The sequence below is a fragment of the Apteryx mantelli genome, chromosome 2 (genome assembly GCF_036417845.1).
Source record: "Apteryx mantelli isolate bAptMan1 chromosome 2, bAptMan1.hap1, whole genome shotgun sequence".
Lineage (NCBI taxonomy): Eukaryota > Metazoa > Chordata > Aves > Apterygiformes > Apterygidae > Apteryx > Apteryx mantelli.
Window position 1 is genome coordinate 132,426,897 of NC_089979.1, and position 71,321 is coordinate 132,498,217.

The following is a 71,321-nucleotide window of genomic DNA, read 5'->3' on the forward strand; positions in this document are numbered from 1 at the left end:
TAAAACATGGCACTTTAAAGACAGAGCTATGTAAGTCATGGCTTGAGGGATCTGAACCACCACTAGTTACAGTACTGCCTTGTGATAAGACCTGAAAGAAAAGCAAAAGGCTGATACTCTCAACATATGTCAAATACTTCTTAGTACGTCCACAGAGGGCAGTCAGCTTTGTGATCAGTTGCTATACTTAGGGCCATATGGTCACTACCTGTGACTTACATGATTACCCAAAGCACATCCATTTCACAGCCCAAAAAGGTTGGCCCTTCCTGACTGAAATAATTATGTTGCAGGCATTGTTCACCAAAAAATACAAAGAAGCAAAGCCCAGTATTTCTCTGGTATTATGATTACAGAGTAGTAATGGGGTAACATTAATTACTCCACCCCAAAAGAACAACTTACAGTTAATATATTATGAATTGAGAGATAATATATCAAAAGTTCAGAAGTATCATACCGCTTCAAAAGAGTCACAGCCTATCAGTATAAAGGAAGAATATAAAACTATTTTATTGACCACTGTTCACCAGTATTTACAATAAAGTAAACAATATACAGTCTGATAACATTCAAATTACTACAAAGTTAGTTTTCACCTGGTCTTCTTGGAACCAAGTGATCCCAAATACTAAAAAGAATAATTCTACAGGTTTAAAGGGCTAGGTTGGGGTAAAGAAGATACATGCACATCAATAGTATAGAAGACTACAAAACATCTGTGAGGTTGTTTAGACATTCATTATGATTCAGTAATAACTATGGAAGTTTATGAATGTTTTATAAAAGCTTTTACCTAATATGGAAGAAGTAGTAGTATCAAATGCTCTCTTGTGATAAATGAAACAAGTTGCAGAAAGCTTTTATTTACTTGCTGTTGATGCAAAACACACTACTTCAAAAAAATATCAAATTTGATTCTAGTTAGAATGTATGCTTCTCACATTGCTAATAAATCAAATTTTGGGTTTTAATATTCATACATATAAAAAAAAGCAATGCAAACAATTATTGTGCTTCATCTTCTGGGCATGAATGCCAAGTTAGTCGCTCTTCATAGAAAGCGATTACGATCTGAGGACACTTCACGTTAGCTTCTTTGGCCAGCACCAGATCTGCCTCATCAGAGTCTTTCCTGATGTAGAAGAGAGCAGGATTTAAAAAAAAATGCATAGTCATTAATCAAATAACTAACTGTTATACTGGGGTGCTTTAAATTATTTTAACAGCTAATGGGTTAACATTAACATTAACAGCTAAAGGAAGAATAAATGTTGGTATAAATTTAGCAGCTCTTCATAGGCCATAAATTCTGAAAAGGATGCCAGTTAGAAATCAGTTTTCAGTATGCCTTTCACTACAGCTATCAAGGATTTCCACGCTAATAGAAAGGTTTCATAGTTGTATCTTCCTTTCCTTCCTATGTTTCTTTTCTGTTTGAGAGGAAAATGCTATTCAAAGTAATTTAGTTACCAACTGCAGTATACAATGAAAGAATTTTATCTTTTAAATCATAATTAGAACTTTGAAGTGAGAGTTTTAAAATCAATAGTATCAGACTTAATAGGCAATATTTGCATTCAAATTATATTTACTGTTTATGCAAGTAACTTGCTGTATTTCATACTAATATTCCTGATGCTGTCTTCAGGTAACAAAAAATTTCTGATCTGATATGCTTCAGACTCCATTTTAAAGCTTATGGCCAATTTTATAAGTCAGCTTTGTGACTACACACTGTGTAAGTATGTCTGCTGCCTGCAATCAACGACGAAAAGACTAGTCAATTGCTAAACTGAACAAACTATAAATGCTCCCTTTTGTATGTTTTCCTTGGTGTTGTACTCTTCCAGTCATCACAACAGAAATTTCAAATAGTCACAATCTACATTTTGCAGCTAAGTTCAACAAAATATTTATAGAGATTTTGAAACACAGAAGGGAGACAATCTTCGAAAGAACTAATCTTAGCAGGCCAGACATGTCACATGATAAACCAATTCTCTGAAGACTACTCAATTTGACTCCATTCAGAGTCAAAGGCTGTGGAAAGCTATCATTCTTCTTTATCATCCTACCACCTAAGAAACCTGACCCCCAGCAAATGTTAATTTAGTCTCTCTTGTATTCTGGACACCGGAAAAAAAAAACCCTTAATCTTATCCTACTTGTTCACTGGGTAGAGACAAGAAGCCTTCTGTAATTACCACAGCTAAAGAAGCTTGTCTCCTCCTACCCTCCCAACAATGCAAACTCCCCATCACTTTCCCTTCTAACAGGCCCATAACAATAAACCTCTCCTCCATATTGTCTGTTCTTCATCACAACCTTAGCTTCCTCCACTGGTCCCTTCCAATTCCCTATCCATCTGGCTGTGTGCAAAACAGCAGGCACTATGGATGGTTAAAAGCTTGGCTATCTAGGTAGCTCTGCTTATTGAAACATGTAAAGCTGGAGTTCTACCTGCCATTCCCTCAGCAAGAACACTAGTGAGATCTATCTTTTTCACACAAATGCCAGTTTTTCCATATCTTATCAGAATTTAATTTTCAAATTTTTACTTGTGTAAAATTTAACCTACTTCTACATACTTCTGTATTAAAATTTAATAGGATCTAAAAGTTGCTTTGTTTTTGGAAGAAAGAAGGGAGTAAGTACTGAGTGACTATATAAACTTTGCTTTTCTAAGAACACAAGGTTAATAAGCAGACCAACAGCTTCTCTGTCTTACTCCTGAAATGAAGTGGTCTCATTAGTCTAAGTGCAACTGCCTGTCCTCCCTTAATGGGGACCAGAACTGTCAACACAAAACTTACCATTTCATGAGGAACATAAGCTCTCCACTGCTATCTGTAGCCCCAATTATCCGCTCAGGATCAAGACCCCTTGCAAACCCTCTTGGTTTATCAACCTGTTGAATAAGTTAAAAGACCGTATCTAGTTTAGCATAAAATTCTGTTTTGGCATTAGATATACTCATTCACACACACACGCACATATGCATCAGAAAAAAATGAAATATAGCCCTACATAATTATAAAAGATATAATAATTAGATATGCCATTTTCAGAAAATTATCAATTTAAATTTTTCATGACTGATCTTCAGACCAAGTCATTTAGATGCACAATAATAATAAAGATATTTTACACCAATGTTCCCAGCATTTATTTCTGAAAACTCAATAGAAGAAACAAGCGGTCTAAAATCCTTCGAGTAGATAAACAAGCATGGCTATCAAAAGCAACAAAAAGGGGCAAAGCAAAAATGTACTCCTGAAAGTGGGATAAAACATCCTTTTCACCAAAAGAAAAGTCTTGGGTTGGCTTAAACTGATTCTTAAACTGCACCCATGGGGAGCATCTCAGCTCTTCCTGGCTCACTAAGATGAGATCAGTATTAAGAAATATAGTGACTATTTCCCGAATTATTTCCTCTAGTTCTGCAATATCCTTTTTGAGACAGTAACCACTACTGTACCAGATGAAACCACACAATTGACTTTATATAGAGACTCAAATATTATAAATATTATTCATCAACTATTACTTCTGATGCTTTCCAACATCATCTTTTTCGACAGTAACCACACATTGAACAGCTGTCTTCAGTAAACCATTGACATTGCCAACCAGCTCCTTTTCAAATCAGTACAGTTTGAAAGCCTACAGAGGAAAACAAACTACTGAACACATTATAATGTGCATTATTTTGCATTTATCAGCACCAAATTTAATTTATCATGTTGTTCATTCATTTAAATTGTAGGAGTAACCTACACCTTTAAGAAAAGGCAGGTTTTTTTAACTCACCCTTTCTATCCCACCTCCTGTCCTCGTCTAAGTAACTGTCTGGTGTTCACATTTTGCCATCTTGTCTTTCACCTTACATCAGACATACTAAATATGAAACTCAGGACAGAACTTTGGCTTGCTCCATTCATGAATCTTTTGCTCTAATACAAACTGACTACTTAATACTGTTCATTAATTTATTAACTCTTAGCCAGCCTTACTTTCAATCATTCAGAAAATATCATGGAATAGTGTAAAAATTCTGGTAATATAAAATAAGGTCAGCCAATCATCTTTATCCACCATTTTGGCAGTTTTCTTAACCTCCATGAACATCACCCCTTCTCAAACCACAGTTCTAGGTGTTGTGCTATTCTTACAGTTTTAAACTCACGCTTGGTCTAATTCTCAGAGTCACAGTAGAAGTTTTGGGGGAGGAAGACAGAGAGGTAGGGGACACAGGAGAAACAAGTATTTAGCAAATAAACATATACTTACAGAATCACGTTTTTTCTTTGATTTACTATCATCAGATTCGCTATCTGACAAAGATTTTCTTTTGGCACCATCTGTTTTTTCTTTACCAGCCTTCTGAGAGTTCAGAAAAGCTTCGATTAGCTCTGGACAATCTAAGTTTTCTTCAGGTTCCCACGTGTTGTCAGCACTGAAACATACATACATTTATGCAAAACTAGGAAAAGAAGAAAAATGTAAACATAGCCACATGGCTTACCTTAGAGGCAAATCATCTTTCCCCATTATGTAAGACGGGTTTCTTAAACACGAGAGTACTTATCTTACCATCTTTATTAACCTTTCAGTCATCAAATGCAATACATGAAGAAACGAGCTCTGCTATTGCTGGGGACCAATTTTCTTAAACTGGAGATACAAAATAAGCAGCCCAATTAACTCCTATCACGTTGGTGGGAGTTAAACAACCCTCACCCTACCAAAACCTATTTGTCCATTTAAATTGATTCCCTTCCCAGTAAAAAACCTCCAAAGATTGACCATACAAACAAAATATACACTATTTAAGACTGAACACTCAAGGAGAACACAACATACACAACAACGACTTCAAAAAGCATAAGCATACTAAGCTTCTGTATACCAGAAATGCTCTCAGAGGTTGTCTCCAAGCACTGAGCTCAACTATAGTGTATCTAGAGTCACTGCCCTCCCTCAGCTGACTACAGGGAACAAAGGTTCCATGTCCAGAGCTGAGCACAACAAACACTCCACTGAGTGTGCATTTTGCTAATTAAAATTTTAAGAGGTCCATGAACTGTTCTCTACACTAATTAAGCACTTCATCAGTAGTCCTCATGCACAAATACTATCACAACACTACTGCACAAGCAGAGGGATACCCACAGATTATTTTCAGTTACTGAAATATATTTTTACAACTTCAAATCAGACCATCAAATACTAATTTAAAGCCACTGCTGTTTATACAACTATCACTACACAGATTTCAGGCACTAGAATGCAGAAAGTTGCAGTGCAATCACTTTGGGAGGTATGTAACAATAATATGACTGCGCACCTAACTAGTTACATTCAAACACTAGGTTATATAAACATTTAACGCATCACCTTCTTTCAACTGATAAAATACAGCCTGACAGAAACTGGTGGAGGAAGGGGAAGGCACAACTATGAGCCTTCTTTAACAAATAACTTAAGTCCACCATAAGGTCTTCTTGAATACAGTGTACTTACGTAAATCTTGGGAAAGAGACTGAAAGACCCCTCTTGGGTCACAGCTAATGAAAGCACCCATGCCATGAAATCCCTTACAAAAATGTATCTAATTTGAGAGCAGTTCAGAAAAGAGAATAAACTATCTGCCTCAAACTCACCTTTCCAGAGCTGTCTACAGTTTAAATCCCTGCAAACTTTCTTACTCAGAAATAACATCTATTCCACTGCACATAATAAACACACCTGTATTATGGCAACTGCCAGTCTAGCTTTCTTTGATAGATATTGACACAAGCTAGATCAACGAACAGCGGCAACAGAACTATCATCGAGGCCTTATTAAAACTCTTGCAACATTTTATGAAGGACAAACACTACGGCTACCCATGTTCTCCTATTTTATTTTCATACTTGACTGCCCCACTTGAATATACATTTTGGATTTCCTTCCCTTGCATTCTTTAAAATACATCTCCATCATACAACCCTCCCCTCCACATGGTTATTTACATAATTTTACACACTATAGTAGAAAGTCTTTAGCATTCTATCAGAAAAAATAACAGGTAATGGCTTACTCCGTAAATCCTTTCCACTTCAAGTAGTATTCCACCTTTCCATTTACAACACGTCTGTCCAGGACTTTCTCCACAACAAATTCTTCAGGCTCAGCCTCTTCAACTTTTTTACCCTTGCCATTCTGTTTCTTTCCCATTTTGTGCTACAAAAGAAATTCAGAATGACATTATTCAGTCTTTTTTTGCTTTACCTAGTTACTTCGCTGGCCAAATCCAACTTTGCTCAGTAAACAGCAAAGAATCATGTATTTATTCCCACTACAGCCAGAAGCTCAGACTCCTTTTAGATTAGTGCACGAGGTCAGGTAACCTGAGCCAGACATGTTAAAGGTTTTTTTTTTTTTTTTTTGGTCAGTTGCTTAATGAGATACCCAACACTTAACACAAGTTTTTAAAAAGGTGAACTATTTTTGTCCACACAGTCAATGCCTCCATTCCCCTTATGGATTCAACGCTCAAAGTGCTACATGCTCAAAATTTACAAAGCTTCTAAAAGCTAACTCTATGCCCCTGAAAAGGCAAAGGGCAAGGAACAGCATAAGGCAGAAGTAAAGAAAAGTGATAAGGGAACTGTGAAAATGCATAAAATAGAAAGGGATGCTACTCAAAAGAAGGTGGTTACTACCTTTTCCTTCCAAAAAAGAAGCTGATGGGAACAAGGTTTAGGGTATATTGCTATAATAGGCAAAATACTCAACAATAACTGATAACTGTTGTCAACAGGATGCATGCTAAGTAGCATTCCATTACTGCAGCCCCCTCTCATTCTGAACCACGCACCAATGTAACTTAAGTTGGAACAGATGTCACAAAGGTGCAAAAATTCAAGACAGCTACACTTAAAGTACAGCACTTAACATGTAAATGAAGATTTGCTAACTTAAAAAATATATACTTTAGAAGTGGTTTAAGTTTACATTTGATACTTTGAATAATATTCTTTAAGTTCTTAAAATAAATATTACATCCACATCATCCTCAAGGCATTCCCAGTTTAATAAGGCACAATTAAATGTAATAGAAGGACACATTTCAAAATTTCCCTGTTTGTAATCTTAAAAAGGTTGAAACAAGTCTATCATGTTGTCATATCACATTTCTGGAGCACTAAAAGACCAGAAGCAGTTTGGTTGCCATTTTGGACTGCTCCTTACAGAGAAATTGTTAAAATGGCAGCCATAAACTAATGGGAGCAGTATTAAACTCATGAAATGTACAGTCCTGCAGCACCCTAAATTGAAGCAGACAGAACTCCTTCCTTACGAATGCATTTCCTACAGAACAAAAAGAGACAAGCAAAAAATCACAGAACACCTCAATTTGCTTTATGGTGTTTTTCTAGTCCTACCTAGAATTAACGTGCATTAGTTTGCAAATGCAGTGAAGTCATTTTAAAGTTGTCAAATTTGTAGACTTTGCAGAATTTTGTCTTGGTGTAGTGAAGGTTAAAAAAACATCTGTCAGACACAAAGTCAACAATCGTCTTCTAAAATGGAGATAGGAAGTTGATTCTTTCTTTCCAAAGCCCACTCTTTGTGCCCTTTCATTTTCTTAATTAACTTTTCCTCTCCGTCCCAAATATAGCTTTACACTGGTTAGCAACTCGTAAGTGGAAGGTGCAAACAAAGAAAGACAAGGAAAAGTTTCACATTTCCCTTTCAAACAGCAAGTGTCTGTATATGATTATATCTTGTGTGGCATTTGTTTTGACTTGGGAGTATGAAAGACAGATTATTTAAAGCAGAGAATGTATTTCCAATTAGATTTTAACTGCCTGCATATTCCAGGTGTATTCTGAGCACAGTATTCAAGCCTGAAGACTGTCAACTTCATCACAATGGCTTTTTTTGCCTCCAAAGGAAAAAGAACATAATACTGAAATTAAAGCAAAATAAAAATATGAAGATGTCCAACTACTCTATGAAGGCAACTTCTTTCAAGAAAAGGAAGCGTGAAAGATGAGGAGTGGGTAGAGATGAGGAAAACAAAAAAGAAGAGGAGAAAAAGAACAGACTCAGTATACCATAGTAATAACATTATAATTCTTGATGATGAGGCAAGCAGGCCACAAGTGCAAAGCTTCCTATGAATGTTTTCCTTTGGACTAAAATTCTTGCTTTCTTTCAATGTAAGATGAATTGTTTTCAGAAACTGTTTCCAGCTTCACTTATTCTTGTCATTTAAGAAAAATGTTTTGGACTTCTAGATCAAAACAACAATTTTTTGCTTTCTAAGGCTAGGTATCTTCTACAAAAGAAAATGATTTTTTTTGAGTGTGGTAAGAAATAACAAATTCAAGAGTATGCTGCATTTTTTAAAATATTAAAGACTTAATTAGGTTTCTTGTGCATCAGCACTGCTTTTCTAAGTCTTCTTAAGCCTCTCTAAACTGTTAATATTCGATTTCACAGCTTGCAGAAGTACTGAGTATTTGTTAAAAACCTGTACGTTCTGAGATCATACAAGTCAATGTAAATCTCAGCCTTCAAATGGATGTTATATCTGACTTAAGTTAAAGGGCAGAAACTTCACCAGACCCTCAAAATTCCCTTTTTTAGGGGTTCCATGTTTTAAGGCCTAACTTGGACATTTGAACACTGAAAGCTCATCTATGGCTCATTTCTATATTCAGAAGTCACATATGACAGATACAGATGCTCTTCAGTGGATAATCCCTCTTTTTTTGAGGGGTAAGATTATAACAGTGATGTAACATTGTGGTAAAGGGTTTTAACACACAAGAGGCAGGAAAATCAGAATTACAGTTCCAGAGCTACACTATCCTTTAATATGTTTAGGTTTTGCATGCAAATACATAACGAAGCAGAATTAGTTATGGTTCCCATGGGAACCATAACTGATTTTCCTGACCTGTGCAGCAAAATTCTCAACAACATCAAAAGATTAAAAATACTGCATTCACGGGTTCTTTCCCCTCCCTGCAGCCCCCCCCTTCACAGCCTGGGTAACTCCTTCTATCCTCAAATTAGGGAGAAGTGGGCAATCAGTTACTGAAAGAAAGTTCAGATATTCATCCTGGTGAAAGCTGTAAAATATTCTGTTACAGTAAAATGTAAAGTAAGTACTCCACAGCACTTAAAAGCCAGGAGTTAATACAAGTATTTAATATATCTTAATCTGGGTCAATTAGTAACAATTTTAGTATACTTAAGAATAGACCTTTTGAGTATGTTATAAAGCAGTTGTTCTGCTCCCCGAATTTTAAACTGCATATATGTATTTTTGCTTACTTCTCTGCCTCGACCTCAGAGGCATCTCACACCATATTTCTCCAGACCTATCTCTACAAATACATGTATTATCATTAGTTGAATGGTAATTAAAACAATTTCTCCAGCAACCAACTGCCCTTAAAAGCCCATAATTTAATGTCAAGCAAAGCTTTACAGGGACTTGAGATCCATGAATGCATCATTAAAATGGTCCAGAAGGGGTTGACATCTGATAATCTCTGCTCCTATGAAATTCAAAGAAACTGTTATTTGTTAAAAAATCATTTCAAAAGGCATCTTAACTATGCCACATCATTTCCCAATAATGTTATTTTTCATCAGTAAGGATATTGCCTTTTCTCAGGCAATCAGTCTGCCCTGAACAGACTGGGTAAAATTAAATGAATACATGATTCTGACTTTACTTCTTTTTACATATATGATGAACTACACAGTGTGCTGAAGGAGGCTAAAAAAATCCTTAGTGTTTTCTACGATAGCGCACATAAAATGGTGCACAGTCCTTGAATTTTTTTTCCCCCAAAGTCTCAGTAGAAATGGCAGATTTATTAAAGCCAAAGATAATGTCCTTTCTAGTAGCCTTACTTTCTGGATCTGAAATTTTGGTCAGAATAATGCTGGGGAGGGGAGATGTGGATGTATCTTTTAAATGGAGATGCCAAGTTATAAGTTTGAAGAGAAATGCTGATTAAATCCTTATATACTTTAGGTGTGCATGAACTTACCAATGTAGTTTTATTGGAGGCCATTTTTATTGCAGACTTGCAGAGCTTTTACTAGAAAAATGCATGACAATTAAAAGGAAGTTTACATTACTCAAAGAAAGGCATCCCAATACAAGCATGGTCCTTGTTCCAACCCCCATGTATTCACTGCACATGACATTTCTAATATGGATTAAATCCAGAACAAAAAGTAGGTTACTACTTTGTCCAGTGTAACCCAGTAACACACCATTATGCTAGCCAGGATACATGATACTGACAAAGTGGTATACAGGGTTGAAAAAAAGGTTTTCCCAAGGCCTTCTAAGGCTCAGAGCTGTTTGTAGGGAAAAGGGGGAGGACCATCAGGGATGCGTATTTCCTTAAACCCAATAGAACAAGAGTTGAGATTCTAGCAGTTAATCAAGATATACCTAGACGTATTAACTGTGAATCTGGTGGGGAGCAGCTACATATCTGTAGTGTAATAAGGAGTCACCCATTACTCTTACGTAGTAATAAATGCTTATAAACAGCAAAATATTATCTTAATGCAACTATAACGTTGCCTTCTGATTCTCAAGTTTGCAAGAGTTAAGGTTCCTATAACAATACTAACTCAGCTAAGCTGTACATAATACATATTTAACCTCAGGAAATGATGTTGAACACAATCCATCCCCTTTTCCATGTCGTTTCTCATACTGGCCACCTCTGTAGGCATGTATTATCCCCGCCTGACTGCAAACTACAGAACTGTTGCAATTTCACATTTGCCTGGGCAAGGCAAGAGAAGTCATTCTCCAAGGCCAGAAAGCCTCCTCGGCCCAACGAGCCCGCCTAATTGGCCTCTTACGCGCGAGGGGGGTGCTGGCAGCCCCCAGGCGGTGGGGCAGGTGAGGTGGGAGGGCTGGGACTAGGGCCCCGGCGCGGCGGGCTCGCCTTGCCTCCGTTTGAAAGGGAAAAGAAAGGGGAAAAGAAATAATCTCCCCCCCCCCAAACCCTCCGCCCGAAACCAAAACGGAGCAGCCCCCCAGAGGCCTGCCGGAGGGGCCCGGGGAAGGCAGCGCCTCGGGCCTGCGGCGGGCGCACGTGAGGCCGCCGGCGCCGAGCTAACGGGACCGAGGCGGGCCGGCACCGCGGCCCGCGGGAGGGGGCGGCGGAGGCGGCAGCAGCAGCAGCACCGCCCCCCCGCCGCCCCCGAGCGCGGCGCGCCCCCGCCGCGGGGGCCGGGGCCCCTCGCAGCCCGCCTCCCCGCCCCCAGCGCCGCCACGTTTCCCCCGGGCCCCGCACGCCGCCGCCCGGAGCCTGGCGCTTCACCGCGGCGCGGGCGGGCGGGCGGGCGCGCTTTGTCTGCCGAGCGCGGCGGGCGCTGCGCGGGGGCCCCCGCCCCCCGTCCCGGCTCGGCGCGGCCCGCCCGGGGCCCGCAGGGACGCGCCAGGGCGCAGTCCCCGCGCGGCCCCGCTCCTTCCGTCACCCCCCGCCGCCGGGGAAGCGGCGGCGCCTTGCCGGGGGCGGCGAGGCGGGCTGCCCCCCGTCGCGGCCTTGAGGCGGGGGCCGTGGTGCAGAGCGCTCCGCGGGGGGCAGGTTATCGAAGCGAGAGAAAGAGGGAGAGAGAGAAGGATACAGACTTCAATGGTGCTCAGCCGCTCGGGTTCCCCGTCTCCTCCTCGCTCTCGCCCTGCGCGCACTGAGCAGCAGCGGCAACAGCGACATCTGAGGGGGGCTGAGGCGGGCGGGGGTGGGGTGGGGGAGGGGAGGGAGCGGCTGGGCGGCAGCGCGGCGCGGCGCAGGGCGGGAGGCGGCGGCTGGCGGGGCTGGGCGAGCTCTGCGTGCTGGCGACTGACGGGGCAGAGCGCACGACGCCGCCTACGCGCGAGCTGCAACCTCCTACCGTCGTCGCCGCCAGTACAGGAGGGGGGCCAAGACGTCTCTCCAACGGGGGGCGAGTGCAGGACCGCGTCAAGCGTCCAAAAGAAGGAAGATGCCTCGCGGCGACAGAGAAAGCGACTGGGTGAGCTGGGAGTGGCGGGAGGGGGAACGGGCCCGGCGGCCGGTAACCGCCGCCGCCATGATGATCGCCATGAAGGCGTGCTGGGTCGGAGCGGCCGCCGCCCGCCGCAGGGCGAGCGAGGCTGCCGGCCGGTGCGGGGTGGCGGCTGGGGCGATCCCCAGCTGCATGGAAGGCGGGCAGGAAGCGTTTGAGCGGCTTTGAAGTTCGTTATTCCGTTGCTGAGGCGGGCCCGGGCCGTTTGGAGCGCGGCCATTTCCCGCGTTGCGGCGAGGCGGCCTAGTCTTTAGCGAGCGCCAGGGCGGGGGGAGGGGAGGGAGGAAAGCGGGAGTTAGAAAGCGGTTGGGGACCTTAGAAGCCTTTTATTAATGGGGAAGTGGGTCTGAGTCAGCTTGGGGTGCTTCACTCCGGGTGAGGAGCCGCGGGTAAATGCGTGCCCGCTCTCCCGGGGAGCTGGGGGAAGGGGGGGGGAGAAGAGGGGGCGGGAAGAAAGGAGCAGCCCTAGCGCCATTTCCCTGGTGCGCGGGTCGGCAGCACTCACCCTTTGTCGCGGTGTGTGCGGGGCCGGTGAAGAGAGAAAAAGGGAGGGAAAGAAAGAAGGAAGGAGAAAATAAAAGTCTTAAGCGGATGGCTTGCCCAATGGGTGTCTGTCCGTGGTGCGGGGTAAAGCGGAGCAGGCTGCGGCGAAGTCCGCCTCCCTTCGCTGGCTCCCAGGCCCCGGCGATGTCTCGGTGCTGGCGCCAAAATCTGGGCAGTTATCACTTCCTCCTACCCGGGCGGAGGGGGAAGGGGCCACCCCGCCGACAAAAGGGGGAGATGGCGGGGGCGCGCGCAGGCACTGCGCTCCGCTCCCGCGCGGGGCCTGCCAGTACCACAGGTGGCCGGGGAGGGGGGGAAGCGCGGGGGGGGGGGGGAACGAGGCCTTTGCCTAATTATAACCTCCTTGCTTTGAGGTTGAGTCTTCGGGGCGGTTCGGCAATTTCCGGAAAGAAAAAAGGGGGAAAAAAAGCGACGCGGTGCCAACTCCGCTTGGGGCCGTTTCGGCTCCGCTCGGGCACGTATTAGAAGTCTCTTCTGTTGTCGGAAATTGCCGAACGCGCTGGGTAGTCGATGACTGCTGCGTCTTTTTCTCCGGAAATTGCCGAGTAGAGTCGGATCGCCATTCTTGTCTGTGTCGGCAAATTCCGGAAATAGCCGAAGCGAGTCGAATGGGCTTCCATTCCTATTTCGGCTTTTTCCGGCGGCTGTCGAAGTGGATAAGCTCGGCGACGACGGCTCCTTCGGCTCATTCCGGAGACAGCCATTACTACTGGAGTTGATGACTTTTTATTACGTGATTAAAACACATAGGGGCGTTATACGGAACTGCTGCCTCTTTGGAGATATTTAACCTCCAGATTCAAGCTTTTTGACTAAAACATCGGAAGCGAGTCTGGGCTGGAGAAGGAGGGCGCTAGCACTACGTGGAGCTGAATTTCAAATTACGTAACAGTTAAGGCAGCCATTACTGAGCAGTTGTGCGGTATTCTCAAGCAGGGATACATAAACGATGAAGAATATGGTATGTGAAAAGGGAAAATACAGATTCTGCTTTTAGGGAGGGTGGTGTGTTTGGTTACGCAGACGGAGTGCTTTTTCAGGATCTGGGGGGTAGGAGCGGAGCCGTCCTCAGTTAGTGTAGGTCTGGGTGCAGCTGCCGAGCCCCGTTAGATGCGGCGCGGGTAGCGGCGAGGTGCCTTTCCGTAGAGGAAGCGTTAGCAGAGAGGAAGGTTCTGGAAGTGGCGGTTGGGGCTGGTGCGCAGCCGAGAGAGGAGGCGGAAGCTGCGGTAGCCGTACATGCGGGTACGAATTCTTAAGTCTCTTGACATATCCTTTAGTCGAGCTGCCGTTAAGGTGGCGCTCCGAGAAAGGGAGGGGGGACACACGATTATGGAGGTCAGTTAATGCGCGATCCGGGATTCTCCTTTGCCTTGTGAGACGCTGGCCGGCCGGGGTGGCGCTGCTGATAATGGCGGTAACCAGGGGGAGGGGTAAAATGGCGGCGCCGAGACTCGCTCGTGCGTGAGGCTTTCGGGATCAGATCTAGGACGGGAAAGGGGGTAAGGTGGGAGGGCAGTAGGGGCTGAGAGGCAGGCTGCCGTGGTTGTCTGATCTTTATGGGAACAGAAAGCATCGCTTGCAAGCTCTTCCTGGTAACGCGTGTGTAGGTGGACGCTGGAAGCGGTTTGCAGCGGCTGATTTCTGTTTATCCCGAAGGCCCGCGTGTTATTTAACTTTTTTTCATCTGGGGTCGGTTCTTTGCGAAGTTCTTCCCGCCGCATCGCTTTCCCTGGAGGCGACGATTGCTTCTGGGCGCCATTTTCCTCATCTAGCTGCGGGGGCCCCTGTTTTCCTGATATCCGCCACATGGCGGAGCCGGCATGGCAACCGTTTTGCTCCTGATAATAGGAGACTGCGGGGAAAGGGGAAGAACGTAGACCAATAGATCGGAAAGCCATGCAGGATGCGTTAGGGGCTAACGGGGCGCGACTGCATAGCGAGTGGTTGAGGGTGTAGGGAGAAGAATAGTGTCTAGTTTGGGGCCAGTAAACCTTATGAAGTGTAATCACTTGGCAGTTTCCATTTTGGCGGGCAACGGCAGCTCAGAAATCCCACTCACCTGTCTTGCTTAACCATTTTTGTTACTCGGATTCTTAACTCTGCGGAAGTCTGCAGTCAGCTTGGATTATTTGTGCACATACTATTACGACATGAAACATTTTTCCTTGGTCTGATGATAAATTTTCCAGTGTAGGCTTCATGTTTTCCAGTCCTTTGTGAGGTGTTGCTTTTAGCCTGTGAAGGAAGGCTTAAAATAAGTCCTAAGGAAGATTTATATATTTCACAAAGATTTTTTTGCACAGTTTGTTACTGCAGTGGAATGTATTCTGGAAACCTTTAAAGAGTTTTTTTTTTTCTCTCTCTCTTTTATATGGGCTTTCTACTAAATGAGGGTTTTCATCAAGATTCTGAGAGGAACTGGAGTGATAATAGTTTATATCATATGTTTTACAGCTTCAATGTAAAGTCTGTTAAAGATTATCAGAGCTCTCTGGATCTTGGTGGTAGGTTAATTCTAGACAGGAATTTGAGCCTCTTAAAACTGAAATAACATTTAATGCAAGTAGACTACGTTCAAAGGCTCTGCCTGTATTAGTGGAACAACATGTTTATGATGTTTTCACACAGTGGTTTTGATTCAAGAAGTGATGGCTTTGTTTTTTTTTATTGCCGTGTCCTGACATGTATGTGGTGTCTAGATGTTGCTTTGGGTAGGGCATATACTGTATGACACTAATACACAGGAGATGAGAGATGTGAGAATTCTTAAGAGCTCAAGAGTATTTTATTTTTCTGTTTCATGTTTTTTTAGTAATGTATGATGCATGTTTGTCCTTTAATAATCAAATCTAGTTTTTACGACTCATAAAATTTTTTGCTTGAGTTTACTTATTCAAATAGTAATAGAAATTTAAATTAAACATAAAACTTATGAGAAAGATCAGTATGCCTACCAAATTTCCCCATGATTCTTGTATTTCCAACCTAGTTACATTATTAGACATGTGGTTATTGATTATACAGGGAAAAGTGTGGTCCTGTGAAACTGTAGCAAGTAGTCTCTAATTTTCTAGCAACAGAGCTGAAGTAATGTGAAGATGGAGGGTTTTTTGCCAGTATCGTTACTTAAAATGATTTCTCAGCTAGCTTGCTTTCATTCTAAGTGATAGTATGACTTACCACATGTGACTTAGTAATCCAAGTCACATATGCACCACCCCTTATTCTATTTAAGAGATCATATGAAAGAAAACATAACATGGGTTTACCCCTTTTAAACTATTTTGTGTGAAGTTTTGCCAATTTGCACAATGAGAAGGTAGCTTCCTTTGTTTGTGCTTCTTAGAAAAAATGCTTGGAATCTGCTGTTGGATCTAGCATTCTAAGTGACACTGAAATTGATTGTAAATACAGTATTTTTTTTGAAAAAAAAGTTTTTATAATTGTTGACTTGTTTGTCAGACAGACTGCAGTATATTAAGCTGGTGATAGGGTGATGCAGTTTTTATCAAAACTGATTCAGTATTGCTTCTAATAATTGTCTTCCTTGTTAAATGGTTCTAGATGATGTCCACTGTGGACAACCTCAGAAAGCATATATTGGCCTGTATGATGATTGGCTTAACACTTTTCAAAGCATCTATGCACTGGACTTTTGTTTTCCAAATCTCATTATTTTTCACTGATTTTCTAATTTCCTTTTTGCATTTATCATATTGCACAGTGCATAATCAGTTATGTTGTGTTTGTTAAGTTATAGCTAGTGGTGCAGTATTTGGGGTGTAAAAAAATACAAGCAGGTGTTTCTGATTTTAAAATGACTTATCATTATAATGCTGAAGTAATCACTGTATTTGAGCTCTATTTGGCAGCAGACCTAACAGGACAGTTGTCTCTTTTGAGCAAGATTCTGAAGTCTTTTAAATTTTGTGAAATGGGACCCCTATTTTTGTGCCTTTTTTTAACCATTGCTGTTTGACATAGAAAATTGTAAAGTGCCTAATTTAGTGACACTACCCCATATAGAGAATGACCTTTTTGATGCCTTACTATATTTTCAGTTAGTATTTTTTTTTTTCAACTGATGGAGGTTGGAAGGTTATTTCTTTCTGCTTTGGTATATACTATCTGCAAAATAATAGATGTAAAGTCTACTTTATTCCAGTTCCAATGATGCACGGTCCCAGACCTAAATTAATTTTACAAATGCTCTAGCTTTGCACAGTTTAATGAATTAATGAGGGGAAAATGAATCAATGACCTGTTTTAAAAGGTTTAAAGCTATCTCTTTGTTTTTTAATGTCTTGAGTAAATAGCACGATTGTATTCATGTACAGCAACTTGAGCCAGAATGGTTTTTAAAAATATATGCTATCTGGAATAGAATTGGACAGTATGAATGGGTTCGCATTATCTGTAATGAGAACATTTTGTTAGTCTGCAGCATTGTTTTTCCTGACACAGCCTTAAAAAGCTTCTGATAAAGACCTTTGGGAGGACTCCTCTCCTGGGAGTATTGAAATGTAGTTGTTCCTTACTATTTGGAGGGAGAGATGGGAAAAGCACATTGTTAAAATCTGCATCATAGAATTGCAAAAGTTGCTTAATTTCTTGAATAGAAGTCAAACATTGTAGAAGAGCCTAATCTCATTTTGAAAAATATTTGCCACTGAAATTTTTTGACTCTTAAGAAAATTTTATTTAGTGTCTAATTGTGCAGTGGGGGAAATACTGTAAATTGTATTAATGTAAACTTCTTTTCTGTGATAGAGGGAAAAGGAGCAGTTCCGCAAACTGTTCATTGGTGGCTTAAGCTTTGAAACAACAGAAGAAAGCTTGAGAAACTACTATGAACAATGGGGAAAGCTTACAGACTGTGTGGTAAGTTGGGCATACTGATTCATAATGATGTAAAATGTTTAGAAACGATAAAAGTAGGTTTTTGTCTCCTGAACAGTTTTATGAAAGCATGGAATGTTAAGTTTTCTTCAGTTTATAGTTAGCTGGTTTTTTTACATTACCCAGTTCATCAAGGCTACAGGCAGACTTTCCCTTCCAAACTCTGCTGATGCTGTAGAAAATATTCACAATCTGTTTCCTGTAAAATCTCCTAGATTATATTTAACCGCCTATTTCAGCAGTTTAAAATTAACTTTGATGTCCTTGCCTTAAAGTGCATGAGGGAGTGCTTACACAAACCACTATTTCATCTGCTGTATGTGATAGGTAATCGTTGGTCAAAAGGTGATATTTTGGTAAGCAGCCTCACTGAAGCTGGAAGAGGATGTTTTTCTACAACCTGTGTTGCCTGGCATCTCTATTATCTCTCTTGCAAAAGTTCTTCAGTGAATTTGTTTGGGGAGCGGTAAATACATATTTCATAACCCATATTTAAAGGCAGTGATCTTTAGAGAGGTTGAAATAATATATATTTAGTTTTGAGAAAACAAACATAAATACAAATTTACATCACTTCCATGGACTATTCGTTACTAGCATTTCTGAGTTACTGGTAGTGTCATGGAGGACAGACGTTCGAATTGCTGTGGTGCCAAGCAATGCTTTTTCATATATGGTAAAATTACTTCATATATAGTCATGTTTTGAAATCAAGGAAAATGTAAATGAAAATTTACATATTTTCTTCAAGTATTGTTAGTATTAAGCTTAAAGTGATACACGTAGAAGTGGTTTAAACACATTTATTGTTTCTAGGTAATGAGGGATCCTGCAAGCAAAAGATCAAGGGGGTTTGGTTTTGTAACATTCTCCTCCATGGCTGAAGTTGATGCAGCTATGGCTGCAAGGCCTCACACGATTGATGGAAGGGTGGTTGAGCCTAAGCGAGCTGTGGCTAGAGAGGTAGGTAAAGCTTTGAAACAGCTGTGAGGAAACTTTCATGCTTTGAAAAAGGAATCTCTGTTTTGGTCAGACATTTTTACTTTGTTCTTTTTTGAAATTTTCTGGGTTTAAATTCTCTTGTTAAGACTGTAGTTGGGACACTATTTCCCACGCTTCTAGTCTGTTATTTGACACTTACATAAACCTCTGTTTGTTTATTACAGTCAGTTCTTAGTTATTCTGGTTGTGAATCATTTCTGTGAGGGCTGCAACTGGGGTCTGGAAGTATTGTTAGCTAAAACATGTTGAGTGCCTGTAATTATGCTAATTCTAAACCAGCTCTGCTATAGAAGTAGAATTGTTACTGTTACTAGACCTCAAATAAATAAGCTCCTGCTAGTCCCTCCTGATTCTTTTCAAGATCTTTTGGATATTTCTAACATGTACATGACTAAAGGAACTGAAAATAGAGAATGTAGTATGGAACCTCTTCTTTTTTCCAGTGGTGATATACAAAGTCAGCCTGGGACTATTCAGGTATTGGCTCCAGGCATGTTTGATTTTAAACTCCAGAATACAAATTATGTGGGTGCACAGGAAAGCAGTTCATCCTGTCCAGTAAACTTTCCAGCTAGGTTACTGTGGGACAGATATTCCAGGAGCAAGTGCAGATTCTAGCTGATTTCAACTTACCACGTTGTTGGAGCTCTGGGACGGTTTACTGGTTCAAACATAAGGTTGGACCCAGGTTTTTAATGCGTTTTCAGCATTCAGTTCACTGCATTCCAGTTGAACTGGAATGTAATGAGCTCTCCCATAAGATAGGGAAAATGGCAATAGTAACCCCTCTGGATGACCCCTGTTATCCAGAACATCCCAGCTTTCTTCACATTCCCTAAAGAATGGAAAATTGATTTGTATTTGAAAAAATATAAAGCAGCATATGTATGTGCTGTTTTTACTTACAGAGCTATTACAAAACTTTAGGGATAAGTGATTCTTGCCTAGTGCAGCAGTTTGGATAGCATACTCAAAACAAGCTTTTAAAAAAAACAGGAATGTGAGTAGTTGAGTATTCATATTTTGAATAGAAATTAAAATGTGTTGCTGTGGATTCACTGTAGTTGAAGTTTTGCTGTTGATTTAAGTGGAATGGGGGCTTCACTGCTGTTGGGGAAATGAACAGAGGAAGGTGACATGTTTATGTATAATAAAGATCATGCAGTTAAGATACTAAATAGTTGAAGTTCTTTCAAACAGTTGGTGCTACATTTTTGTCTAAATCTGTTGAAGGAGCTTTTGTTTACTTTTAAGCATTTCATAACATTTTAAGTACTTTTTTTTCAGTGTATTTAAAACTACATGAAGAGGAGGAGGAACAGCATTCCTCCTTCCTGCCCTGCCCTCTCCCCACACTGAAGAGATGTTTCAGGGACATGCATCATAAGCCAGTTACCTCAGTGTGTCAAAATCTTTTTGATTATCAGTATTATATCCCTGAAATATTGGGAAAATGCTGATTTATGAAATTGTTTATCTTTGTGGTTATTTGGAGAATTTTTTTTGACAGGAATCTGGAAAACCTGGTGCTCATGTTACTGTGAAAAAATTATTTGTTGGTGGTATTAAAGAGGATACTGAAGAGCACCACCTTCGTGACTACTTTGAGGAATATGGGAAAATTGACACTATCGAAATTATTACTGACAGACAGTCTGGTAAAAAGAGAGGGTTTGGCTTTGTTACATTTGATGACCATGATCCTGTGGATAAAATCGTATGTAAGTAAGCTTCATTTCACTCTTTTATCTGATAGTATTAATGTTTGTAGTCATGGTAATTATGTAAAGCTAAATTCAAACTACTTATGTAATAGGAGTACTCTTGTGCACGAGTATTTGCAATATCACAGTCTTGGCAAATTGTGCGGGAACCTGCAGTGGTATTATTTTAAATGAGCACTGGTTTTGCTTAAGTCCTCTTCTTTTTTCATTATTATTATTAAGTAATATTAAATATGTGTGGATTAATTTGGAAATTACTGTATTTTTGGAAGCTTGGTATTCTTGTTTAAGTACTTACCTGGGAACAAATGCTCATACTTTATTCTCTGTGGTTACAGTGCAGAAGTATCACACCATCAATGGCCATAATGCAGAAGTAAGGAAAGCTCTCTCTAGACAGGAAATGCAAGAAGTTCAGAATTCTCGGAGTGGGAGAGGAGGTATGTACAAGTATTGGTTATTGGTTAATGCTTTGTGATTTCTTTTTGTGTTCACTTTCCATCAACTCACTGCTTAAAATTTTAAACTGTTGTAGGGAACTTTGGTTTTGGTGATGCGCGTGGAGGTGGTGGCAACTTCGGTCCCGGACCTGGCAGCAATTTCAGAGGGGGAGCCGGTAAGACAGGCATGTTTGTAGCATTTTTTTCTTATTTATACCATTCTTTTGATTTTGGGTAACTTTATAAGCTACTGCTGTTTAATTTAAATACATCTGTGGCAGTTGGAGGATTTTTTTAAGAAAAAATAACTAGCAAACCTCTTATGTAGTGTACAGATTCACGACGTGGATATCTAGTAAACTGAAGTGATTTTATTTTTTCTTTTTAAGGGTTTTATTAAAAGCCAATAAAATAATTAAACTTAAGATTTTTGCTAAGGAATTCAGAGATTTCTCTTTTGTACTTACATGTAGTACTCACGTGACCTTTAAAATGGGAGGGATTGTTGATTGCTTACATTACACGTAAGCTAACAACCAAAATTCTGAATGTCAGTTCAGACTTCCTGTGTCCAAAATTAAAACTCGGTACTTCATGAATGCAAGGAAGTAAAAGATCTAGAGTAATGATTATATGGGTTATTTCACAAACACTGTCTTTCTAAAGTGTATGTGTACTTAATCAGTAATCTCTCGATTTTAATTAAGGTGGCAGGGGTTGGAGAAAAATCCTTCAGTTAGTTTGCTGCTGGTGAATTGAAATTGTTTTTTTCTTCCAACAGATGGATATGGAAGCGGCCGTGGATTCGGTGATGGGTATAATGGATATGGTGGAGGACCTGGAGGTTAGTTTACTTCTGTGTTGTTGTTGTTGTTGTGGTGGTTTTTTGGTTTTTTTTTTTTTTTTTTTCCCCCCCTCATTCAGAAAGGCTTTTACATTCACTTACCACTTACATAAAGTACATTTAAGTGATAAAGCCTTTTTGTTGGATATAGGAAAAGCATGTAGCTGTTGACTCATGGTATAACCTCATGGAAAATTATATAGTTGTATCTTGGATGGCCCCACCCTTTTCTCTAGAAAAGAATTTCTTACATTTCCTGAAAATTTTAGATTTTAATTTAAGTCTTCACTGATGCATTTAGGCAGTCTGACTAGTGGGTTTTGGTAACAGTTCATTTAGTATGGAGGTTGGGTATGTGCCTTTAAAAAACACTGTAGAAATTTCTTTACGAAACTCCTGCTCTTTTCCTCTGTATACTTCTAAACGGAAGTTTTCCTCTGATTCTGTAGAATTTGGTTGCTTTCTACCTTGAAAAGTTTATTTTAAAGGATTGTTTTGAAACAGGTGGCAACTTTGGAGGTAGTCCTGGTTATGGAGGAGGAAGAGGAGGATATGGTGGAGGAGGACCTGGATATGGCAACCAGGGTGGGGGCTATGGAGGTGGTTATGACAACTATGGAGGAGGTAACCTACTGGCTTGAAATGTTCAAGTATTTCAGTTGTTAATCAATGCAAGTCATTTGAGAATTGTTTTATTTTTGTGGGGGAGTGGGGATTGTCTGAGCAGTGCTCTTACTTTCCATACAGTATGGGAAAGCAGCTCATTTCTTACGCTGCCGGAATACCTACACATTTTGTCTTTACTTAACATTTCCAATAGTGAGATAAATCTGTGAGTGCTGTATGTGTTTTAGCTCATCCGGGCATTTCTCCTTTATCTATTGATAATGCAGGCAATTATGGAAGTGGAAACTACAATGATTTTGGAAACTACAACCAACAGCCCTCAAATTACGGTCCAATGAAGAGTGGAAATTTTGGTGGCAGCAGGAACATGGGGGGACCATATGGTGGAGGTATTGTATATGTCCTTCTGTTTTGGAACCAAACGGAGCGGGTGAACTTCTGTCCTTCAGGGGAGGTTGGGAGGGAAGGCTGGTAGGTAGAATTTAATGAGACAGCCTCTCCTACAGCAGATAGACTGATAGTGCCCTTGCTCTTTGTGTAATATGTGAGCTGGCTACAAATTTTCATTGTACTTTAGAATGTAAAGCTTGTCTCGGGGTACTTCAGCATCTTTTTTTTTTTTTTTTTTTAAGTGAGTCAAATGACAAAATACTAACCTTTTCCCGAAACATTATGAAATAACTTGCAGATATTGGTCTGTAAAGATTTTAGCAAAGTTTCATGTTCTCTGCTGTTGGTTCACATTGTTTATAGAGATTGAGGTGGAGGAGGGAAATCTAGTTAACGTCCACTAAACTTAGTGGGTTTTTTTCCCCCTTTCCCTCTTGTTTAGTTTCATTCTTTTGTGTTGCTTTCTCTGTTTGGTTGTCCAGATGTTATTTAATATGGTGTGTAAAGCTTGTGAATGGGAAACTGAAACCAGAAATCATTTCTTCCGAGGTGTAGCTTCAGATGAACTCACTCCTGCACAATCAGGCTCAAGACATTACAGGAGTTTTTGGCTTGATACATCAAATGATTTGTGGCACTGTTTAAACTTGTGAGATTTCAGCATATAGTTATTGTGGCAATTCTTGGAAGTTATAATGAAGAAGACAGCGAAATGTTAAAATCTGAGTAGTATATGTTATTTCTGGAAGTAGTAATTGGATGTTATTTTTCACAAAGCAATCAAAAGCATTCCTGGATTTAAAAAACGTACTGATGTAACTACTCATTTTCTTGCTATTCTGCAATTGCAGGAAACTATGGTCCAGGGGGCAGTGGAGGAAGTGGTGGTTATGGAGGGAGGAGCCGTTATTGAGCTTCTGCAAGCCTGCCATGGGTAAGTATGCTTATAAGTCCTAAAATTGCAGTGATTCTTGAGAGTAGCTGCAGGAGTTAAAAAATTTTTAGGATCATATTATCTTTCCTTTAAAAAATGGTTAGATGAATAATTTCATAACCTATTTTTTTACTCTTTACTTCTGTTGAAACAGGCTTCACTGTATAAATAGGAGAGGATGAGAGCCCAGAGGTAACAGAACAGCTTCAGGTTATCGAAATAACAATGTTAAGGAAACACTTATCTCAGTCATGCATAAATATGCAGTGATATGGCAGAAGACACCAGAGCAGATGCAGAGAGCCATTTTGTGAATGGATTTGGATTATTTAATAACATTACCTTACTGTGGAGGAAGGATTGTAAAAATGCCTTTGAGACAGTTTCTTAGCTTTTTAATTGTTGTTTCTTTCTAGTGGTCTTTGTAAGTGTAGAAGCATTCCTTTGATAATGTTAAATTTGTAAGTTTCAGGTGACATGTGAAACCTTTTTTAAGATTTTTCTCAAAGTTTTGAAAAGCTATTAGCCAGGATCATGGTGTAATAAGACATAACGTTTTCCTTTTAAAAATTTAAGTGCGTGTGTAGAGTTAAGAAGCTGTTGTACATTTATGATTTAATAAAATAATTCTAAAGGAAATATTGTGTAATTATAGATTTTTTTTTTAATACTGTAAAATAAGGCAAGGAGTGGGTAGTATAAGGTCCCACAAATAATATAAAGCTATTGTTGTACATGTAAAATTAAATGCTGGTCAGAAAAAAGTATGTTGTCTGTAAATGATCAGGTTTAAAATATCTAGATAACTTAAGGGATATCTCTGCAAGGAGAAACACCTTTTTAGATCTTTTAGATGCTGCTTCTTCAATGGCAAGGAAAGGAAATATCCCCAGCGAGGTACTCTTCCAGGGACACAGGTCTAGTACAAGAGAACTCTTGAAAACGTCACTAAGTTCAGCCAGTCTTAAAAAGCTGCGCTGTATTTCTGCAAAGCTTTAACTACAGTAGTTTTATAAGGATGCCAACGAAGGCTGAGGGGTGTAGAGCAAAATAGTTCTAAGCTTCAGTTAAACTTCTTTAGGTAAGATCTTATTTACTTTTCCTTTCTTAATGTTCCAAAACCAAGAAACTAATACTATACTATATGATAGTATTCTTTCAGTATAGTGATTATTGTATGTAGTTTAACATAGCAATGAATTGAGTTAACCATTACCAGCTGAAGAGAACTTTGTGAATCCTGTTTTCTTGTATTATTAAATTTTTTACAAACAAATTCTTATTAATTTCAGCTACTTAACATATTTTTTTCCTACTGGAATCTAGCTATGATATGAACCCTGGACAAGCATAGACTGCTGCCACTGTACACTGCTACAGTTGAACAAATGAGACCTGCAAGTGTCCATTAGTAAAGCTTTGCAAGGGTTCCATCCCTGGTGTTGGTAGTTAAAATGGTAGGTCACAAGTTAATTAAATCATACAACTTTATTTTTGCATCCTGCAACATTTTATTTTTTCTTGGGAGTCTGTGCATTATGGTGGTTGCAAGGTAATGCAATGAAGGTAGTTCTGTGCTGTTGAAAATGAACAATGTTGTTTTGTGTCTTGTCTACAGTAATCTATTTTATATAACACATTTCATCCTGAAGGTTCCCAAGTAACTTTAGACCTTTTTTCATATAAGGAAAAAATTGCACCACTGAATACATCTGCCTCTGTGAAGGAATGTGTCGGCTATTCTTTAACAACTGCATAAGCAGTTCTTTAGGAGGGAAAGTGAAAACTTCAAATGAAACTGCAGGTGGTATTTTTATAAGTGTATAATGTAATTACCTAAATTGGAATTCGGCTAGAATGATGAGGTTTCCACCATTTTTTATAGTTCTTGCAGCTAATAAACCTTAGTGCCAAATTTAGTCAGCCTTACTCTCATTGCATTGAATGTGTATTCCTCAAATTAATGAAAATTCACCAATGAATGAGTTACTCAGAGTAAGGATGGCATAATACACTAGATTTGTTTTTTATTAAAAATCAACAAAACTCGCCAAAACCCCAATTTCAAAGTTCTGTTGCCTTTGAAAGGCTACACGCTAAAGAACATGGACTCAACTAATGAAAGTCCTGTTCCATTTGTGTTAGACACACCAGTGAACTGCTTATACTTTTTTTTTTTTTTAAATGGCTGAAGTTCCCCTATTGGTAATTTGGTTTAGACATATGTGATAAACATCTTCAGATACACTTTTTTTTTCTTTGGCAGGAAGGTGCCATGCTGCAGGTAACTAATGAAGAAGTGGTCAACCACAGAAACGCTTCAAGAAATAAGAAATTCTGTTTCATCAGAAAATAGTTGTTTTTGCTGGCTTCATTAAAAATCTAGAGGTTAAATGAATACTGATAAAACATCTCAATTAGTACAGCTCCCTGTAATGCTGGGTTTTTTTAAATGATAGTAATAATTGTCTTGTAAACCTTTCAAATAAAATTCGGATTGGTTAGGTGAAACAAATCACTAATGTTAAAATAGCAGACACTCTGTGAGTAGAAGGTATAACTACATATTTTTATAATTTTCATAGCTTTAAAATAAAGTATTTTTATACCAAAGTAGTTCTAGTGTAATGCTTAATAAAACTTAGTCTGTGTCTAACATTAAAATAATGTTGATGTGCAGCTTTTAGACACCTTCATGATATGAAACATTCCATTTTTGAGGTGGATTTAAAATCCAGTTAACTTGATAAGTGTATTCACAGAGCTTATATCTCTGATAAACATAGGCATCTGTTCTCTTTCAGGAGAAACAGTGCTACAAATTAAAATGCTGATTTTGCTGTTGGACACAAATGCTTTAAAACAGCTTTTGGCTGTGTTTTATATCATCATTTTAAAAATACCTCCTTTCCTGTTAATGAAACTAACCACTTCAAACAGTTCATCAAAATGTGTTAGGACAATAGATTTATCCTTCTCACCAATAAAGAGCTTTTAGAACTAAGAGGGAAAGGTGGAATGCAATGTGAAGTTCCTGCTGTACCAGAACTATTAGTAATAGCTGCGTCTTCTGAAAAAACGTGTAAGCTTGGGAAAGCTTCAGCTGGGAATGTATTTGGGAGAAAGGCGTATTCAGTCTTTGTGCTGTTTTAACCTGTCACCTACATACACAGTTTATTCTAAGCTTTGAACGTCTATGCTTAGCTTTGATAGAATAATAATGTCTTTAACCATCTTCATATAATCTAAAAACATTATGTAAGGGTATCATCTATGGTTTTCTTGTACGTTTCTAAGTTGATTTGCATGGGTAACAACTGGGCTGTAATGGAAGCAGAAAGTGAAGACATACAAAACCTGCTTTACTTCACTCTTTCCGACAGTTAATTTACCAGTTGCATAGGAACTTGCCTTCTTTCCTGGAATTCGGTTTAGTTAATGGAAGTTTTCCTTTACAGTTACCAAGTCCACATTCACATCACGTAATTCAAGTGAAATCACACTCAAAGGGGAAACACTCTTTTTCTGAGATTTTTACACACTCTTAAATAGTTTTGCAATAAGGTTCCAAATTTATTTGAATGAGGTATGTTATGATTTTCATAATGAGGGTGCTTTAACATCAGTCTACTGCGGATGGGGGGAGAGTTTATAAGGGACAGTGGCATGTAAAAACTAAATTACTGGATGTTCGAAGTTTTGAAAGCTTGGAGTATTTAAGTTTCCAGTTGTCTCAGTTGCACTTCTATGACTCTTCTTTCTTGGTATATTCTTAGAACCTAAGCAAGTGACAATCAGTGTTAAATTCAGTTGAAAGTCATTGTTTTGAGTCAAACTAATAGCGAAAACTAGCAATTTTGAATAAAAACCTACAGTGTGTGGTTGGTTATTGTTCCTCAGTCTTTAACCTGTACTCTTTTATTTCTAAAAAGTTGGTGTTATGTCACTCTGTAGATTTACCTTTACTTTGAAAACTGTAGCATTGCTGGTCAGTGTATTAGCTGTGATGCTTAAAAATGCCCCCACCGCACCCCTCACCAGCCAAGCAGCGACTGTTAAAGCTGGCATCTTACTACATTCAGAAGCATGAAGAGTAGTAATAAAGATGTATTATAGTTTATGTTAATTCACTAGGCAGTCCTTCAGTGTACTAGGAAAACAGGATCTGGTTGTCAGTATTAGGCCAGCTTGCACCAGCAAACACTTTATGCTGCAAATTTGGGGGAAGGAGGTGAATGACAGCATAACTTGTTGGTAAACAGTAGGGGAGAAAATCAAAGTAAAACTGCAGTGCATGACAAGTATGATGGACTTGTATTTATAAAGTGTTCATGAAGAGAGAATAATACTGCTTTTCAAGCTGCCATGCAGTCTTTTTGTTCTCTGTCATTTCTGATGAGTGGAATTTATTCATCCTCTTTATTTTCTAAAGTGTTGAAAAGTAAGTAAATGCATGCAATTGTGAAACTAGTGGGGACTGAACTTTTTTCATGATTGGGAAGGGATATTACTGGCATAATTTCAGCTTTATGATGGATGTACATATTCTGGGGATGCAGTCATACTGCTAAAAAAAAAAAAAAAAAAAAAGTAGAACTGAACTTTGAAGAAATTGTCTTAATGTTTTGGCAACTTGACCACACATGGGAAAGGGGATGGTTTGTTGAGAACATACTGAAACAGTACATACCCTATAGTTGGAGTGTTTTGGTTGGTTGGTTTTTGAAGCAGAATGCATGATGCAAGTGAAATTCTGTCATAGTGCTGTTTTTTTCTTTTCCTTTTTAGAGCAATACCAGCCTCGTGCTTTTACAGTGATAATGTTAGAAATGCATAGGAACATAACAGTGGAAGGGGTGTCCTGGGCAATGTTGATCCCTTTTGCCAGGAGTCACGCACTGGTCCCTTTAACAGTTGTAGCCTTGCTTTGCAGGTGGTAGTGTTGATTTGCATTGAAGCTGAAATTTCAGTGTTATCAGAACTGGAGTTAATATAAGCAGGAGCTGGTTTATTTATCAATAGTAAAAGTAACCAATGCTTGACTTTAAATGGTTGTGTGACTTGTTCGACAGGTTGCTACGGACATTATAGGTCAACTTTGGGGACCGTAAAGATTACAAACTAGCTTCTTTGACCTCCCACACTGTTGCATTGCATGAGCAAAGTAACTTTGTGGGCAAGCTTATAGAAAATCTGTTTCATCTCAGTTCTCGCTCCCTGGCTTACTTGCTCTCAATTTTTAGACATTGTATGAAAATCTATGGCTGATGAGTTTGATGGATTTTTTAGTTATGTAGTAGGTATCACTGAGTTGAAATGCTTTTACCAGGTACACTACAGTAATAAAAAAATTTCATGTCATCAATTGTGTCATCTTTATAACTTTATCTAATAAACAGCTTTTCATGAGAACCTGGAGCTGTTGAGAGTCCTATGGCCTTACTCACAGGCCTCTGCCTGCCTACTCTTTCCCCAAGATTCTTGATAGAACCTTGTTTCTGATTTCCATAAGAGACAAATGTACTTGTGTGCATTTTAGGGACAAATGAAATGCTGAGTTGTCAATACTCTTGATAAACTGATCTTGACAAGGTTGCTTTTTTCTTTGTTTCCTCCTTGAAGTTCGTTACTGCTGTTTACCACATCAAAAACTAGATTGTAAGCTCTTGTGCAGGAACAGCCTTAGTTGTTTGTAAAACAGCTTCTGTAAAAAGGTCTCTTGAATAAAACCAAAATGTTAAGCTAAAACTGCACTTAAACTCAGTAGTATTAGTGGTCCTCATTGAAAGTTGTGTATTGTGTTGAAGCAGCATGCTGTGTCTGTGATGGTTTATTTATAGTATTCCTGTATATAGTATTTAGCCTTACATTTCATAAACAATGCTTAGGGTATTCCATTCTAATAAAATACTAAATGTGTTTGTTTCTGGTGGATATTTCTCAATAAAAGGTTTGGATCTAAGGAAACTAGCACTTTTACAGCTGATCTGTGGTGCCTATTCCTGCTTCTGTTAGCAGTAAGAGGGAAAATGATCTGTGTTTTGTGATTCTCCCCCCCCCCCCCCCCCAATTTTTCTCTATGCTTAGTTCAGTTTGATGATCTGACCTCTTTCACCTCGCCTTATAGTGAGATTGTTTTTAACTTGACAAAAATGGCGTATGCCACTAAAATTTTAAGGACTGTTGCATAGTTTTACCATGTTTTAATAAGAACTCTCCCCTGGTATTTCCGTTAATGTCACCATATCAGTAAATCTGCAATCCTCAGCTCTGCACATTTCTAGCAATGTAACAGTCTAAACAGAATTTATTTCTGTTCCTTCTTGAGAGAGATTTCTTTGACATGTCAGTATTAAGGTAGAATGCAGTCCTCACAACTTCTTCACTAGACATCTCCCTGGCTCCAGAAGAAATTTGATACCATGTTTAGTTGTACAGTGTAGTTCGTGGTTTGTGCATTATGTTTTTGGTGCCTTGAAAGTTAAGATTTAACAATAAGAAATCCAAAATAGATTTTGCAGGGGTTTTCTGCCTTTTGAGTTATTTCAGTTACAGGTTTTAACAATGCTGTTTTTCCTGAATATCTCCTGTTCTACAGAGTCTCCTTTTTGTGCATAGGCTGAAAATAATAGTTTAAAGCCATTGTAGTAGAAGTGTACAATAAGCACTTGTCTTGGGAAGAAAGCTTGCTATAAATAAACCTGCTGTTTTCTTACGTGCCTACCCTAACTTTAAGGATGTGAAAATGTAGCGAGACAGCCAAGACTAGGCAATAGTGTGGTGGGTTTTTTTGTTTCTGTTTTTTTTGGCTGTTAACAGCAAGGGAAGGTACTTCACATAAGTATCAACTAGCTTTTAGGCAAAACTTAACAGCAATCTGCTAAAATTGAAATGAAATCATTCTGAATTCTGTTTTTCTTCTCTGTGTACCTGAAGATTTGAGGAAAATTATGTAGCACATTCCAAATTAATGGTCAGAAGGGCTATGTGGTCAACTTCATTAAACTCACAGCCCTCTCAAAATTCATTAATTTACCTGAAATATTTCTGCAGGAGTAACATTATGTATTCATTTCCATTTCTGATAAATCAATTAGTAAAGTTCTTGGAAGAAGAAATACAGTTGAACAATAAAAAATGGAATTAGCTGATGATCCTCCTACTTTCTCCATCTACGGAATTACAGATAATTGAAATGGAATTGGATTGAGCTAAGGCTGTGATGTCTTCCTTTCATATGGACCATCTGTAAAATGCTGCTTTCAATAATACTGCTTTTTGAAAGAGTTCCACTATACTCCCTTATTTTCATCATGTAACAAAATCTAACCAGGTAACCTTCACCCAATGCAACCTATGTTTTATTTTCTTACTAGCTGGCTTTACAAGAGTTCTTGGAGATGCACCGCCTTTGCTACCTAAGAACTGGGCACTTGGGGCATTGGGCTTTTTTTTTTTCCCCCTTCTTCCTTTCCTCATGGGATTGTAGAGCTTGTTTTATGAGGCCCTAAAACTTTGAGACTGTCAGAATTACCACTGTCCTAAATAGCTACCAAGATTTTTCATTACCAGATTTCCATATATGAGAAATACTTGGGTTTCTGGTTTTATCAGTTATGGGCCTAATCTAATATCCATCAGAATCTGTGCACACAGGCTATGAGGTAGACCTAAAGACCCTGGTCCTGCAAGATTTTAAAATGGATGTTTAATTCAAAGATGTGTCACATGCTGACTTACACATGTAAAAATCTTTTGGGGATCTGGAAATAAAGTTTACAGTTTATCACATGTATCTGTTCTATGCTTTGGTTTAAGTTAATGAACTAGTGATTAAAGAAACTCCTTGTAAATACTATTTAGGAGGATGGTGTTTCACAGTGATTCTTAACAGCAAGAATTTTAAGGGTCTCATTAAAGAAAGCTTCCCCTATCAACTTCCCCTATCAGGTCTAGGATGTGGTGAAATTGCCTGATGTAAGGAGAAACACACATACATTTTTTAAAAATCTTTTAATGTAAAATGCAGAGCAAATAGTTCAGAAGGGTCAGTTTCAACAATTCAGTGCATTTTGCACTATGAAGCATTACTTCATTTTTACAAAATATGAATTGATAGCTTTGCATCTCCTATTCTTATTCTCCTATTCCTAAACACAAGTGCAAGCACATTCAGCATGATTCACATGATACGGGCACAGTTTATTTCTTTAAAAGACATCATTCGGCATTAAATTTTTATTGTGTGTATGAATAGAAGTTTCCATGTGTTTGGTGTAAGTGCTTTTTTTTTTTTTAACATACTTGGTCATAGAGTTGGTACATTGTGGGTGTGCCACAACTTTTTTTTTTTTTTAGAAGTTCTACAGGATTTGTTTATAAAAGATAGAAAAAGTGTTTGTTGCTATATAGCTGTTAATACTAGTAAGGATTTTAATGCCTTATGAACTTGCATGCCTCTTTTAACATTTCTTTCTCATCATTACATGCCTATTTCTCTTTTAGGCCATCTTTTTTGCAGTCCTTTTTCAGGATATAAAATACAAAAGGATGAACCATTGTGAATAAGTATGTAAGTCAAGTGTCTTTTTCTATAGCACAAATAAATTCACATCAAAACCAAAAGCTAGTAAATCTCTTCATTTAAAGCTACTGTCAGAAGGAGTGAGACCTCATCACAGGTGCAGATAAATTATTTAGTACAACTTAATTTACTTAAAAGATTTTGGGGAAAACTTACTAAGAAACTTTTTTTTTAATCCACAAAGTTGAAGGTGCTTACAAAATACCAGTTTAAAAAAAGCTAGAAGGAAAAGATTAAGTTTTTCCCTTTGGGGAAATACCTAGTTATCTATCCAACTGAGAAAGGAAAAAGGGAAGGAGAAAGGGAAGTTGCACAAGTACATGTGTCTGGGACTAGGAAACAAAATAGGAACTCATTTAACATTGCAAACTTTCACACAAGGAACTTAATAGTATGGTTGCAAAGGACATGGTAAGACAATACTGAATTAGATGCAATTTTTTCAGAATATATTTGGAGAGTGACCATGCTAGTTATAAAATTAATTAGTACATTGGGTTTGCTTGGAACTATGACTGAAAGATGAGGAAAATGCAATAGCCTCCAGGACCTTTCTTCTCCAGAGAAAAGCTGGAAAAGCAGAACAGTTCTGAACAACTACAAGAAACACAGTATATCTTTTACAGAAATACATAAATCCACAATTAATTTAAACCAAAGATGAGCTTAAGCTACAATTTTTCTTCCAGTGCTTAATAATAATGATAAAATCTAAGGTCTCTTTGTATGTCAAGAATCAGGTACTTGGAATAAAAGTGTTTTTTAATCCTATCTGTAACTTTGATCTAAAGCTTGCTTTCTCTCCCCTCCCCGCTGATGTTCCCTCCCATACCCATCCCCAGAAAGCTCCTAGTCTCCATTAGAACAACGTTGTGTATTTTGTCTCTGTAGGCATATAAATGCAGTATTTGCAACTATGCTTAAAGAAACTTTAATTCTAATTAAAACTAAACGGATCATCTCATTCAGAAGTCTCAGCTGCTAGAGTTTCTAACAATGACAATTTGTTGTATTTGCCAAACCCTTAAACATGTAGTTTTCCTGTTCAAGTTTTATTAGTCTTTTCTGTTTGCACTGCTGTAAGAACTGACCTAGAGGTCTTCACCCCAGTATATTCATCATTCTTTGAGAAAAATAAAATCTTAACTGATCTTAATGTATCGTATTTTTGTTTCTGTTCTTTCTGGTTATCTTGTTTACGTTCTGATTTGACCAGGTGTCTAGGTATTAGGAAAATGCTGCCATCACTACTGCAATGAATGGCATATTGGCTTATGTTAACAGGTCTACGCTGGTCATCCCTTTACTGAAAATGTCATAATACAAGTCATTTAACTTTTGCTTCATCAGGCTAACTGATATGCTACACTGAGGGTGCTCCTTCTTAAGGCTCTCCTTTTGTGTTTGACACACATCTTCTTCCAAGAATCATATCCAGCTTATGTTTGCGACAATTCTGGGCAGCAACTTTGTTCTTTCCCCTCTGCCTTATATTGTGTATAAGTGATACCTGAGTATCTGCAGATGGTTTTTTGCTAACATGCTGTTGAAGGAGTCATCTTGCATACTCACAATTTCATTGACAGAAAATGGAATTCTCAGAGCTTTTGCCCAGCGTTCACCATAGCTAAGGTTCTGGTCAGTAGAATTACGGCACCTATGCTTTACTTTGATTTCTCCATCCGCATCTGCTGATGAAGCGCTGAAGTGGACACTGATTGACTTGGCAGCTGATTGTAAGTATGGTTATGAAGCAACTGCTGAAGCGTTGCTTCTCTAGAGCACTCTGAATCACCTTGATATTCCACTTGGCCATATTTAGTATGTTTTTGGCAATGACCACCAACAATTCCTAAGCCATATGGGGAAACAGATTTAGCATCACTACTGTATCCGACAGCACCTTCACTGCAGACTGAATAATACACCAAATCAGAAGAGGTGGTGCTGTGGCTTGAATTTAAAGACAGTTCAGAATCTGAGTCAGGCTCCTCAAAGAGCTGAGAAACTTCTATAGGATTGAATCCTTCCTCCAAAGCCAAAGACATGAGATTAATTTCATGAAATATATTCTCGAGGTTTGGAAGAAGATGAAGGGGTGTTAGGTTTCTAATGTCAGCTGCTGAAAGCAGCCCTGTCAAATTTTTCCCAGGAAGTAGTGATTCTGGATTTGTGATATGAGAGCCCGACTGCAAAGATTCTTGTCTTTATGAATGTCTTGTTTCTGAGTCTGATTGAGTGGGTTAGTCTGAGCTTTGTAGCATGGCATCATGAGGACTGAAACAGTGGCTAACTGCCTGGGTCAAATTTACATTGTAGTGTGAGGATGATGAATTTCAGCCTCTACTAGAAGTAGCAACCTGTGTATTTTCCAGTAAACTCCCCTAAAAGATGATGGGGAAAAAATGGGATCTCTTATAAAATGCCTCTACATCCTTCACCTACATGGTTGTAATCAGTTTATTTTAGAATTCCCCCACTATCTGAATCCATTAAAATTAAAATTTAAAATGTTTAAACTCTTCTTCTAGCTATCCTGACCACCACCCCTCCAAAATATTTCCCATTTGTACAGTGCATAACCTGTGTTAGCCTACAGTGAGAGGAAGAGGGGAAGGTGCAGAAGTAGTGGCTGAAGAGCTGGGAGGAAGAGGACTTGGGAAGGACAGTGCGGGTGGGAGTGACTGATGAGTGGTGAGAGGTAGAGTGTACATCAAACTACAGCCTGAGTGTTGCATCTAATCTGGTTTAAGAAGGCTCCTTCTAGGAGGGGTGATCCTGTCCTTTCTCTGGTAGTAGTGTTAATGCTCATCTGATTCAAGCACGAGCTGGTTCAAGGAGCTAAACTGTTAGAGAATTAACCCTGTAAATAAGATAAATAGCTCATCTACAGGACTTAACCAGTGAGAACAGTGGTGTAAGAAAAGTGGGGAGGAGGAAAGGAACTTGCATTTGTGCATTTGAGGCAAAAATCATGCAGTTTCACTGCTTTCTTTTTCACAGGTTATAATAGCTTTCAGGACTGCTAGCTGCCACATTTGGATCAACTACTTAACTGAGGTCTCTTGTGTTCAATTGTCAATTCAACTCCTTTACTTATCCGTTTGGAGGAAATATTTAAAAATCTGTGTTGTTCACATCCTCTGGGAATGTTTTTTTAACTTTAAATCACTCTTCAGTTTTGTTTACAAAATAAAGCTGCTGCATGACCCCTCAGGCTGAATTCCAAAAGGTGCTGCAGTAAAATTAAGGTCCCCCCTGGTCAGAAGTACCAAGCCACTGCAACAGATTACACTGGGGCACTTGCTGACAAGTGGAGTAGTCATAAAGTACATTAATATAGAAAACTTAAGAACGTAAAAGCATCAAATATAGGAAGTGTATGTTACAATTTCTCCACAACTAAGCATACCTATTGTGGTTTGGAAATGGACTTTTCTGACTGCAATTCATTGAACAAACAATGTAAAAAGCACTTTCCACAGGGAAAGAATGACGTACTGTAAAGAAGAGAAGGTTTCAGGTTTTCTGTTATGCTTACTGGGAGCTCAGGTAACAGAAGAAAGTCTTGCCATATTTTTCCTAGTGAGTTATCCTGTGGTAGAGCACCCATAGACTGTGAGATAGAGCTGGTATTGTCAATTAAGCCCTTGAGAAGAAACATTTTTAACAGTTGATAATTAAAAAGTCCCACACTGTAAAGAATTGATACTTAGCTGGAAAAGAGCAAGCATCCCATTTTTAACAGATAAATTGTTGCAGGATGGCAGTGCATAGATAGTCTTAAATAAAATATGCAACAGTGTATTGTTACACCTACATGAAAGCTACAGTCAAATTCCTTTGAAATTATGAAAAGAATTGAGAAAACTAAAATCCTGATGAACTTCTGGACCTTGTTAGTATGGAATGTGTTACCAAAGTTGAACAGGGGAGGAAGCTGATTTATGGGCTAGGAGGCACTATGCAACCTGGTTTCCCAGCACCAGGTGTTCCAGAGATAAGCAAGTTATACAGAAAACTGTAATGAACCTGTAAGACTCCTACAATGGGAAGCATATGTAAGATGCCCTTGGAGTTCTGCAAAAAAGGAATGTAGGCAGCAGCTTCACGGTTTAATGACTGCAGCTTTGAGCTGTGAGAGAAGAGGGAGACTCCAATTAAGATAACTTTTTTGTGAAGATGGGCACCCAAAAAGTAAACAGTATTAACAGAAGCCCAGAAGATAAACAAAACAATCAAAATGTGTTAGCTGCTAATGCTGACTGACCTGATTTACAATCAAGATGGGTCTGTACTTTTTGAAGGTAGCTACCCTCTCAGCGCTTAACCCAATATTTATGACAACTCTCATCTTTGGCTGCAACTGCTTCATAACTGCTAGTGTTTAATACATTGGTGTTGCTCTACAGAAACACACTAAGAGCTGCTGTATAAATACCAGCTGGCATTAGGTTTCAGAAAATTCCTAGTTGAATTAAGGAAGTTGTCCAGCATCTCCATCCAACTTTCAACACTAGATCACAACAAAGACTCGACTTTGTAGTTTTCAAATCCCAAGCAAGTTACTGAGGAAAATTTTACAAGTGTGGCCAATGACAACTTTGGTAAAAGGTGGAGACTAGCTTCTTTAAATTCTTCAGGTAAGTTTAACTGCATTGATTTTGTATTGTTTTTTTGTATTGTTTTGTACTGATATATTGTATTGATATTGTTTGTATTGATATATCGATATATTGTTTTTTAATTAAGTGAAACTGAGTAAGTCATCATGTAATAACCACTGACTGTATTCCAGTCTATTGTTTTCACATTTACCTCTAGCACGTTTTCTGTCTGCAATGACAGCAGTTGTAAATAGTCCTCTGAGAAGAGAAGGGAATCTACATAGTTTCAGTTGCTCTGTGACAGAGGAAACAAAAGCACTTTGTAAAGCACAGTTATTTTACACAAATGGAGGTCAAAGTCAAAGTCTGGGAGGAAGCAGTGCACAGCTCTGTGAAGCACTGCTGCAGACCCTGCCGTCAAGTCTTCAGCCCGATGGGAGATGTTTTATCTTTAGAGTAAGCAGAATAATTGTGTCAGTAGCACCATACTTTGCCCTACAAATGCAGAACTGAGCTCTCCTCCTCTTTGAGGCTGTACCCATCCAACATTGTGGAAGAAACAAATAGTCTTTAAAAGCCAAGCTGCCAAAGCAATGGTAATAGAGGTGAGATTTCTTCTGGCAAAAAAAAATGGATCTGATGTTCTCAGTTCTCATAAGGAAGAGTAAGCAGAATGCTCTTTTACTGTAGATATCAAGAGAACAAAATCCAAAGTGCACCTGTTTTGGTTTAACATCTTTGTTTTTCTGCCTTCAAGTTACAATATATGTGCTCAGATCTGGGCAATCAAGTCTCTGCAAATATAATCCTACATTTGGAGATAAAGCTTTACATAAATAGTGAAAGCAGTGGAATTTAGTGTTCTTTTCTCAAGTATTGATATGCCAAAAAAAACCCTCACCCACAAACACAATATCTTCAAGATGGAGAAAACAAAAAATAATTGAAAAAGTAGTCATTTCTGTAAAGTTTAGAACATTACAACTACATGAATTATACTGGGGGGGGGTGTCAATTTTCTAGAAGGTGAATAAGGGCATGTCTTACAGAGCACCATCTTACGTCAATGTTCCTTTCCTGTCCTTGCAAAGGACACCTCCAAATAAAAAGAGGAAATCAAGTATTCCTTTCAAAACTACTCAGTTTCTTTCACTACTCTTATCTCTGTGATAGGATCTATATTCACCCTCACTTCCTCTTCAGTTTTCCCTTTTTCCATTTTTTTCATCATTTACTTGATTTATATCCTCTTCTTCCTCCTCCTCCTCTTGCAATTCTGACTGATCATTTCCTTGATGTGGACAACAGTCATTTGAAGCTTCCTGCCATGCTTTCAAGTCAGCATCCTGAAGATATAAAAAACCCCAGTTCTATTAAACAACACAGTCAAAATTAAATCTTTAAAATACACTTTTTTTACAGCTAGAGTATTTCAAACAAAATATACACTAATTAATTCATGTAAATGAACTCACTGTATATAGACTTCATAACATAGTAAGAGCAGCATGAGACTGAAGGTGGTTTTGAATTGCAGACACTTGCTCCTCTTTTGGTACCCAGGCACTGAACCTCTCTGTGGTAGAACTAGACATTCGTAAACACTGGAAACAATTATTCTAAAACAAGCATGTGATGTTCTGATTTCATGGAAGTTTCTACAGCAACAAATTCAAGCTAGATCCATACTAAGCAATTATAAATGACCAGTTAGCAAAATCCTTTTTCTTTTTCGACAGGAAAACAAAAACATTACATTTATCGTAATAGCAGCTGTTTCCTCATCACCTCCATGTAGCCCTAGCCCACTACCCATTTACCCAAATGACCTGATTTGTTTGTCTCCAGAAATACAACTGCTCTCTGATTTACTGTTCTCAGGGTCATTTTTCAAGTTATCTTTTCTCTGTAGTCATATCTGCAGACATGTTAAATGCTGGGGTGAGAAGGGATCACGGTTAAGCAGTTGTGTATGTATAGTTAAAAAACTATGATATTCCAGCTTTAACAGGACAATTCTGAGTTATTAAAATGTGAAACTCTGGAGTGACACCCGAAAACCAAGCAGCTACACTGGACTGGTTCCATATATACACAATGAAATGTTATGGCAGCAGCAATAAAAACAAGCTCTCAACAATAGCAAATGCAATGACTTAAAGTGTTCTTGTTCTAAAAAACACAAAAAATACTTTATAGGTTTTACTTGAAGCATAAATGATATAAATACTCCAGTTGTAATCGTCATCAAAATGTGTACAAAATTTTTAATTATTTCTTTATACAAAACATAAAAAATGAAATGTAAGAAAGTTAAAAATAGTATTTCAAAGGAAAATTAATGTCATTTGAAAACAAATTAATATTAATTTTATTTTCATTTTTGGCTTTCAGTTTTTCCATACATTCTTTTCAAGAATTGTAAGGGAACTTTAATTTTATAATAAGGGAATGTTAATTTTATAAACAGTCAATGGAGCTACTTTTGTGCATGAAGTTAATCCTATAGCTACATGTTTGCAAGATCAGGTTTAACTCTTTAATTTTACAAAGAGTCAATCTAATACTTGTCCAGTGATTATCATTCATTATCATCTTAATTAATAAAACTCATCATCATCACAAACAGATAAGTCAAGGACAATAGCTATTAAAGACCTTAAGCAGCTCCTCTTGAGTTGAGTAGCCTGGAAAGGTGCTGATGATATGGCAGAGTATTCAGCTCCTGAATAACACAGTAAATCCATCACTCTACTGGCTGATTAAGAGGCAAATGCAGGAACAGTTGGAAAGATAATAGCTACAGTCTGATGTCTGGAAAGACAGATTTAGAATACAGAAAGTATATTGATAACAATTTGAAAGTATATGGATGACAATTACAATGACAACTATTAAAAATACAAGGGGTCAAATCTATTCCACCATAAAGGAACAGCTTGCAGAAATTTCGTAAAGAGCCCACAATGTGCACTGCAGATCATTAAAAACCCTCAGAATTCAACTTGCTTTCAGTGGAAATCTGTCTCCAGACAACATCAGTCTGCTGAAGTCTATGATGGAGACAGTCCTTCACAGCATCATCAGAAGGAAAACTAAATTTCTGATGTGCCAGACTGTCGTGATGTTGGCTTACCCAAAAAGTCCAAAAAAAAAAAAAAGAATTTTCAGGTCTTCTCCTATCAATATATGGAACTGTTTACCACTAAGGAGAGGGGGGATACTTCTTCTGACCCACCATTTTTAGGTTTTATCAGGAGTCTTTATTGACTTTTATTCATTTTTTAAGAGAAAAGTATAGGTTTGACTGTTTTCTCTGCTAAGCCACATATGGTTTCTGGATGCCCTTAGTTACCAGTCTTAAAAACAGCAACTGAAATACAGGACCACACATCATTTTGTCCTACAGACCCTTTGGTTTCAGAGTAGCACAGAGGTCAGAGTCTCTCTCTGGTCTCTGCACAATGCTCCCACTTTGGAGCTGGGAATGGAGGCCCTGGCGGGGCCGGGGTGCGTAGGGTCTCGCATCTGCAATCAAGACTGCTCACTTTAATAACGCTGCACTATGTGGCTTTGAAGAGTAGTCTTACTGCTTTGTTTTTTCCTCCAACAGGTGATATTAAAATACACTCTTGCCTGCCCACACTTATTACTACTGCAGTAATTTATCTATCCTTTTAAACATCTTGTTTTCACCACTGACAGAGCAGCTGCTGAAGGAGCATGGCCCTGTGACCAGCCGTTCACAAAAGAGGTAGTACAGAAACAACAGTGCATATAAGATTTTACAGAATCCATTTCAAAATACAGGATCATTCCAGTGACACACTATATATGGAAATCACGGCACAATGGGAACCTTTTATCCTTTTTTATCTCAGTTTTGGCTTTTAACAAAAATCCCCTAGCTTATGATAGTGAAGACTTACCCTCCAATGTCATACTTGCCTCCAGCTCATTACTCTTTCCCACCAATGAAAAATAGCTGGAAAATACAGCCTACAACTGAACGCTTCTTTCCATGCCTATGCATCTTTTGGGATTGATTGCTGGGCTGCTGCTGAAAATAGGAGGGATGTTTCCCCTAGAAAAAGCCATGGCATGATTTTGAAGAAGGCATTTCTTTAAACATACCCAGTTGAGTATAAGACTGAGACTGATTCTCCTCCTTTGTCATTATAGAAGACTTAATATTACTGCCAAATACATTGATTGCAGCAGCCTTTCCACTTCTGCCACTGGAGGGTGTGGAAGTTCACACCTCTCACAGCAGACTATTTGCAAATAGTAAACTACAGTGGTACACAAAGACGACCTTCAATTTATATTTGGAAGGATTTCTGCACAAATATAAGGCCAGAGATTTACACTAAAAACACAAAAACAAAATACAAAAATCCAAGTATCTCAAATTCCAATCTTGCTTCTGCCATTTAATTTTGATTGGGCTAGAGAACACAGTCTGGGGCTGTCTCATTTACTGAATTATCCATCAACTTTGTATCTTTGAGGACTTGGTTTTAACTGTGCATTTGCCCTTTTCCCAATGTACAATTTATGGCAGGTCAACTATCAGCTTCAGTTTATCAGTCTTTGAAATACAAAAAATATCATTTTACGTCAAATCTGCTACTTAAGATGGTCCAAGAATTAATGCAGAGGTGAGAGAAAGTATTATTTTGTGGATGCCTTGGCATGTACTTAATTGGAATAATACTGCACTGATTTGGCAAGTTTCCAGAGTCTACTACTTCAAAAATAAAACCTTGAGTTTCCACTAAGTACACTGGAGTATTGATTGCAACATAAATCAGGTGCACTGAATATCGAACACGTTCTTTCCCCTTGCTTCCCCCACCCATGCATTATTTGTTGTTCATAAAACTATGAGGAAGAAGCAGTACCTGTAAAGATATCAAAATATGAATAGGTCAGTTGCTCTACAATGTATCAGATGAGCAAGAAGATCCCTCTCTAGAAGCAGGAGAAAGTATAAGCAAGCATGAGTTGCTTTTTCAGCAACTCAGTTTGCAAGCAGGACTACAGCTACATAGCTCAGGGTGACAATCGTGCAGAAATAGGTGAGCATCTTTCTCTAAAGTAACAGAAACATCTCACTGCAGGAGAACAGAGCTTGCAGGGTAATTTGTCTCAGTGTGCAGACAACACAGAGGGGCAGAGTATACCGGCCCATGCAAAATTCTGTTTCACCGTAGAGAATTTGAGGTATCTCTACAAATATCTGCAGTGTCAGAGCAAAGGTACATGACCGTCATTATTTGCAAAAGGACATAATATTTCTTGCTGGTTATCCATGTATTCTGTTCACATGCTGCTTTCTAATTCCCCTACATTTTCTTTATTTTATATGTCAAACTTTAAACAGAATTGCTCCATTACTGTCATGAATCTTGAAGAGGCATTTTGGTGAACTTGTGTCCCTTTTCCTTTGGTAACTGCACTTTTCTGCAGGACTGGCATTCTCTTTGTGACTAGCTGACAAGTTGTAACACAGGCTGCCCTTGTGATTTCTTCTACATTTTGAGTAAAGAGGTTACATTTCCAGAAAACTGTCCCATGCCAAAACAAGTTAGGCAAAAGAAATACAGCTTCTAGTAATATAACCAGTAATTTCACTTTACAACTTTGTAGAATTAGATATTATTAATAATAAAATATAATATTGTATAGCTGTTTTCATATAGCTCTGTGGTTACTGATGTTGCTTTCGCCCATGTACTTTTAATATGCAATGTATAATTAATCTTACAAATTGATATCTATGTAATCTCAGCTAAAAAGTAAAATGTATTTTGTTTATTTATATTCATAATGAGCTATTAAACATTCTGAACTAACTACTTTAGTTTAGTAGTAGCTTAGTTTTACAGACTAATTTTATATATGGCTATGCTTAAAAAATCTTGCTAAAGCCATTCTACCCAAGCAATGCAATTATTTATCTAAATCAAACAGTACATAACTGTGACTTCAAATGTGGTACCTGTCAAATGTCTGTGACACATGTAATCTAAATCCTAACAATACTGTTTGGGCTGCAAGCAAATGCACACTGTTAAAGACACTCCTACTTGTTCCAGTGAGTTGCTAGCATCTATCTAGCCAAATGCATTTTGGAAACAAAAGCACTAGGGCTTCATATAACATGCTTGAGCTACGTCAGCTATTATAAAACATGCATACTGTGTGGACTGTACGTGTTCCACATATACACAGAATAAATACCAACCCACTCCCAAAACTGAGGCAGACGGTTATAAGCTGATACAAATAATATCTTCACTAATTTGAATTAAGACTTCAGTTTCCATAAAGCTGACTTGAAGATGACTTGATATCTCTTCAAAATTAACCTTGCAAACTGCCTCTAAAACATAAGACGGATAGTTTTACACTCTGAGTGTTTGATCCTGTGCTGGCCTTTTGCACCAGAAATTAATTTCAGCCTAAAGAACGCAACATGCCTGATAATAAATGTGTTGAAGGTTATTAAATTTATTCAGTCACTCTTTTGGACTGAGCACAGTCTGAAAAAAGAGCTCTTTTTATGCCTCTGCTGTCCCAAGATGCCTTCTGTCGTGGTCAACTCCTAACCGGCAGGACAGCATAATGAACCCTCAGCTTGGGGTTCGGTAAGAGACTGTCTCTCTTTCTCTCCCTTCACCCAGACCAGACTGGTAGTATAGCCTCATTAATATGACTTAATCACTAAATGATATACTGCATAAACATAAAAATATCCAGGGACCACCCTTTCTGATAAAACCTTGTTCACAACTCGGTTCCATTTTTCAGATGTCTTCCTCTTGAGCCTCCCCAGGCTAATATACTTTCTCAAGTATCCAGCTCATAACTTTCTCAAGTTGTCTAGCTCACTGTAACAACAAACACTTTGCCAATTCACAGCTCTGAACAGAGAGCACTGTCTTTAAAAATCCGTAGGACTTGATATTTTAGCTCTTCTGGGATTTGAATATCTTGACCTTTCCTCTGCCACCATATGTATTTCCTCTTCTATTTTCCACATTTCCCACACTCTTTATTCTTCTTTCTGCCTGGCATTCCCCTAGTCTCCTCTCACATACACTTCTCATGTGCATCCTACATGTGGAGTAACTTCTCCAGTCTCCAGGTACCAGGAAAATACTGGTCAAGGTTAGCTCTACAACACCAGCTCCCACTGCCTTGTTCTTGGTCATTTGTTTGACTTGGCTTTTTCAAAACCCCTGTACCTATTGTAGCACACCATAAAAAACCCCAAAATCTTACGAGACACATATATTTCAAATCCATGAAGTTTTTTCTCTTATCCCGCCTCCCTCTCAAGAACCACTTGGTCCTTCCCACACCCTCTTATCAAACATTAGTAAATTCTGGCTAATCTGTAAGAGCCACCCTGGGAGCAGGGACCAGTCCCATTAGTCTGTTCAGAGATGTCCCTCCACAGCAATATTTCTATGTCCTAGTGCCCAAAGAATTCAAAAGAAAAAAAAATCATTAAAAAATCATGTGTTAAGCAAATAGCTTCAGTGCGACTGCTCTCAAACGGATTGGAGAAAAGCCTTCAGACAAAAAGCCAACTTGCCTTTTAGTTACCTTCACCAAACACATGACACTTACCAAGGGAAAAGAAAACTGTAACTCAAACCAGCCTCAATGTAAAATCCTCAAACGGTGACCGAAGTCAGAGATGGATTCACCCTTTCCAGTACTGTGACTCTCTGCCTTTGATGGTGTTCAAAGAACTCTTAAGAGATTTTACATAACCTTCCCCGAAATGCCCTCCCCAAACATAAACACAGAGACAATAAAAATTACCCACTTTGCATTTTCTTCCTTAATTTTCTGTAAGTTCTAAATAAGAGCAATGTTATGCTGTTAATTATTAATTAACAGGTATTCTTTAATCATGCCCAGGAACTCAGGGCTTGGGAAGGGCTTCAAACTCTCAGTCCTAGAGAATATAATACATCCACATATAACAAACATATTCAGTTTGGGTGGCAATAGAGATTCCTTCTCTGTCTCACCCCGAGCTGGAGCATGTCCCATATATGGCGTGACAACCCAGCACAGTAACTGCTGCCCTCCTTCAGGCACTGGCTCTTCTGCTGACACAGGCAGCACCAGGGCTTGTGGGTTCATGGATTTGGAAAGTAAGAATTGTTTCACTGTGGGATGCAGGCCACAAATAAAACAGCTGCTGCAGAGCCACAGATTCCATTTCTGGTTATCTAAACTACTCTTCTGAAAGAAAAAGATCTCTTCCAGTGTTTATGCTCCCTTCTTTCAAATGTCTGTATATACATATGCACACATACATATATGTATGTGTACACATAAATGTTTCTTGACACAGAGAGAAAGAGAAAACCACTGAAGCAAGTGGGGCGACTCTTAACTCTGCAAGATCTTAGGCTAAGACAGTGAACTTCCTTCTTGTGTTACAAACTTCTGGAGATTTCCTATCTATTTGTGAATACTGTCACCATATACATAGGAATGATACCACAACTTCCTGCACCAAGGCCTTCAATTTCCATACAATCAGTTTTTAAGGTGTTTTGGAAAACAGGTCTCATACATTTTGCATGTGGACTTGTGGCTCAACACAACAGCTTTTACAAGAAGTGTTGTTGAAGCAGATTTACTGTGAGAAGCCTAAGGAAAACAGAGCCTTCCACTGGCCCAGTCTGGCACAGACTGCATTCCTGGTTACATGACTATGGGATGATTTCTCTTTTTTCCCCATTGGTATCACACCTGCACCCAGTGTCAGCTGCATGTCTTTTTTTTCCTGTATGTCTTGTTACTTTTTCTATGCTTAAAACTTTAAAACTTACATACCCACATAGTGTCTGAATTCAGTTTTCTCCTTAAAACTCACTCCTTGAGCAATCCAATAATAATTTACAAGCACACTGGGGAAAAAAAACATGCAGATGTGCCTAACCTTACTTGCGTGAGTAAGCCAGTAAGAGAGAGCAAAGGTAGGCACCCATGTTTTCAGTAGCAGGTGTCAGCATTCAAACAGGTTCTGAATATGCTGTCAGCATTTAAGGAGTAAGCAGTGCTCCCATTATAGATCTTTCCTAAAAAACAAGATTGCAATTTGTTTTTCAGCGAACTATGAAGAAGACTAAGTGATGCACAAACACTGTTATTAGAAAAAAGAGCACTATCAGAAATGATCATCTCAAGGAGAATGTAAGGTTCACTCTTACCATTTATATCTATTTCCCTAGCAAACAGGCTAATTGGAGCCTAAAATATTGGTTTGGGGTATTCTGCAAATGGCAGGACCTAAATCAGCTTTTATTACTAGATGTTTTCATTCCATCTCCTTGCAACAAATTGATGCATGCTTTCATGGCTATTCATAGCAAAAGTTTATCATTTTTTTTCTCTAAAGATGTAACTCATGCTTCCCTTGGAGCTACCTTAGTTCCAGTCTTAAATATCCATGAAAATCACACCTACAAGCCTTGATTTTGAAGACGACCCCAGATCAGAACAACACAGAGGCTTTAAACTAGTATCTTAAGCATATGGGCAAATCTTCTAAAGATCATCCACTGTGACCTGTCGTAGGTAACACAGGATAGTGAATTAAGTATAGGAGAACTCAGAACAAAAACTTTTTAAAATGCAATCTCTGCTCTGGTACAAACACTCTTCATCCCTGGCCATGTTATATACATCCACATAAGAGCAACAGGTACCAAAGACTCCAAGAGAGTATGAATTATTTTCTCAGTTCAAAGCCATATTTCAGGAGAAACAATATTTTGTTATTTTGATTATTAAGGCAACAAAATATTGTGGAGTTTGCATTTAATATAAAACTCATGCTTATTACAGAAATCCACTGAATGAAATAGTTTGATTACAACACAGTGAATACAAAGGTTAGGGCTGATGTCAGTTTGCTGGGCAGCAAGCTAAACATAGAAAAACGCCTGTTTGCTTTACTTATTGTCAGAGACTAATTGGCCAGACTTTCATAATACTGTGCTACATCTTTTCCTAGTGTAGAACAGAAAAACAGGTCAAGCTAACCCATACCCTTTCGCATGCCCAAACAGCATGCTTCAGCCATTGAACTCATGTTCTTTTCCATATGCAGTTGTCTTCCGGAGCCAAATACCAGTTCCCTATGGATGGGAATCTACAGCTTGCATTGTGTTGCCAACAGCACTCTCAGTAGGGATTGCAGCCTGATGAACAAAATTAATCCAGGAGTGGATTAATCCAGCTGCTATCTTTTCAGAGCTTTACACAATCGCACAATATCAAACAAAACAAAGCAATTACTTCAATCTGTTTACAGAGATTCCAAAGTCCACTCCTGATCTATCATGGACAAAAGAAAAGCTAAAAATAGCTTTTGACTGTTTTTAAAAAAGGCAAAAGGAAAGTTATAAAACAACTAAAATACCCTGAAATACACTATATTGTTGCAGTAACAGTTTGACAGTACAAGCAGACTTATTCAAACCTACAGAGGTCACTTTTAAAAATAAGACCAACTTTTCCCCCTGTATTTAATTTTTCGCACCAATCATGGACATCAAAAGAAGTTTGGTGGAAGAGACACAGTGCTTTTCACTTAGAAGTCCATTTATGTTCTAGGTCAAGAACAACAACACTGCCTCACTTTGCTCAAATCATTCTTTCACTTACAGAAGACATGTTTAAGAGAGAGGCCCAGACCTACATCTGGAAAAGGAATGAGTCATATTCTCTCCACAAAAACAAGCAATCCCTTACAGTTAGGGTGTAGAAACTAGTTCTGCAACTACTTTTCAAAAATAGCCAAGCTAACACATGGGGAAATCCTAATATTAAGAAAAAAAAAAAGAGAGAGAGAGAATCTATCATGCAAGATATATTTAATAAGCATTAGTAGATGCTGGTCCTTTCACTCATATTAAGAACCAGCTATTCATAATGATTCAAAAACAAATTTGAAAAATGTGAGTAGTTCAACTTCAGAATTCAAAAGGCACTGAATACCCCTTTAATTCAGAAAACTATCCTCTTGAAATTATTATTCGTTTTGATATCTGCATACCATATCAGATCCTAAATTATTGAGACATAAAGAAACTCTATGCACACTAGTGACTTGACTCAGGAAAGCAGTCCCATGCAGCTGGATGGTTCTGCTCATATCCTTTTAAGTTACAGGCATGCATAACTCTTGCAGGATTAGGGTCTCACCAGCTTTATGCAGATGGAAGTCCAGTAACTGAAATAAAGGAATCAGCCATCCCTGCCAGGGATTTATTGCCTGCTTTGACTATATTGTTCAAGGTGCACATTGACAATACTGGAAGGTGAAACGAGGCTGGAGTTTAGCCTGGGTGCAGTAGGAATCCCAAGACTTACAGTGGCAGTGCTGAGATGTTACTGACAAGTGCCGTTATTAGACTGTGAAATACATATGCTCTTCCAACAGGTGAGCTGTAGAGTGTGTTACTAATTGTGATGCATCGTGGAGAAGCCATATTTCTACAGCTGTATTACATTCTTGAGCCGCCTATATGCCCACACGAAAAAAACTAAGGCAATTCAGGAGGAAATGCAAAGTAAAAGTGAAAGCTCTTGACTTGCAATCCTGACTTCAGCAATGCAGTGCAGTGGTAAGGCCATGCATGTGCCTTCAGAGCAAGGGCAGCTCTGCAGCATTCACTCTGCTCCAGTGCTTTAGAAACTGTAACCAACTGCTCGGTAACCAAACTGTTAGATGATGTTTTTTCAAAGCACAAATGCTCTGAGTATATATTTTTCATTTGAACAGCCATTTTATTCGTTTTCGCTCCCTGCTGGCAGCGATGCCCTCGGGGCGCGGGCAGTCGCGAGCGGAAGGAAATCGCATGGCTCAGCCCTGCAGCCGAGCAGGTGCTTCGCTCCGGAGGTCTCTCCCTCCACTCCCGGGGACCTGTCGCAGCCGGAGGAGCGGGCTGGTCTCTCGCCTCCCGCTTCTTTACGCTCCCACACCTACACCCGGGATCCAGCTCCGCCCCGGGGCGGCAGGGCGGCTTTGCACCTCCCTCGGCCGAGGAGGCGGCGGCGCGGTCCCGCGCCCCAGACCCGCCACCTCCGGCCGCGGCCACCGCGCGCCCAGCGGGGCTGCCCCGCTCCCCCCGGGCCGCCCTTACCTCCGCCGTGGGACAGCCACCTCGGCGCGGGGCCGCCGCCGCCCCAGCCTCTTCCCGCCGGGCGGCGGCGGCGCCCCCTGGCGGGGCGGGCAGCGCCGCCGCGCTCCCCTCCGCCGGCATCGGCCACGCGTCCACGCGCGTCCGGGGGATGCAGGGCTCCTGCAGGAGGACGGTGACCTGCAGCAGCGCCGCCCGGGCGTCATCGCTGCCCGGGGCAGGTCCCCCGCCGCCGCCCGCTCCGGGTGTGCTTGCGTGCGGGAAACACACCGCGGACAATGGAGCCCAACGCGCTGCCGCGCCGCCTCCCGCGGCGGCACACGAAGACCTTCCCTCCACCCCGGCCCCCTTCAGTGCCGCCGCCGCGGGCCCTTCCCCCGGGCGGGCGGCGGCCACCCCAGCCCGCGGCCGCCGCCGCTTCCCCAGCGGCCGCACCGACCCGCGGCGGGCGGACGCTCCCGCCCCGCGACCCACCGCTCGCCCTGCCCCCCTACCCCCGGCGGTCGCGCCGCGCGCAGAGCCCTCGCTGCCCCAACGGCCGTTCCAACCGCCGCCTCAACGGCCGCTCGGGGGCGTGTCCTCCGCAGCGCCCCTGAGGCGAGGCGAGGGGGGTGCGGAGTCCCGCTGCCCGGGCGGGAGGGAGGCCCGGGGCGGTGTCCGTCGCCGCCCCCTCCGCGCCCCGCTCCGGGCGCCGGGGCTGCCGCCGGCCCGGCCGCCGCTGGGCGGTCTGGCGGCCCGGCCTCGCTAAGCGCAGCGCTCGGGGGTGGCCCTCTTGCGAGTGCACCGGGTTGTGCGGGGATTTTCTTCCCTCGCCCGGGGTTAGTGGTAGATTTTGGGTGTTCGAACGAGCAACAAATAAATTGCAGAAATAACTTGGAAAGTACTTTTGTTCGGAAAAAAAATGGATGAGGGAAAATGCAAAGCTATTCTCCACCCGGCTCCGGTAGTAAACTTATTGTTTTTCTATTTTTCAGAAACAACATTGGTCACCCTAATAAAAAAATTGCACAGGTTCAGGTTTTAATTGAAAACAACCAACCTGGCATCTAAATATCTCCATAGACTCTGCTTTCACACCTATTTTAACTTCACAACCTACTCTTACACATCTTAGAGATACCTTTTCCCAACTATTTTGCTTTTCTCTGTTTTGGAAAGGCTTTTTATCACTTCTCATTCCTTCAACTCATCTGAGTGGTCCTGCCAGTTGGTTTGGCATTTCCAAGGCATGCTGTTTGGACAGGCTCAGTGTCATTTCCTGAGGAGAAATCTGTATGTTTAATGGGTGCAGTTTCTCATTTTTCTGTTGTCACGGCTAACAGTTTTTTTTTCACTGTGTCCAATGCAATAGTATGCAAACTGTGTGTTACAATATCCTTAGTGTTTTATTGTGCCTCATTTCTTGGATTCCAATAAAACAATAATTTTCTTTAAAAAATTCAAGTGAACTAGAATCATAGCATCTTACTATCAACTTTTTTTCCACACTAGAGTGAGATCTCTGGCTTTTTATGTGGAAGTATAACTTAAGGTAACGACGTTTATTTTGTTGCAAAATAACAATGCATACTAAGCTAAACACAGAAGAGCTCACATTGTGATTCATGGAACAAATACAAAGACAGACGTCTGCCTCAGTAATTCCTTACGTCCTACATTATTCTTTGGAGCTAACTCTTCTTCTGCAGCACATTGTAAGCTTGTAAGCCAAGTCTTCTGAAGATAAGAAAATATATGCATATCGAATATAGCCTTTGGTTTTGTGATGTCTTATTGAGTGCACTCTTCTCACCTTCACTCATGAGCCTAGGGAAGCCTCTTTTGAACCTTAGGTGACTTCTCAGGCCCTCCATTTTCACTCCCGATCGCTCCTTTCTTTCAAGAGATGGAGAAGAAAAGGAGTGTGCTTAGAAGGCCTTGGGCTATGCTGTGGGAGAAGATTTGGGGGATGTTTGGGCACATTGCAGGGCTAGAAACCAGTGTTACATTTTCTGTAACTTTTTATTGGTAATACCCAGTGCATCACCAATATTAGCTGAAACACAGTGGTTGTGCTATAGCTTATGACACTCTCCTGCCTGAACCAGTATTTTGTGTGTGGTTTGACACACTTATTTGACCATCTGACACCTCAACGGAGACAAGCATCTCTTTGTGGCCACAGTGGGAAAGTACAGCAAAGTACTTTAAATTATCAGTCCCATTTAATTGCTTAATCTTTTCTTTTAACAAGATGGTGTTTTTTTGAATGATTAATAGAGTACAGAAGCTTTTTACTGTCATGGATGCTTTTGGCTATTAGTTTTTTATTTAAGCTGAGTTTTGAGTCCTGCTCCTTAAGACCCTCACTAGCACACACAAGCTGCTAGAGAGTGACTGAAGCCCTCTGTCAGACTGGCCCAGTCACCTTAAATTAGAAATAAACTTCACTTAAAGGAGATTTTGCTATGGTAGATTTAGAGAGGCTGTTGACATATCTTTGTCTCCCAGAATTCAGGGCTTTAAAACCCTGTGCTCAAACATTGCCAAATAAGGGTGTGCTCAGTTAGGAGTGTCCCACAAAGGCAGCTTTGGTGTTAAAGAGCTTGTATGCCCTGTCTGAAATCAACTGTGCAGCTGTTTTGCATGTCAGGCACTACATCTGACTACAAAGACAGTCATCCCCTCACCCTGATCTGCAAAGATCCCTTCTCATAAAATTATTTTAGCATGAATCTCTTAGTTGAGAGATCTCCCCAAACCTCTTAATCAAGTGAAGCACAAGCAATAGTTTATATCAGTTTGCTCTGCTCTGCCTGCTCATCAGGGAAAAGAGATAACTGGCTTTCACAATTGTGGCTAAAGGCTTGATCTGAGTCTGTGAAAATGTTGTGAAGTAAAAAGGAAGGCCTTTTTATTTTTTCTTACCTCCGTTGAAAATAAAGTAACTTCACAGAGTTTCTCCTGAGTTACTCCAACAAAGAGGAGCACTGGCATTTGTAGTCATTTATTTCAAAGAAGTCTGTTGACAGTTTCAAGTGTTCTGCTAGTCTTATATCCAGTGAATCTAGTAAGTATCTGCTCTTTTTTTCCCTTATTGCTAAATTCTAATCATAATTTATTTTGTTTAATAACACATCAAAATTTCTTCCATGTAACATTTTATGCTTCATTTTTGATGTGGCAATTATTTCAGTTTATAAACACACTTCTTTTGAAATGTACTTTTTAATCAAGATAGATAATTCATAGATATTCATAGATAATCTTCTCTCAGAGAAGCGCTAACATTAGCATTAACAAGTATCTTACTCAGTTCTTTGGTATTGGTTCTGTTGTGTTAGATGGGTGCATTACTCAACAGCATGCCTTTTTGCTTCGTTCCAGTATTAAAAGGGAGGTATGGGCTCTTTCGATTAAGAACATTTATGTTGTAGGCTAAGGGGTCAGGCAGAAATTCTTGCAGCAGTGATTTATAATGGCACAAGAGCAGGCAGGTATTGTCAATCACAAATGTATGAATGTTAAGAATTTGTCTCCTAGTTTTAGACTATAATCATTTTCCTACTTTATTATCTGATTGGTTTCTCACCATCCAATTAGTTCATCATTCTGACTGTGACCAAGTAGCAACATATTTATTACTTTCTTCACAGGGCCCACTGTCCTAATTACTCTTTCTATTTCTGTGCTTCTTTTAGCATGAGAGATCCTACGGCTGGTACTGGTTTTAACCATTCTTTTGTGAATCCTCTCATACATAAGGAGTTTCACTTACCAGTCCTACCAGTGGCAGTTAGTAAAACAAATAGTAACAAAATCTTTAGTTTTTGGTCAAGTTTTTGCTCCGTGCTTTGAATAAATCAGATTTATTAAGGGTGTTCGTGTGGGGAGAAAGGAGAAAGAAAGGATGGTTCTGCAGTGGCTGGATCTGGCATATTTTGACCTGAATCAAATGACACAAGTTGACCATAGATCTGGGACCCACTTTCCTACACGTCACACTTATCACATGACTTTAACCAACTCTCCTTTCTATCAAATACTATACTAGTGAAATCATCATGCAAATACTTGGGTGGAACAAATCCTTATTAAGCTCTTACCACAAATCCTTTGGCAGGAGTCTGAAATAGCTGCATAGTGCTGCTGAGGCCCATGTTTATAGAGCTGGGTACACATCATGAGAAAGTTTCAGTAGGTTCTCATATACAGGTCATGTGATGCACACATGCTTTCGTGCCTCGTCTCCCTTGTCATCTCTGGGAAGTAATCTTAATTGTGAAAGCAGGTAAGTGACTGATCATTGGCTGGGATATACACAGATATTTATACTCAGGGATGGGAGTCAATTATTTCTCAACACATAATGGCCTTACATTGAAGATACTGAAAAAATAAAAAGCTTTGTCCCCCGGTCATCAAGCCAACCATTCTCAGGTTCAACCAGCTAAGCTTGCTATGAGACAGTAATGTGAAGCTGTAATTCACCTGCTTTTTGCAACTTATCCCCAGATTCATTCTGACAACTTAAACATGCTACCAACTCTCTTTCTCCAGCCCCCTACCCAAACTCGTGCCTTTTTGCTAACGCTCTGTGTGCGCCCAGCAGGCTCCCACAGAAAAGTGATGCGTCCAGATTTTCTCTTTTGACTGATCCCCTTGGCCACCTGCTTGGTGCATTTCTCTCTACCATGTGGAGAAAATAAAATAAACGTCAACTCCTTTTAAAACCAGGAAGACATTGTGCTTCCTTCTTTACATGAAGTTCAAACAATAGCAGACCTCCAAAGTCCAACATTGCCTCCTTTGAGGTGTGCCGAGGTAGAATCCAGCTCCCTATTCATCTTCCCTGGGTGAGGCCGTTTGCCCTGGCCCTGTAGCCATAGTTCAGAAAAGTGCACCCTTTGTTCCTCGGTGGGTATGTTTGCTTTTTGTCCATTGATTTTAGCGCAAAGACAGTTGGTAGTGGCTCTTTACAGATGGTGTTAGGCACCTGTATGCTTTCCCTGAGTCTGTGCCTTAATGCTTTCTTCCTTCTTCACATGGTGGAGTGAGGGGCCAGCTGACGCTGGAGCACAGCAGGAATTCCTCCCTCAAACACCGCCACCAAGGCATGTGCCAAAGCTGAAGGCTGCACACACATGTGGAGACACATTTGGAGTACAGGGCTAGTAGAAATAATAGTTGTGACCTGAGGAACACTTGCTTTCTTCCTGGGGAAGATGATAAATGGAAAGTGATTGATCCTGCCATAAAAAAAATAAATAAAAAAAACCCAGCAGGGACACTAGCTGAAAGCTCAGGAAAAGAAGATGGAAAAAAAAAAAATCCAAGGAGGAAATCCTATAAACAATCTCAACCAGAATAAAATATACTGAAACACAGAAGGAAAAATCATTTGACAGCAGTGGCAGGCATGAGTTGATTTTGTTTGGGAGCTGGGAGGGTAAGAGGACAAGAGCTGTTGCTTACCATACGTGGTTAGCACTTATCAGTAGAAATTAATACATTTCCACTTCTTTTTCTATTAAAGTTGTTACTTTCATGTGGCATCTTTGTGATCCAAGGATATGTAACAAGGCAAAAGGTCTGGCTTTCTGAGGCAGACAATGTCCTGAAAATCTTGATCAGCTTGAAATTTCAGGTTAATAGTGTTCTGGTACTGTTGGCTACTAACTGCTAAAGTAGAGGAAAATAAGAAAGTCAGAACTCTTGGTACCTTTTGAGATCTGTTTCCTTTATATCTAGAGCTCTTAGAAGAAACAAATCTTTTTTTCCATCTTTTTTTCTTTTTAGCTATTGATGTAGTGGTATGCCAGGAACAATCTATCACTGAAAGTGTAGAAATTCAGGATAGAAAGACAGGACGGTGCAAGATTAAAGGGGAAGGTGGCATTTAACTCTTTTGCAGCCGCAGCATTTAGGACGATAGTATCCAGCTGGCAATGGACTAAACAATGTTGTGGAGTTCACAGCTAAATGACAAATGCATTTTGACTCAGGTGGAGAGGAACAAGAAGAGTTGCATAGCTCTAAAGCTTACTCCAGGCTTAAATGATTTAGCCATTTCAAGAGTTTAGCTTAGGATTTTGACTGAAATGTGGGAATTTCTCATAGAGGCTTACTCCAGGGTCAGAAGATTGATTATTAGGTGTTTAGAAATCCACAGCTGTCAGAAAATATTTTGTTATATCTGAAAAAAAAAAGGTTTATTTCAACTCTGAGATTTCTTTCTTAAGCTGGAATTATATTATTGCTAGTTGCTTAAGTAATTTTTGAAACTTATTTCAGTTCTTATTGGTCATTCCAATTTTTTGTACCTGTATCTTTAAAATATTTTTAAAGCTTCTAAATCTGTTTCTTTTTCTTTCTCCTTTTTGGTATCTTAGCCTATATGACTTGTGGGTCACTCATAGCAGATTGCTGTTTGGCTTCGGATGCTTCCAGAGAAAGTACATGCTGCTACCTGCATGTATGTGTGAATGCTCTGTTGTCTGAATTGCTTTCCCTCTATTCTTTTGTCTTGTTGTGTATTGAAACCATAGAGTTAATAGAACAAAAGTTATCTTTAGCACAAAATTAATTTTACATTATATTATTAAATTGGAATCAGCACTTTCTTAAGAACTTCCTGAAATTTTCCTCCTTCTGTAAAGGCTTCAGAGAAAGGAAATGTTAATAAAAGCTTCATGCCATTTTCAGCCTGGAGCTTTGTCTGGTCACCTCCTCTAGCATGTTTATAAATGTCTGAACTGCATTGCTCTTCAGAGAATGCAATAAAAAAAAAAGATTCCCTTGCGAGTGCATGCACAAAATGGGGACATCTGCTGGATAACTTGCAGAGTTACTGCCATGGCTTTTTGTGTCTGTCTGTATTGCACCAGTAAATCTAGAAATGCGTTGAAAATATTTTTCCTGATACAAACCCATCAATATTCGTTATGGAAAGGAGCTGGCAGAGCATAAGATGTGAGCTGCTGTCAACGAATATCACTCACACCACCTTATGTTTTGTTAGAGACTGAATGAGATCTGTCAGTCTTTTTCTAGAGTAGTATCTTATGGCCACAATATGCACTTTGTTCCCTGCGTTGCTTCCCTTCTCCCCCTGTGCAGCTGCTATGCCATGCTGCCCCACCTGATGAAAGAGGGCATTTAACAATGATTCTTTCTTGTCAGCCGTCTCAGCTCCTTGGGTCATAGTGCAATGTTCTTGACTTCACTTTAAATAATATATATTTTTTCAAGCTACTCTTAGATGAGGAGAAAGGAATGAAATACTGTCTGCTTAACTCACAGCTCTCTGTAATCGCAGCTGGGTGAAGCACTAAAAGCCATATTCTCCTTCATTTGCACCCACTGAAATCAGACCTAGAGTATTCAATTGCTGTAGATAAAAAATAATATTCCATAGGATTCAGAGTGTTTCAATGTCACCTTCATAATGAAAAGCATTATTTTTCCTGATGGGGCACCCTCCAGCTAGGTTAATAGCACTTTTGATTTTTGATGTCTGGGTTTTAGCATGACAAGAGCTTGGTTACTCCCTGCATTTTAAAGTGTATGATTTCGCAGTCTGTCCCTCAACTTTAATAGGAAAACATCACAAAACAAACTAGTGAAATATTTCTACCTTACTCCAGGTGAGATGCCTGACTTGGGTACAAGGGAATTGTGGCCACTGTCTGTTTGCAATTTACTTCAAGTTTCTGCAGCCTGAAAAATGTATAGGATTCCTAGGTTGGATGAAAATTATCAGTAGTTCCACAATACCACGTCTGTGTTGCACTCTAGTGCAGGCCTGAATGTACCCATTACTTCTCCAGCTTTGTGCTGCTCCAGCTGTGCAAAACAGATGGAAAATTGGAGGAATGGAATATGTTTGTTATAATGGCTCTTTTCTGTTTAAGCACAAGTGTGACTTCCCATGGCCCTGAAAATTTCCACCTGTCAGAGTGGCCTTCAGGTGCTTCACAAGTAAAACAGCTGCTCTATACTGGAGACCAGCCCGGTAACTGTAGTTCTGTGAAAGACACATGGAGGGTTTAGTATCACCTTTTTCTCCTTTTTCCTCACCTGTGCAGTGTGGCTTTGATGGAGCCCAAGATCTGGGCTACTGCCTTTGGGATATTCAGTGTTTGCTGTACTGGCTCAATAGACAATCTATTCTAGTAGACTGTCTTCACAGTGGCCAGCAGGCAGCTACAGATGGCCTGTCTGCAGAAGAAATTTCTCTCAGACTGTTTGCTAGAGGTAGCTTGTATATTAACCTTGTTCTTTAATTCTTTAATATTACATAAAGGCCAAAGAAATGTTGTGAGTGTAGAAGAGGAAAAAGAGGGAACACAGATGTGGGATGGAAGGGGAAAGCATGTCAGAGAGGCCGCCCTGCACCATCAAGCAGCTAAGTAGATGTATTTGGTCTGTATTTGATATCAGCTGTGTCATACAGCACTGACATAGTCAGCTGTTATTTATGTTTTATGTTCATCATGAAATATCTTTCATTACATTATTCACTGGAGTGATACAGAGCTGTTGGCTAAAATGTGCATTCACAGTCAGCTTACCAAAAATACTGAGATTATGCATGTAGCTAAGTATTTCTGAAATATTCCAAGTAGCTCTTCAATGCTTTAAAAAGTTATTTTCTTTCTAACGAGTCTTTATCTTTAGCATGTCATTATTTCATTCAGTACTTATATCTAATTCTACTTTACCTTATTTCATTGTGGTTACATTAGCATAAATCCAGTATTAGTTTGCTGTTTCATTGCCATCAATTTATGCCAGGGAACAGAATTTGGTCCTTGAAATTTAAAACATTATAACTTATTCAGTAATTATCACAAGGTACTGATTAGCTATGATCCATGTACTCACTGACAAAGCTAAACAATTCATTCTTCCCATGCTCAAAATGTTGGTTTGCAAATAATTCATGAAGCTTTCTCCCCTTTATATGATCTCAGGATTTATGTTTTACTTCTGTATTTAGAATAGTCTTCTTTTGATTTTGTTACTAACTTTTGCACAATTCGTAGTTGCCTTCTCTGAAATCCTTTAAATTGCCGGTATCCTTGCAAGGGAGAAAAAATCTACATAATGATATTGCCCAGCTCTGTTTACCTTATTATGCCATTTATAGCTTTTGACAAACATCTCAGAATATTTTAGGAATAGAGTTTAAACATTACAGTGACATGAACCAAAAATCCAGACTTTCTATGTTGACAGTGAAAAGCAAAATCTCAGGTTTGTTTGTAGCAGGAAATAATACAAACCTCCAGATCCTGGGTTCCCTGCAACTGACACCGTATGGCTTATTTTTAGAGATGACAGGCAACTACATCTTCTCTTATTCATGTTTGGTGCTTAGTATTTCTAAAAAATTTAATTCTAGATGAATATTCTAGGAGACCAACCATGCTGCTGGTTATCATGCATATTCTCTGTAGCATGTGTTGGGGAGGAGGCTGCATGCTGCTGTGCCTCATCTATCTGCAGCCACAGCGGGGGACAAAAACACTCCAGTGGGCGTCCAGTTCATTACTGCTGTTTGATTTTTAATTTAGAATTGTGAATCTGCTCCGCATCAATCACCTTTATTTAGCAACTACGCACTTCTATTTTTCCCTTGAATGTTAAAAATCTTGGCTATAAAGACTTGTTGACTCTCCTTCCAGTATTATTCTCATTCTCTTGGAAAACTTGTAGAAAGAAATCAGGAAAAGGTTAAGAAGAAATCTAAAGTTGCACTGTTACTCACTCAATGGAAACAAGATGTCCAATTCTTGTAATTTGTTCTGACAAATTCAAATTTATTTTAATAACCAGATTATTCAAGACGGATAATAAGGTTATTTTAGAAAGAATTGCCACTTGTCTAGAACCCAAGCAACAGAGAAAATCCGATGTACTGAAAAACATAGGTTGCCAAGTTCAGAACCAACCTTTAATTTTATGCCTTAGTTTTTACATTTAAAATGAACTGGATGTGCATTCTTGCAAAAATTATTACATTTAGATAATAGCTATTAGCATGGAGATCTCTAACTGAGGTCCAAATCTGAGGTCAGAAATCAAATGTGTGTTTACCACGTAGGATGGCTAGGCATCTAAATTGATTGTATCTGCCATTACCTGTAATTTTGTGTCTGCATTTAAAAATAAGGAGCTTTTCATCCTCACTCCCATTTCAAAATCTGGTTCACACTGCTCATTTATTAGAACCTTCTCTTTTGAATATTCAGCTGCACAAAATGACACTAAAAACTGAGGCTAGACATGCATGACCAGTTGATGATACCAGAATAGTGCATCAAAGAAAGTGTCTTGTAGATGACTGGTCAATAAATCTGCTTGACAATTTAATTGGTATAATTGATAAAATCCATATAACTACTAGGGAGGAAATTAAATTACTCTATACAAATCAGATTGGGATTTAGATTAAAATTTTCTGGGTCAATTCTGTTTCATGCAAATTGTGTTATGGAAGACCCCCTGGTTTGGAATACATTTATTAAACTTTCTCATAAAAAGTGTATTAATTCATGTAGAATGGCATAGGCTGGTATCATTACATGCAGTGAATATATGTTGCACAGGTCTTCCAAGCTCCACATGTGTCTGTAGTATGTATAAAAATGCCACAATAACCACGATTATATTTTATTCTTATGTGATTAGATTGTGCCTTAGACACAACAGGTTGTAGTCATGCTCTAATGTGAGAGGTGTCAAAGCCCTGTCCATCTGTGTTATTCATGAAGGCCTTTTATTGTATTAATGGAGAGTTTTAGGGCTTCATTCAGTCCTAACCTAAAGAGAGAGCAGGTGGGAATTACCAAACAGAGTGCTGTGGCCTGCGTTATGCAGGGAGGCAGACTAAGTAATTACAATAGCTTCGTCTAGCCTTAAAAGCCACAAAATGAAATATACTGCAAGCTCGATGGAGAGCAGAAGTAGCCTTGCTTTTTGTGGTACCTTGCAGAAGAGCAGAACGACTGTTGCCGTTCCCGTTGTTTCTGTGCCAATGCGCCTGCACCTCCGCAGGTCCTGAGAGACATGTGTGATGGCTTCCCCGGACCTCCAGAAATCCCTGCGTATTTCTGATTCAGGCCAGTTTGATGAAAGAAGGTTAGTAATCATGGCATGTGGCCTTGAGAGTGCCTGAATATACATTTGTATGAAAGCAGAACTGAGGAAGAAACCTCTGTGCTCTTAAATGTGAGGGGGAAGACAAAGCCTGGAAGCCACTCCAGTTTCGCAGCCTGCTTTAAAAAGATTGTATTGCAGTGACGAAGGGAGGAAGATGCTTTCCGTGGGAACATAACACCATCTACCAATTGTCAAGGAAAAGAAATGGTCAGAGGTCTGCTGCTTATGTTTACATGACTGTGTACCAGCTGTACAGTAATATTGTAATAAAAGCTGTTTGGGCAATCATTGTTATGCTGGTGCTGTTTAGCAGCTTGCTTCCAATATTGCATTACAAAAATTACATATTTCATATAATCAGGTCTGTCTCTTACTTAATCATCCTACTCCACGTATAAATCTTTAAAATGGACAGGTCTATAAATCACATGCATTTTTCATTTACCGTTTATTCTAAGCCAGGCAGTTTCTTATTTAAATTGCCATATGAATAAATCTAATAATCCTTATTCACTTACATCATCTCAAACTTTAAATCTAGTTCTGACTGAGGTCATAAGTGAAATCAGTATTAAGGGCAAAACTAGCAGCTGTAACAACTATAATAGCTCACAAAATTATATTAAAGGGCTGAAATAACATTAAAAATGAGGAAGAATTGAATTACATTATTAAAGCATGCTATGCTGAATCAGGCAAACATTTGGCCTAACCAGAGATCCTGAATGTGCATGTACTGGGTTTATCATCACACTGGTCCATATGGCCTAGATAAATGAGGAATAAAGACACTTCCTCAAATATGTCTATTTATAAACTGCATTTGTATATGGTATTATATAGATTTTTTAATGCAACAGCTAAATTCTAAACAACTGTCCTAACAGCTAGAGCCAGAAATATGCTTCTTGGTCTAGAAGGGACCATTTTGTTGGTCTCACATGGGGGGGATTCTGATCTTTTAATCAGCAATATAGGAGGTCTCATAAAAGAGCTATCAAAATTATTCCTCCTTCCTTCTCCTGAAAAACCCAACAAATCACATTTTACTATTAAAAAAAAGATAGAAAAAATGGCTCAGGCAATCCATCTGTCTTATAAACAATTTATGAACAATTCACATGAAAATTCAGATACAAAAGAAAGTGAAAGATCATGTTGGTGGTGCAGGAAACAGTTATGTGTCACAGAGGAGAATTCTGAAACATGCAGTATTGCTCCGAAGCAGTGATGATTTTCAGAGGCCTTGCTCATAGCAATTGCCTAGGTGTTATAACACTTGCCTCTGCATGAAATTTCCTGCAGCAGGTTCTGCAAAGAAAGATCTCTAGAGTTCTGTCAGGAGAAAGTTCTAATTCACATTCTCATTGCTCTTTTAAATATTAAGTGGGCATTCAGCTATTGTCAGTTGGTGTCTGGACTGTGACAGCCTGTAAGCAGGAACCACATTTTTCAGTACATCTGCTTATTTCCAGCACTGATGCAAAGTGTAAGGAACAGGGCAGGATCCTTCTACTGAGCCCTTCCAGCTTCTGGCAATGCACAACGAAAGCATCTTAGGACACACACAAATCTCTACTATTCAGTAGTAGACATTGCTGCTTTCCCCGTGCCTGTGTTGGGTCAGGTTATACTTCATTTATAACAGAAGAGCTGACTATAGAGAAGGGACCTGAAGGATGTTTATGTGACTGCTTTACAGTTTCAGTATAGCCAAAGTGTAAAGGACAGGCTGAGGAAAGTGGAGAAACTGAAAATCAGGCTTTTCTCTAACTCAAAATACAAGAAAGTCCCTGATATTAATGACTAATGAACTGTGTACACATCCCTCTCAAAATGCATTGTCCTGTGATTGCCTTGTTTCACTTTGTAATGTATTTGGTGTTTTCCAAGCAATGTATAGAAACAGTATCTGGCTCTAAGAAACTAGCATTTATTTGCAAGCATTTGGTGTGCTGCTGGTTTGGGGTATCTATGGTGCGAGTGATGCATTTCTCAGTGGGCTGTTTGGCACTCATGAGCCAAGCTGTGGTGCAGCAGCTCCACTGATAGTAATGGGGTTGTGTCATGATAACAGCAGCATGTGGTCTAGTGTTAAGCAGAATGAGTGTTGCCAGCCCCTGTACTGGAGATGAGGCGGGAAGAGCTGGAAGGGGAACTGAATCCGCAGGAACAGGCTGCTGGCTCGCCGCTGGTGAGCACCTCAGCTCAGCCACTGGGTGACCACAGCTGCTGGATGTTACAGATACAAGTCAGATTTAAATAAACATATGAGATGAAAAAGTCTTAGATGCCTGTGTTGCTGGCTAACTGTATTCTTCATATCTTACACCCCTTTCTCCATTTTTTGTTACAGCTGTTTATTAAATCTTGTTTTCAATTAGGCTGTAACCCCTGGGGGTCTGAGACTCCTCTTACTATAGCACTTTCATAGGTCTCAGTGTAGCCTGGCCTTAATCTTGATCACGGCACAGCACCCATCACAGAGGCACCTAGAGCTGGTGGCCAGCCAGGAACCCAGATGGGAGCTGAGGCACCTTGGACTCCCTTTAAAACTGGTAGAAAGAGCTGGGCACGTTGGTGGGGCAACACAGATCTTGGGTGGGCTGAGTTACCTTCGGGACCCCTTTTCGCTTTTCCTTCTAGGGCTGGTGCCGGAGCAGGTTGGTTAGGAGGGCCCATGGTGTGGTGGGGCCTTGCATGGGGAGGGCGCAAGTGGCGCCAGGACCTCAGCCTGGGTTCGGGGGAGCTGGAAGAGGGGCGGTGACAGCCCCCCTTCCTCCCGCAGGCAGCTCTGGCAGAAAGCCACGGCCACTCATTCCTGTGCCTCTGTCAGCACCAGCCACACGAATGTTTCCCGACTTGAATCCAAGCCCAACTCTCTTCAGCCAGCCATTACTTCTGATCAGAGGTTTCCCCAATTTTGTGCAGTTCCTTAGGACAAAGCTGGCTCGGTCTGCCTTTATGCATCCTTTTGTCATAATAATGCCTTTTCTAGAATTATGCTAACTTGTACAAGTCACCAAGAATTGCTGCAATTTTTTTTTTCTCACTGTAATTCAGAAAATTCAGTATTTGGCAGTATTTAGCATTTGTACAGCAGCACAGGGAATCCTTGAAATGCTGCAGAACCCCAGCTAGCTCAGACAATAAATATTGACATTTTTGTGTTGACCACTGTAGGCTGTCATACCCTGTAGTATTGTAAAATAATTAATTTTTAGAAACATGAGGTTTTATGCTGTCACCCAATATTATATCTTTACCATAAGATAGGTAATCTGCTATATTCTAGTGAAGATGACTGAAGATGCAATCTTTGGAGTTTGGATTAGTGAGATTTTTTATCTAGCAAGGGCAGGACAACCTCCAGTAAGCAGAAAACAGTAACTTTTCTGTTAGGCAAATTAAGATATTTGGTAATCCTATACCGTAATATAACATTAAATATTTGCCATAATTTCATTCCTTTTAGCCATGTTATTAGAACTATATTTTGTTATGTTTTAAATATATTTCTACAAATTAGAGATGAAGGACTTGGAGACATTGATACTGAATCCCTGTGGAGAGCACCAGGTCCTTCTAGTTTTCAAATGTACCACATCTGTGTGTACAAGGGAGATACAGTAAACATCTGCTACTCTATATCAGATGGGACAGTGCTGGCTTTATAAGCAATTCATGACAATCTTGAAGAAAATTGTATTAGGCCTTTCTGTTTTCATTATTTCTCCTATGACAGTAATATTCTCTGTGCCTTTGAAAATGATAACAGCTGTCAAAAATAAATAAGGCACTTTTGACTTGCTGCCTTTCATTGCAAGAGATCTCAAAGCGATTAACTAATAGTGGTCTTCCTGATTCTCACCTACCTGTTCTTTCAGCCAGTATTTTTGGTGCTTACACATCCAAATGCATATGTCGACCTGTTTCTCTAGGCAGGCAAGTTTTAAAACAAAATGCATCAAATTGTGCTTATCCCAAGCTGGCCCGGCCCTTTAAGGATGAAGGGAATTCCTGTGGACAAGTATCCTCAGTTTCAGTAATAACATTTTTTTAATGATGCAGCCTGAGAGGAAGTGGAGGTTTTGGGGAGCAGGCATGGGAGAAGCAGCTGGGTGGTGGAGAAAGCCTCTGGACAAAAATTCCTATTTGCAGTGACTGGGGTTTCAAGGAGCAGTGGTGGGAACTCGGTGAGCAGAGTGGGTTAATGTCTCCCTGCTGCCAGAGGGAAAAAGTAGCTCAGAGGCTGCCGGGAGTTGCAGTCCTGGGTTATGCCAGCCTTCAGTAGAAGAGCCTGGCAAAAGTCCCTACTGGAAAAGGTATGGAGCTCTCTCCGCACACCAGCGTGTTTTGGAATCTGAAGTGTTCCAAACATGGAGAAGGCTCTCCTCTCCTTGTCCTGTGTCCTGCACAGCCCCGGGTGGTGGCCTGGCTCCACGGACAAGGGTACTGTGCCTGAGCTGCGCTCTGCCCCACGCCCCGGGGTGAAATCCTCCCTGCTTGTTTCCTTTCCTACTTGTTTCACCCATCATCATAGGAGCAGGGCTCACTTTAGCCTGGGGACCATGCCTTCCCTATCCTGCTCCAAGCAGCCCTGCTGGGTAGGGGACGTCATGTCTGGGAACGCCTGTCCCAGGGCTTTGTTCATGCACTGCCACCCACGCGGGACCCTCAGTCCGAAATCTTCTCCATAGAGTAGATGCCTATAATTATTTTTTTCAAGGAACCATAAGAACTGTTTTTTTTTTCTTTAATAGAAAAGAGTGTCAGTGTTCACCTTTTATTTAATGGTCTCGTTGGTCAAAACATTCACTCTGAGCAGCCATGAATTTTGGACCTTCTTCCACTTACAAGGTTTCAAGCCTGTATCTGCTGTCTCTTGGAGAGAACCTCAATGATCTCATGGGCAGAAAGAAATGCTATGTTTATGGGGGAGCTAGGCGCTTTCACCTGCTGCTAGGGGCACTCAACAGGGGGGAAGATTTTTGTGTTCCAGACTCAGGTGCTAGTGTTATTTCTGTTTTTATTTAATGCAAAATCCATAAGCAGCGTGGGAGCTTTACCTGTTGGGCTGCATGGCAGCATAGCTGCACCTAGGGGAACAGTTTGGACAACCAGCAGGCTAGCCTAGCCTGGGGGAGCGGGTCCTTTTCTGGCTGTAGAAGGGAATTTGCATCTCTTGAACTGAGAAGGGAAATCTTTGTCTTTTTTAGGCTGCATGCCAGAGGGGCGACAGCTGCTACTCCAGCTCAAACCGTGTCCTCACGTGCCTGCGTCACCAGCAGAGGTGGGTCAGACGGGGAGGATTTTGTCTCTCTGTGTCCATGGGCTGGGGCAGGGCAGAAGCTCCAGCTGACGCTGGGTGCTGCTGTCTGGGCTCAGCTGGGAGCAGGGCTTCTGGCACTGGGGGGACCCCAAAATCAGTCAGAGATGGACACTGGGAGTTTAGGCGTCCCACAGTTCAGCAGCTGTGGTGTGATTTTTTGGATCCAATTTTTGTCCTTCAGTGCCTACCACTTGCCTAAGCTGTCTTTGAGATCTGGTTCTGACAGCTTGGATAAGCATCCCAAAGCTGAGACATCTGAAATCAGAAGGGAATTTGAAAATTTCAGCCCTGCCATAGCTATGAGCACTTCTTCAGGGATCAGCCAGAAGGGGACTCCGGGGTGGTGAGGATCCATCCAGCCTCCCAGCCCGGAAAGTCACTTCCAGCACCCCTGGCCCCTCTGACTTTCCTTTCACTCTCTGGAGCTTATAAAGGGTGAATGGGTCACATTCATCCCTAGTTTAACTCCATCAAGAGCACATATAGAAAAAACATAATGCATTACATTTCAACTCAGACTGATGCACATTTGTGCTTGAAGGTATGAAGGATCTGGGGCATTGTTCAAGTTTTTCATAAATAGTAATTCATATTTAGCACAAATAGGGAAATGATGCATGGTACTGTATAACACCTTATACATCTTAGCATCAGCGATTAACTTTCTGTAAGCTCTGACATGCTTCTACATTAATAGGAAGAAATGAAATCCTGATTAATTACAGGACCATGTGGTACAATTTTGAAATGAAATATTTTTGTTGTTTCATTTTGTTTTGCAAATAAATAAATAAATAAGCTCACTGCAATGCAATGCCTTAATGATCTGCCAGTAAAAAGCAGCACTGGTAGACATGTTTACAGAAGATCTATGAATGCAATGATTTCTGAGTTTTTTTTCTTGCATTAAATAGGATGCTGTGGACTAGAGTTTCTCTCAAATAAAACATTGGAAAATCCCCTCTGGAAGTAGCTGTTAATACTTTTGAATCAGTATATTGTATCATGTTCTGTACCTTTAAAACAGTATCTAGCAATAGCTGCCAATTTTCACCCCCAAGAGATAAAGAACAGTGTATTGTGCTATATGATCTGCCAAAAAAAAGGGAAAATTAACAATGACTTGAAAAGCCTTGGTACTGTCAGGCTTAACAGTTCCTCTGTTTTGCATCCAGCCTGCTTCTGCGCTTAAATACTTAACATACTTTTGGGAGCTGTATAAATAAATAATGCTCTTAGTTCATGATAGCTTTGTAGAAAGACTCATTTGTTAAGTGGGGAAGTGGCTTCATGAAGATCAATCATAATCTCCAATTCCACTGCCACTATCATGGGTATAATCTATAGTACAAACTGTCTGAGACAACAACTAGCTTCTGAATTTGAATAGGTCACTACAGTGTCTAGTCCTATGGGGCTGATTCCTGATCCAGAATCAGACTGCCAGGCTGATTCCTGATCCTGCTCTAACTGCCAAGCTGCGCTCACCACTGCAGTTCCTGAACAGTACTGACAGATGAAACCACAATACAATTTCCACCCGTAATTAGCCAGTGTTATTGGTTATTTATTAGTAGATTCTTATTGTTGCTCAAATATATTATTCTAAGTATTAGCAGAAGCTAACTAAAGTCACTTACATTATTTTTACTGATAAGTGGGAGAAGCAGGAGAGCTGAAAAAGATGGATTTTGGAAAGGCAGGGATAAATGTGAGTAATTGGAGAGCACTAAATATTAAACAAAGTGCCGCATCTGGTATGAAAGTTAGCACACCAGTTTTGTAAACAAAAGTGGGCTGAAATGCTCTGACATTTTTCAAATGTGAGAGCTAATGGCCTTCTTTCAATGTATATATACCTTTTTTACCTGAACTCATGCAGTGTTAAGAATTTGGAGATTTTTCAACATAAATTGCATCATCAGAGCCAACATTCATGTGATGACAGCTCGAGCATCATCTAAACAACAGTTTGGACCACAGGCTTCCTAACTTCCTTTTTTCCCTCTTTTGTCCCTCTGACAATCATGCTCTTCTCCCCCATCCTTGATTCCCTTTCTTTTCCTGTGTTACATTCAAATAAATACTATGTTTTTCAAGACTGTGCCATTCTCTGGCTGCTTACATTTCTGCACCCAAGGAAAGATCTTTCAGCTAGTGTGAGGTGTCCTAGCTCCGCTGACTTTGGCGATAACTTTGGCCAGGTCTACAGAAGAAGTTTCTTGGGTCTGTAGCACTGTAGGTTTGTCGTCTTTGTGGTCTTCTACTTTGACAAAGGGTTTTTGTAGATATAGTTGTGCGTATATATACATATATAAAGCTCCTTGTTCATCACTTGCTGAACTGATATATTCAAAAGGAAAACTTACTTTTGCCAGCACAGGCTTTTATTGGCATAAAGTATATTAGCAAATCTCTTTTAATGAGGACGAGGCATAGCAGCCACCTAATTCTCACCAAATGCTCCCTTTGTCTTTCTCTTCCTCTCCTCCAGCCCTCTGTATTCTCGAGCAACATTTTGCACTTGGATCAGCCACCCTTTCATTAAGCTAATTCCTTCTCTGCTTTCAAGACTGCCTTCAAATGTCTTCCTTTCCCCGAGACTTCACTCAGCGTGCCCTCTGGCACTACCCGCAACCGCCTTTCCACTTGCTCTTTTTGTTCCTATCCTCTACATTTGGATCGTCGCCTCCTTGGGGTGGGATCTTGCTTCCTACACCTGTGTAAAGGGATGCTTTCACGCCCAGTGCTGCAGAAGTAGTAGAATACCGGCCAAGAGAAAAATGCTTTCAAGTTCTGAAATTTCAGCTGTAATTTTGCTGTTGGTTAGGCAAACTGATTCCACCATTTAAAATCTATCAGTATAATCTCCAGAAACAAAAAAACCCTTAAGCTCAGCAATTAGAAAATGGGAGAAGATTACTTTCCATAAATGTGTTATGATTTAAAAAGATCTAGATATAGGAATGAATACCTAATTCACATTTATTATCATTTAACAGCCAAATCTACCAAACACACCCCTGACTTGAAAGAAATCTAAGAATAGGAGGCATGTCAATTACTGTAATCCTTAAATTATGCATGCTTTTCAAAATCTTCTATCAATGTGTTAGGTGTTTCTTCATGGGTGGTTTCTGCACTTCCTTCAGAAAGCATAATAAGACATTGTTTTATTCCAATAAATGTTGTGCCTTGGGTGCTGCTATTTGTTACTAGGAATTAATTAATTTAGGAAATCAGCCCATGTCATACAGATCTAAAAGGAATTTTGGTCCATCAAATCCTGCATCTTCCTTCCAGAAGCGCAGTATGTGGAGGAAAATGTTCTGCTTCTTTTCTCCAGAAGGGACACAATTATTCAAAAAATGTTAATGTGGAAGACAGGCAGAGGAAAAACTTTCTCCTTCAATAACTGGAATAAAATCTTTCAGATCTGACTATATCAGAAAGATGCAAATATAAGATTTTGTTTTCTCTTTAAGAACCTTAAAGTTAGTGCATCTGTGAGCTGCAAAGGTAAGCGCTATATAAATATATAAATATGCAATGAAAGAAAAAAGATATCATCTTTTCATGACTTATATACTAAAAATAAGGGGGGTAGCCTACTTACATGACAAAGAAGGTAGAGCCTTAGGCCACAGATTGTGGAGAGTGCTCATTCTTAAAGTTAAGCAGGAATATAGATTCTTCCTAATGCAAAGCCTGAATATGCGCAACTGGGCTTGAGGCAGAATGGAGCTGCTCTCCCTTGTTTACATGAAGAATTTCTATTGCTTTCCCTCTCCTGACACTGTGGCACAGCCTCCCTGGCTGGATTCAGCTATGTAAATGCGGCTTATTCTCACAGCTGGACTCTTTGTGCTGGTATAACAGTGTTTTAATGTTTACATTATATAAAACCTGATGGCACAGCTGAATGTCTCTTTTGAAAGCTTCTGTCACTCTGCTAGGAGGTGTGTCATTGGTATTTGCGTTGCTGATGCCATGAACCTTTTCTTTTCACCTGCAGCCTTCAGACCTGAACAGAATATGAAATTGGTCAAGCTCAGATGCTCTTTTGAGCCTATTGACTAAGACAGTTAAAGCACAAGAGCGTCATGGCTAACATCAGCCCCAGCCACCTTTGCATCTCTAGCTCTAACACCAAATATCTCCTTCTGGACGGGTAGGTGGGTCAGCCTCCAGCCTGCGTCCTGGGCAAGGGCTTCTCTGTCCTGCTCCGTCATGGGTCCGAGCTGCTCTGTCTCCACACCCTGGCGGGAATTAGGCTGTGCCACATCCTATGTTTTAATTTATCCATGGTTATTCATGAGTGCTAACGGTATCTCATATGTTCTGCTGCTTTATCATCGCCAGCACACTCCTGTTCCTCATAGTGACTGTAAGCATGGCAGAAAGCAGTGGCATAAGTCCACAACTCCCTTTTTTATCTAGAATCTGTTTTTTTTTCCCCTGCAGGAATTTAGGACGTTTCTGAGAGCAATTAAGAGTCTGATTGCAATTACCTTACTTGCATATACTAATCAAGTAATTGCAAATGTTTAACACCCCTTTTTGGAACATTTGTGTGTGTGGCTCTCCACATGCAGGTGTAATAGCAAGAGGCATCAGACTGATGGTCTCAAAGCCAAGCCCTCTCTGTGCAAAGAAAAAAAACCCAGGCATCAACAGACTAGGGGACCAAATCTCATGGTAACCAATTGACTTAAATTCTGCCTGGAGAGTCTGTTGTAACACTGCTGCCAGATAAGACTATCAATTAAATGTTAGTCTAGCAACAGTTTTTGGAATATGATCTTCAAAAAGCTGGACTTGGATGATAAATTTATTTTATGGAGTCTCTGGACAGATGGATTTTATGTGCTTTTTGAATTCATCCTGAGCCATCCAGTTCTACTGGCAGGCTGTAAAGAACAGCAATCATTGAGCATGAGGTTTTTTTTTTTTCCTTGAGATGTGTATCTAGAAAATTATTCTAATGCCATAATCAGGTCATCAAGAAATACATAATCTGCAATTAGCAATCCAGCGCATGGGATGTCATATTCCATTGTTACGGGAAAAAATCACATATGCATATTTTCTGTTACTGAGTGGATATCCTGGAAACTGCTTGCCGAGATAAACATTCTAATAAAGCTCCAGTTTCTGACAAGTCTTGAGGCACCATGTTTTTGCTTTGGTAATCCACTGCAGCATTTCAGGAGGTGGATCAAAATTGCGTATAAGAAGCTAAAAAAGCTACCCTAAAACCTTTTTTGCATGTGTGGGTGTGTTCTAATTAGAACTTGGTGAATAATGAATAATTTATCCACAGTCTTTCACCTCTTTTGTTTGTAAATTGTCCACAATGAGATCACTTTTTTTTAACTAGAAGGCATTTCTTACTAGAAATTATTCCTCGTGCCTCATTTATTTTTGCTTCTCACTTGTTTCTACCTTTCTTTTTCCCATTCTTTGTATCCTATTCTTCTTTCTTTCATTTTTTTTCCTACGGACTCTAACCACATGTGGTCTGGGTATCACTAACTACTTTTGTACATGCTACATATGACTGAATTATTTTCAGATTCTTCTCCTGGCTGTTCTTTGCCCCTAAACCTGTGAGTCATCCAGACCCATGCAAAATGAATGTAAAATGGTATAGGCTCAGAATGGGAATGTTTTATGCTTCTTTTGTGCTCAGTTTGTACACTTGCAAATGTTTACATAGGTGCAAGGTAAAAGAAAAGCAGATCCCTTGTGGTTTGTCTTATTCTTTTACATTTAGCTGCTCAGGTGATTTTGCTAAAGCTGCTATATTTTTGCCTCACATTTTTCTTCTCTCTGCATATCACTCTTTTTTTCCTACTTCCTTAATTTTTCCTTTGTTTTTAGTACAACTATCAAAGCCACTATCAAAGAATTATAAAGCCGCATATTTGCCTGAGAAGGAATAGCACTGATAGCT

At 39.8% G+C, this 71,321-nt stretch overlaps 3 protein-coding genes and 1 long non-coding RNA gene across 13 annotated transcripts; 2 read left to right on the forward strand and 2 right to left on the reverse strand.

Moving 5' to 3' along the window:
- Positions 1-489: 489 nt before the first annotated feature.
- CBX3 (chromobox 3) lies at positions 490-12,859 on the reverse strand. Of its 5 annotated transcripts, none has more exons than XM_013941376.2 (6): positions 12,597-12,674; positions 10,066-10,116; positions 6,087-6,229; positions 4,294-4,459; positions 2,817-2,911; positions 490-1,135 (listed from the first exon to the last, which is right to left on the reverse strand). In XM_013941376.2, the coding sequence occupies exons 2-6, from the start codon at positions 10,087-10,089 to the stop codon at positions 1,009-1,011; spliced, it is 555 nt and encodes a 184-aa protein (XP_013796830.1). In that variant the 5' UTR covers positions 10,090-10,116; positions 12,597-12,674; the 3' UTR covers positions 490-1,008. The 5 variants fall into 5 exon arrangements, with proteins under 5 accessions (XP_013796830.1, XP_067147684.1, XP_013796832.1 ...); XM_067291583.1 differs by lacking the exon at positions 12,597-12,674 and adding an exon at positions 11,676-11,761; XM_013941378.2 differs by lacking the exons at positions 10,066-10,116; positions 12,597-12,674 and adding an exon at positions 12,692-12,859.
- HNRNPA2B1 (heterogeneous nuclear ribonucleoprotein A2/B1) lies at positions 11,855-29,436 on the forward strand. Of its 6 annotated transcripts, XR_010883486.1 has the most exons (12): positions 11,855-12,058; positions 17,426-17,536; positions 18,371-18,517; positions 20,067-20,277; positions 20,619-20,720; positions 20,816-20,905; positions 21,502-21,564; positions 22,069-22,188; positions 22,458-22,580; positions 23,433-23,515; positions 24,842-24,972; positions 25,782-29,436. XR_010883486.1 is itself a non-coding variant. In XM_067291579.1 (11 exons), exons 1-10 carry the CDS (start codon positions 12,029-12,031, stop codon positions 23,492-23,494), a joined length of 1,059 nt encoding a protein of 352 aa, XP_067147680.1. In that variant the 5' UTR covers positions 11,857-12,028; the 3' UTR covers positions 23,495-23,515; positions 23,670-24,154. The 6 variants fall into 6 exon arrangements, 5 of the variants coding, with proteins under 5 accessions (XP_067147682.1, XP_067147683.1, XP_067147680.1 ...); XM_067291579.1 differs by lacking the exons at positions 24,842-24,972; positions 25,782-29,436 and adding an exon at positions 23,670-24,154 and having other exon boundaries at positions 11,857-12,058; XM_067291580.1 differs by lacking the exons at positions 24,842-24,972; positions 25,782-29,436 and adding an exon at positions 23,670-24,154 and having other exon boundaries at positions 11,859-12,058; positions 20,816-20,896.
- Positions 29,437-29,574: 138 nt separating this feature from the next.
- Positions 29,575-33,255, forward strand: LOC136991292 (uncharacterized). The gene is made up of 2 exons (XR_010883487.1): positions 29,575-30,848; positions 32,021-33,255. It is a non-coding gene; the product is annotated as an uncharacterized lncRNA (long non-coding RNA).
- On the reverse strand, positions 31,512-49,318 carry NFE2L3 (NFE2 like bZIP transcription factor 3). The gene is given in 8 exon segments (XM_067291585.1): positions 31,512-33,404; positions 33,407-33,525; positions 33,527-33,620; positions 33,623-33,772; positions 33,775-34,483; positions 36,912-37,001; positions 37,942-38,052; positions 48,892-49,318. Coding segments are annotated over 8 exon segments (1,653 nt in total). The 5' UTR covers positions 49,012-49,318; the 3' UTR covers positions 31,512-33,144.
- Between the last annotated feature and the right edge of the window lie 22,003 nt (positions 49,319-71,321).

What these genes read in the sequence shown, in the direction of transcription:
- HNRNPA2B1 (XM_067291579.1), top strand. Translation starts at nt 12,029, where the DNA reads ATGCCTCGCGGCGACAGAGAAAGCGACTGG. An exon ending in AGCGAGCTGTGGCTAGAGAG is followed by an intron (nt 18,518 to 20,066) that starts GTAGGTAAAGCT and finishes TTTTTTTGACAG; the next exon opens with GAATCTGGAAAACCTGGTGC. An exon ending in TCCTGTGGATAAAATCGTAT is followed by an intron (nt 20,278 to 20,618) that starts GTAAGTAAGCTT and finishes CTGTGGTTACAG; the next exon opens with TGCAGAAGTATCACACCATC.
- CBX3 (XM_013941376.2), bottom strand. Translation starts at nt 10,089, where the DNA reads ATGGCCTCCAATAAAACTACATTG. An exon ending in AAGTGGAAAGGATTTACGGA is followed by an intron (nt 4,460 to 6,086) that starts GTAAGCCATTAC and finishes TGTATGTTTCAG; the next exon opens with TGCTGACAACACGTGGGAAC. An exon ending in CTTATGTTCCTCATGAAATG is followed by an intron (nt 1,136 to 2,816) that starts GTAAGTTTTGTG and finishes CTTCTACATCAG; the next exon opens with GAAAGACTCTGATGAGGCAG.